This window comes from Oncorhynchus mykiss, chromosome 4 (assembly GCF_057628025.1).
Source record: "Oncorhynchus mykiss isolate SJ-2025 chromosome 4, ASM5762802v1, whole genome shotgun sequence".
Taxonomy (NCBI): domain Eukaryota; kingdom Metazoa; phylum Chordata; class Actinopteri; order Salmoniformes; family Salmonidae; genus Oncorhynchus; species Oncorhynchus mykiss.
The window spans coordinates 65,778,721-65,850,809 of NC_143025.1; the positions used below are offsets into that span (position 1 = coordinate 65,778,721).

General features: G+C 40.4%; 4 protein-coding genes across 5 annotated transcripts; 1 reads left to right on the plus strand and 3 right to left on the minus strand.

Moving 5' to 3' along the window:
- Positions 1-2,093: 2,093 nt before the first annotated feature.
- On the minus strand, positions 2,094-3,413 carry fabp7b (fatty acid binding protein 7, brain, b). The gene is made up of 4 exons (NM_001281342.1): positions 3,335-3,413; positions 3,028-3,200; positions 2,655-2,756; positions 2,094-2,147 (listed from the first exon to the last, which is right to left on the minus strand). Exons 1-4 carry the CDS (start codon positions 3,405-3,407, stop codon positions 2,097-2,099), a joined length of 399 nt encoding a protein of 132 aa, NP_001268271.1. The 5' UTR covers positions 3,408-3,413; the 3' UTR covers positions 2,094-2,096.
- A 1,354-nt stretch (positions 3,414-4,767) lies between these two features.
- Positions 4,768-25,634, minus strand: pkib (protein kinase (cAMP-dependent, catalytic) inhibitor beta). 2 transcript variants are annotated; one of them, XM_021600392.3, is made up of 3 exons: positions 25,495-25,634; positions 6,803-6,962; positions 4,768-5,592 (listed from the first exon to the last, which is right to left on the minus strand). In XM_021600392.3, exons 2-3 carry the CDS (start codon positions 6,933-6,935, stop codon positions 5,510-5,512), a joined length of 216 nt encoding a protein of 71 aa, XP_021456067.1. In that variant the 5' UTR covers positions 6,936-6,962; positions 25,495-25,634; the 3' UTR covers positions 4,768-5,509. The 2 variants fall into 2 exon arrangements, with proteins under 2 accessions (XP_021456067.1, XP_021456068.1); XM_021600393.3 differs by lacking the exon at positions 25,495-25,634 and adding an exon at positions 15,671-15,807.
- Positions 25,635-32,003: 6,369 nt separating this feature from the next.
- On the plus strand, positions 32,004-36,766 carry serinc1 (serine incorporator 1). The gene is made up of 10 exons (XM_021600398.3): positions 32,004-32,114; positions 33,113-33,274; positions 33,605-33,798; positions 33,989-34,068; positions 34,173-34,310; positions 34,452-34,621; positions 34,762-34,852; positions 34,958-35,102; positions 35,435-35,659; positions 35,793-36,766. Exons 1-10 carry the CDS (start codon positions 32,076-32,078, stop codon positions 35,929-35,931), a joined length of 1,383 nt encoding a protein of 460 aa, XP_021456073.1. The 5' UTR covers positions 32,004-32,075; the 3' UTR covers positions 35,932-36,766.
- A 42-nt stretch (positions 36,767-36,808) lies between these two features.
- Positions 36,809-40,686, minus strand: LOC110522199 (heat shock factor protein 2). Its single transcript, XM_021600396.3, has 11 exons — positions 40,485-40,686; positions 39,890-39,998; positions 39,674-39,801; positions 39,435-39,559; positions 39,254-39,329; positions 39,026-39,087; positions 38,849-38,930; positions 38,473-38,582; positions 38,128-38,385; positions 37,850-37,952; positions 36,809-37,556 (listed from the first exon to the last, which is right to left on the minus strand). The coding sequence occupies exons 1-11, from the start codon at positions 40,575-40,577 to the stop codon at positions 37,206-37,208; spliced, it is 1,497 nt and encodes a 498-aa protein (XP_021456071.3). The 5' UTR covers positions 40,578-40,686; the 3' UTR covers positions 36,809-37,205.
- Positions 40,687-72,089: the final 31,403 nt, after the last annotated feature.

Sequence of the window (72,089 nt, forward strand, 5' to 3'; positions counted from 1 at the left end):
TTTTATTAAAATAAAGATGTGGAAGTTTGAAGTTGAACACTGTTGTTTCTTTTTGCATATTCCCTTGTATAGAAATAATCATTTGTAGTAAATTTTCCCAAGTATATTGAGGTAACTATTTGCATCAGCTTTTTAAGTATAGTTGTGAATACAGTTGGAAGTCAGAAGTTTACTTACACTTTAGCCAAATATATTTAAACTCAGTTTTTCACAATTCCGCGACTCGTCAGTGAAGTGCACTTTTTGCCAGTCCTGTCTGGTCCAGCGACGGTGGGTTTGTGTCCATAGTCTACGTTGTTGCCGGTGATGCCTGGTGTAACTGGCAGTTGTTGCCATCCTGTACCTGTGATGTTCAGATGTACCGACCCTGTGCAGGTGTTGTTACACGTGGTCTGCCACTGTGAGGATGATCAGCTGTCTGTCCTGTCTCCCTGTAGCGCTGTCTTAGGCGTCTCACAGTACAGACATTGCAATTTATTGCCCTGGCCACATCTGCAGTCCTCATGCTTTCTTGCAGAATGCCTCCTCTGCACATTCACGCAGATGAGCAGGGACCCTGGGCATATTTATTTTGGTGTTTTTCAGAGTCAGTAAAAAGGCCTCTTTAGTGTCCTAAGTTTTCATAACTGTGACTTTAATTTAAATCATTTACAATGAAGATCTGTGAAGTTATTTGGATTTTTAAGAATTATCTTTGAATGAAAGGGTCCTGAAAAAGAGACGTTTCTTTTTTTGCTGAGTTTATTTATGTTTTGAGAAGGCAACCACATTTTGAAAACGCATTTACTGTTTTTCAAAATGTCACAGGGTTGTGAGCATCGACAAAATTGTAAAATAATTAATTTTAAAAGGCTGTACATGATTCAGAAAAACTGTACAAACAGAATAGAATATAAAGGCAAATATCAGCATGTGCTTTCATTTTACATGCAAAAATAGTTGACAGCTCAACAATCAGGTTAAAAAAAATATTAATTGGTGCAATCAACGCATATAAACAATCTACCTATGCTTGGCAGGTAAATGCTATTTACAGGTGCAAGAGGCGCCGCGTAAATCAGCAGCCCGTTGAACAGCAGCACAGCCAGAAGGGATACGACGCCCATACTCTCACATTAAGCTCACAAAATGTGAGCGAAAATGCGTCGTATAAGTTTTCTCAGCAAACACAAACAGGAAGTATGGCGGTCATGTGACTCCTTTAACCGCTCCCTGGTTGTGAAAACAGTGCGGTCACGGGAGCACTTTAGATAGTTTACATTTCAGAGAGAGTCGAGAGAGAGCTGAGGTCGCTCGGCGCAGTTCTACTAAAATTATATTTGACTTTGGCGCAGGCATACACACGCCAAAGCCCTTTTTGAAACATTGTTTCAACATGGACTTCCAAGGGATGTGAGCTTGATTTCTGCTGATACATTGTATCGAATGGTCATAAAATGAATACATTGGGGCAGACACGACATAGGATCTTACCTACGAGAACAACATCCATGCAGGAAGATCCGACATATTAAGGCTACGCAATGCAAGTTTGGAACACCATTATAATGGATTGATTAGGTCATATTTTGTTACATAACAGTTAATAACACTACATGTGTGAACTAATATATAACCTATTATTGTGTTGTAGGACTACAGATAGGTAGCCTACAAAAGCCTCAAAATGACAAATAGTGTTTTGAGGGTTTTACTCTCTGTGAGATATATACCAAACCAGCCTACACACGTGATAACTTGACAGTCTCACAGACAGACTTGCTCAATCCTTGAGTGAGTGAATATGTTGAGTTTGAGGAGATTGTGCAGTCAATGGGTATCAAACAGTCATTTAAATAACAGAGTAAAAATATATACTTTTTGAGTTAATTTTTTTATTTCAGCATGTTTCACACATGTTTACAAAGGATGATCTATCATGAAAGAAATGTATATAAAAATGTCTTTAAAAAAAAGATTTCCAGCCCATGTTATAAAACATTTGGAAGGATGAAGTGCAACGGTCAGCATACAGTAAAAAAAAAAAAAAAAAAGTAAACATTGGCTGTCTCCCAGTAAAATGGACTCAAATGATTTAAATAGTTATGTCTCCCAGCTCATGCCTTCTCATAGGTACGCACTGCCACAATGTCTTCAAATGTGAGAGTCTGTGGATCAGATAAAATAACAAATAAATCACTGAAATTAGCAAATCAAACATGAAATAGAGTGTAAATAAACATTCATCATTATTAAAAGTAAGATATTGCTTGTTTTATGGTGATAAAAATAAGACTCCAGTTTCTATCAGCTAAATACATCCCACCAGGTCACACCAGAAATTACCATTTAATATGATAATTGTATAATATGATAAATGCATAATATGGACAATTAGAGGTAAGCCTGCAAACTTGCATTTAAAAAAATAGATATATAACTGCAGTAATCATGCTGAACTGATGAGGACAATGAACATTTTCTATACTAATTTTCACATCTCTACATCTCTACATTGACAACTATGCTACTATACTTCAGAATAAAGGCTTTCAGCATAGAAATACCCTCTCCACCAGTAGTATTACTAGTGGGCTTGCTGACCCACCGCCTTGTTTCAGCATCCATATTACCCAGGAATTCACATTTCATAATTAACTCATTAAGGCTCTTACCATGACCAATTTTCCATCCTTGATTTCTCTCACAAACTTGGTCTCCTTGCCGTCCCACTTCTGAACGTGCGCAAGCTTATCGCCATCCAAGTTCACAGTGGACTACAAACAGACGGGCAAAATAGGTCAGAATATTGCTCTCACCAACTAGTTACATATAATTACAATGTTATTGGAACTTCTATCAAGCAAGGGATACAACATCCAAAACATAATTCAGATCATATTACTAAATTTGGACTGGGCACTGTAACAGGCTTCTCAAACCCAGTGAAAATTATGAGCGGTTCCAACTGCCCAAAGCCTATAGCTGAGTAGTGTCCAGTGCATATATCCCCAATTTTGACCATAAATCCCACATTGAAGCACTTACTTTACAGTTTCTGTCATCGGCAGTGACTTCGTCAAACTCCTCCCCCAGGTTGAATGATATTTCAGTATTCTTGAAAGTACTCTGGGTTTTTACGACCACTTTGTCCCCCTCTTTTGAGATGATAACCGTTGGTTTGGTCACATTTCCGACCTGCCTTGTTGCAAAACCAACACCTGCGAAATTAAGGAAAAAATGTAATAAGAGGTGTGATCATGCGAACGACCATACATCATGTAATGTATCAAATATAAGTCATAAATAAACTGTCTTATTTTTAGGTTATACTTTTAAAGTTATAAAAACTCACCAAGTGCTTTCATGTACTCATCGAAGTTTTCACTGTCGACCAGTTTCCAGGTGGCACAGAAGGCATCAACCATGATGAAGAGTTAGAGGACCGTGCAATAAGAGAACTGAGGTAAAGTTAATACTGATGAGTCTGTGAGCGTTTTCCCGTACACCTACGTTATTTGTTTGGGGCTTATTAATATGCATCCTATAAGGGGCGGAGAATTACTTCCCATTGGCTTAGGAGATCATTTCTATCTTCTGATTGGCGTTGAGCGCTTCTAAAGCTATATTTCGCTTTTTACTTTACAAAGATTTGACTCAGCGTACCCATTGCAAATTACAACTATTATTTATCAACTGCTCGTGCATCGATTGCAGTTGCAGATCCGTCTTGTGACTTACTAGAGGAATGTTCTGCACAACACTAACTACTCTCCTTGCCCTCTGCAAGACAGACTGTAAAAGGAATATGTCATATCTAGGTGTGTGAAAATACTCAGCCGGAATCAGAGCTTGTTTGATAATTCTTTGTCGTTAAGTGGATTAATCCACTCAAACAGTCGCATGGGCATCCCGCATTGAGGACAGCCATTATGCACTCTGTGTGCATTCGACTAGGTCATATGTTTCAGGCAGAGAAAGCTATTCATTTTCAGTATCATAAATCTGAAGGAAAGTAAAAATGGAACATTCATGTATTGCATTATTGAGTAGGCTATGGTTACAGTAATGATTTCAGAGCATGACATCGGGTTCTGACTATACTGATTAAATATGTGATGAATGTGTATGCATGTGCATGTATGAATACTATTAGGAGACAATCGTATTTTTTACTTGGCCCTCTTAAAGATGTTCAGTGCTTTGTTTCCAAGCGCTTTGACATTTGATACAGAGTGAGTTAACATGGGTAGCCTAATTCATAGCATGGAGATTTGTTGCTACAGTAACATGCATAATCCATATTTGAACAAATATTTATCCTTCATTTAATTGTTTCGATATCTATATTCAGTTAACAATTTGCTGTATATTTAATGTCAATAAAGGTCTTATAAAGAGAATGTACTGTGTATTTGCCAGTTTATTCTGAACGATCCATTAATGTCGGAGTGAAAGACATGTTTGGTGCCCTCCTCTGGCCAGATACAGTATAAGACATAAATAAAATAAAAAATATAAAAAATTCAATGGTGACAAACACAACAATATTCTGGTTTCATGGCTAAGAAAAGCTCTACTGACATACTGTATCATTGCAGCTGACTAAGGAAAAGTAGGATAGACAATGTAATCACCATTTTACTGCCAATTACAAATATTGTAATTGGCAGCAACGTTGGTATCAATTTCACTGTGTAATGAGATGCCTCCCCTGTACAAAGACAACAAACAAACATATATTTTTTAATTATGGCATCTGAAAAATATTCACAACATTGCCGTACGTAGAGGATAATGTTTATTAGCTGCAGTGGACATTGAAATGCATCTTTACAAGGAAGCAAATATAATGTAAAACTATATTTACAGACCGAAAAATACATATATTTTTTTACTTCTAATAACTCAGTTGATAATAATGTTGATTTTAACAGTAAAAAACACACAGTAGAGGTTTGTACTGTAGCACACTAATAAATCACAATTCTAAGATAAAAATTGTACTTACATCACCAAATGGAATGTTTATACTTTTGTTGTGCAAAGAGACATTCCTGCAACTACATGTTAACATTCTGAGAAAATGCTTTCATTGGAACACCTCTGTATGCAACGTATGTATGTACAAGTCACTCTCGCTCAAATATGAAATTACATTTTTCAGAGTCATGCCCAACTGTCAGCCACTTCACCAGTTCACTGCATATGCTAAGATGAACAAGACATAAATGCAGGCTCATTCACCGTACATGTAATGAATTATGGGTAATCTTGAATGAATACCCCCTTAAAGCTACAAAGAAACAACCACTTCATTCCTAGCGACAGAGCTCTCCCTTCCCTTCATCATCCAACAGCTCTTTAAGTTTTCATCATAGGTGTCCTGATGTTGCATAGCACGGTGCATGGCGATTACAGTTGTCTGGTCAATGGGGTTTGTTTGAGGAGAAGTGGTCCATGTTAGAGACAGTCTCTCTCTTGTTCTCCATCTTCTCTCGTAGTCAGTTAGCCAGAGACCAAGGCCCAATTACGTCCCCTCTGCCTTCTCCTCACCCTCTGTAGGACTCTTCGGTGGGCTTCCAGAGGACGAGCCCTCTCCTCCTTCATCATCTGAGAAACACACAGAACAGCATTCATTATTTTCGTCAGAAACATATAATTGAAAATGCCTCAAGGCCCATGTAGTGGAAAATGTCTGCATTCCAATTGTAATCCAAGCTGTGTACTCTCCCCTCTTTTGTGTTGCTTTGTAAGATATGGGTGATATGTTGCATTCGCAAGATAAAAGGAATATGAGATTACCAACCTCAGCACATAACGTATAGCTCGCTAGCTGACACCTTGAATATCAACAGAGACTAATCATAGCATAGACCCTCAACTCAACCGCTTTGTTCATATCCAGCATTTTAATACTGTTTCGAACACTGACAAAGTGCAATACGCCACATAGAGATGAGAATCTTCTGAGGAAATGGGCCAATACCGACTGCTTCCAGCCAGACACTTACAGTATTTTATTCTACCGATCAAACACTACTCTGCTTTGATCCTCATAGGGCAAGGCCTAGGGGATTTATACTGCAAATTGCAGGCAACTATGTTATATCTGGTTCATGCCCTCTATAACATGAGGACCTATGGACCCCGACATTGCACTGTAGCCACTAAGTGAAAAGAAACAACGCTGAGTAATACAGTTATATACTGTATCTACAGAGGCCTCCAACTAACAATTACTTCCCCACCCCTATGAACCAATGCATTGATTGGCTTCCCCTCACTGATAGATATCCCTTTCCAAATGACCCTCACAGCCATTGAGCTATTACTAAAAAGAGAGAGATGGCTGTTCCCTTCTTTAGTTTCCATTTAAACAGTTAAAGCTGTGGTACATTTTCCATACTGTTAACTTCCAGATGCCCTTTCCACTAAACCCGGCTTGATTAATGGAAAGCTGGCTATCCACACAGACACTTGCTAATGGTGATGGGCACTGGGCTGGCCGATCCTAACAAAAGCACTCAACCATCTATTAATGACAGAGCGCTTTGTTCTCTGTTCAGTGATGCTCTGCCATGCTTTTCCCTTATATTTAGGTTTGGATTGTATCATTTATGGAAAGGTGCAATACTACATCTAAAGTAAACAGGTAAAACTGTTCATCTAAATGTTGAGATGAAAATACCTTCAATTGTGCAATTCAGCCTAACCATTAACAGAGTGAAAGCATGGAGGCCTATGTACATTATTGTAAATATTGCTGAAAGTATGCAGTCAAGTACTGTATGTAATTTAAAAAATACATTTCACTACCCACCTACAACTGAAAGCTCTGCTAGTTTGTCTGACAGGTCAGCAGGCCCCGCCTCAACGATATCAGGTACAGCGTTCCTCCGGCCAGTCCTCCCCGTGGCTGCAAAGTCGGTGACAACAGGCTCCACATCAGTCATCGCTGGGCCCTGTCCTCATAGCATAGTCTGGAGGGAAAGGAACACAACACCATAGTGTATTTTATGTCTAAACATATTGTGACTGGTTGATAAACACTGCGTTATAAATCATTGCACAAGCTCTCAGTCACACATCCCAGTACAACAGAATATCTGCAGTGCATATTACAGAGGTAATCACTCACAGGAGGCTGGTGGCACCTTAATTGGGGAGGGCGGACTCGTGGTAACGGCTGGAGCGGAATAGGTGGAATGGTATCAAATACATCAAACGGATGGTTTCCATGTGTTTGATGCCATTCCATTGACTCGGTTCCAGCCATTATTATGAGTCGTCCTCCCCTCAGCAGCTTCCACTGTAATCAATGTATTGGGCATGCTGCACTTGTAACAATAAGCAGTAACAGGCCAAACATTTTTTGCTTTTAACTCCAACTATCTGGTAAGGTATTGTACAGTGTAGTAAAGCTCTACAGACAGAAACCTGATATGAGCAATATTACAGATCATAGTGCTTTCACTAAGAGCACTGCTTCAATACCCTGTTCTAATGCCATTTGGTCCTTTAGCTCTAGTCTAAATATCCAGGACCTTTGTTAACTTGGCCTAAAGGCCATTGATTGGTATTACTACAGGGACATATGCATCTGATCAATATTGTGATCAATACTCAACGATGTGTTACGCAACCTTTCCTGCAGCTCCATTTCCCCTTTGAATAAACAACCCTGCGTTTTACATTATGAGACCAAATGTAGTAAGACGAAATACCATGCAATGCAGTGTACAACATGACCAGCAGAGGGCGCATTTCACATCAATACAGTATTGTAGGTCTAATAATAATCTGCTGTGCATGTTAAACAGGGAGTAAGCCATTCCCTCTTGTTTTGTTTTGTTAACGCTAAGTAAAGATACTCAGGGATTGGATTACAGTCTCTCCTGGACTATTCACTATTTTATATTTTTAACACCAGCGATAACATTTAGACAGCCTATACATTTCCAAAGGCAATATGTCCTACCTCCAAGAACACAGCACACACACAGATAGTGCCTAAAAAATCCATCTAGCCATCCTTCAACAGATGGTGCATCGCCTCCAGTGGGTGTAGATCAAGGCCGTAGGTGATAAGCACCCACTGGATGTCACAAGATTTAGAATTTAATCAAAACCCCCTAAATCAACACAGGCTATTCTTGGATTAGCTTTGTCGCTATTTTAAATAGGCCTCCAGCTTAATACCTGGGGCACCGGTGAGGCAGGTCAGACGGAAGCAGGGAGACGTTAGTCAGAATCAGGGCCCAGCAGGGAGACGTTAGCCGGCATCAGGGCCCAGCAGGGAGACGGTAGTCAGAATCAGGGCCCAGCAGGGAGACGTCAGTCAGAATCAGGGCCACGCAGGGAGACGTTAATCAGAGTCAGGGCCAAGCAGAGAGACGTTAGTCAGAATCAGGGCCAAGCAGGGAGACGTTAGTCAGAATCAGGGCCCAGCAGGGAGAAGTTAGTCAGAATCAGAGCCACGCAGGGAGACGTTAATCAGAGTCAGGGCCAAGCAGAGAGACGTTAATCGGAATCAAGGCCAAGCAGGGAGACGTTAGTCAGAATCAGGGCCAAGCAGAGAGACGTTAATCAGAATCAGAGTCAGGGCCACGCAGGGCCATTTGGACTAGAAATGTAATTGTTTTGACTTAGGGCGGTGAGTGACTAACGGTGTTATGCAGTGGTGTAAAGTACTTAAGTACAATCACTTTAACATACTACTTAAGTCATTTTTGGGGTACTGTACTTTACTATTTATATTTTTGACAACTTTTACTTCACTACATTCCTAAAGAAAATATTGTTACATTTTGGATGCTTAGCAGGACAGGAAAATGATCCAATTCACACACTTATCAAGAGAACATCCCTGGTCATCCCTAATGCCTTTGATCTGGCAGACCCACTAAACATAAATGCTTTGTTTATAAATGATGTCTGAATGTTAGGATGTGACCCTGGCTATTCGTAAATAAATAGAAAAACAAGAAAATTGTGCCCTCTGATTTGCTTAAAATATATAAGGATTTTGAAATGATTTATACTTTTACTTTTGATACTAAAGTCTATTTAAAACCAAATACTTTTACTTTTGATACTAAAGTCTATTTAAAACCAAATACTTTTACTCAAGTAGTATTTTACTGGGTGATTTTTCTATTAAGGTGTTTTTACTTTTACTTAAGTATGACAATTGGGTACTTTTTTCATCACCGGTGTTATGTATGGCCAGCTTCATCTGTGGCCAGCTTCATCTGTGGCCAGCTTTAGAAGACAGAAATCTGGTTAAGCAGCATGGCCCATATAAAGGCCCTGTGTGCGCTGAGAGTGAGACCCTCGGAGGAGTGATCCTGCATGTTTAAAGGCCCACTGCTAAACACATGCATTCATAACTGTCTGAGCCTACAGAGAGACTGCTGTATTTGGACTTGGGTCCCATCCAATAGAGGGCTCTGGGAAGCAGTGGAACCAACAGTGCCCTCACAGAGTGGGAGCAGCAGGAACTGGTGTTGGCATTCTCCTCAGTGCAGCCATTCAATCATCCACGTCCACTGGAATAAAAGGAGCTGGCTGCGTTGCCAGCAGGCCCCTGTGCCAAGCAGCCAACGAGAGCCCAGTGCCAGGAGACAGGAGGGAGGCAGCAGCTTGTGTATGTTTGACTGAGAACATCACTGCCCACTGTTGTTAGAAACACAAGCTTGTCTCCGTATGGTTGAGCTCACTCACACACTGCAGCAAGGAGGGCGTCGTAAAGCATCCTATGCATATGTGGGATGAACGGTGTCGGTGTGTAAAGGCCTATTGTTGTCGGAATCAGAAAGGATAGAATCTGACTACAAGTTAGACCACTAAAGACTGACTATAAGAGCCTTGCCAATCAGCAAACATGTTTCCCTTGAAAGGTCTCCCGAGTGGCGGAGTGGTCTAAGGCAGTGCTAGCTGTACCACTAGAGATTCTGGGTTCGAGTCCAGGCTCTGTCGCAGAAGGCTGTGACCGGGAGACCCACGGGGCAGCACACAATTGGCCCAGTGTCATCCGGGTTAGGGGAGGGTTTGGTTGGCAGGGATGTCCTTGTCCCATCACGCACTAGCGACTCGTGAGGTGGCCGGGTGCCGTGCACGCAGACACGATTGCCAGGTGCACAGTGTTTCCACCGACACATTGGTGCGGCTGGCTTCTGGGTTAAGTGGGCATTGTGTCAAGAAGCTGTGCTGCTTGGTTGGGTTGTGTTTCGGAGGATGCACGGCTCTCGACCTTCGCCTCTCCTGAGTCTGTACGGGAGTTGCAGTGATGAGACAAGACTGTAACTACCAATTGGGGAGAAAATGGGGTAAGATTTTTTTTTTCCCTTGAAAGTATGCAAGGAAGTCAAATATCTTGAAGTCACTCAAGTTACCCCACTTGAGCAACTGGTGGAACCAGCCTGATGGCTGCATTCACCATTCTAATTCACAAGTGTAATAGAATGATGAACACAGTGATCAGACTGGTTCTACTGGTTCTACTTCAACATTATCTAATAACAAACCCCTCTAAAACAAAGACTGTTAATCCAGTCTTAATCCTTAACAGTATTGGAGTAGCACAACATCTTATCTCCTTCTAATTCTTTACAACTTTCCAGCTACAGTACAGTATGACAACAAGAAGTTGTTAATGGAGAGAAATCTCCTCATTCCTGAATGTGTTTCCTTTCATGTCTATTTATGATAATGCTCAATGACTACCCAGCTAGGACATTTGGTTCCTCGGAAGTTGTGGGAATGTAGGTTTTTGTTTCCCATTGGTTCTGGGAACGAAGCCATACGTTTTTTGACTGGATTTTTTTTTTTTTAAACGTTCTGAAAACGGAAGTGAACATTTCGTCTGTTCTGGGAATGTTCATTTTTAGGTTGCAGGGAGGTTCTGAGAATGTTTTACTATGGTTCCCTAAAAAATCCTGGGAGGTTTTATTTATGTCCCGAGAACGGAAATTATAGGTTATCTGTTCTGCAATTAAGTTGGGGATGGGATTGAAGGGACAAATATAGGAAAAATATACTGACCGAGCACAGCACAGATGACTGACATCTCTCCATCAGATGGAACATGAAACCCGGATAACAGTTCCAAAATGCAAACATAAATTTGGAATATCTCCAAAACATTTGCAATTATTATGGTCAACAACAGAGGAGGTAGAGCCGTCTTTCATTTCAGGCACGTCAAAGCTAAATATAGAAGGTAACACTACTTGTGAAGTACACACATATGTCCATAAATATGCAAAAATAGGTCTTAAACGGCTGACCTAGGAGTGGACCCTGGGAGATGAGTGATTCATGCTAAAAACTCAGATTATGTTCCAACTCATCAAAATATCAAATCAGTTGTAATGGACTTAATATTTGAAAATGGACACTCATTTGAAAAACACGCCCATCTTATTGACTTAATGAGCCATCCCTTTAAAACATAGGATTGGTTATAGGGACAACAGGACTATACAGATACTTATATATGCAGCAAGCACTCATGCGTACGATGAAAAATGTATGCCGTGTGACCACTCCACGTTGCGTTTTATGAAGCATGAAAAGAAACACACCGTGTAAAAAAATACTGTGGGAACATAACGATCAGGTCAAAACGTATTGGACATGTAACCCTCAGGTCGTTTGGGTTCTATTTACGTTCCAACAAACAAGATAAGCAAAACATGTTTGAGTTCAGTGAATCATCGCTGCTCTACGGAGTGGGGATAAGATGTGCACAGCCACTGTGCCGCAATGCCATTCCATTCACATGGCATTTCCCAGGAGACACTGTACAGACTAAAACTAACTCGGCACAAAGTCGTAAACACACTCAACTCGGCTCTGCTGCTCTACTACTGAGAATGTTTCACTGCAGAACTCTTTGTGGAAAATATCTGGTTCAGCCACCGACTTGTCTTTCTGAAATTTGAATGGAAACCTGTCCTTAGTTGTAAATGGAAGCTTCTTATTTCATGTGGCCTGTCCTCACAACCTATCAAAGCGTCGTTATTTTAGTGGCTTGAATTGTCTCACCAACTAATGGCTGAACTGTAAACCGTCTCCCTCTGTCCACCAGTGCTGGTTGGACCAATGTGGAGTGATGACCTAGAGCAGCTTGGCTGAGTGTGGTAAGGGTAACGGCCATTGGAAGTTCCTACACCTGTGTCAGAACAAGAAACAATGTGGAGCCCCATTTAATTTACTTAGTGACAATGGCTTGAACCATTACTCTGGGCTAGGCTGACCTTCAAGCTCAGACGGCCACCACCACTCATCACACCCTGCCAGCCACGAGGTTTCTTGATCCTCCTCATATTAAATGGAGAATATAGCACACTTTCAATAGCCCCACCGCCTCTTAATCTACATGGAAATAAGCTTTCGATTGAGGTAAGAGGATTAATAGGTGAGGGAAAGTGGAGCAGTTACAACAGCTCAGATGTGACACAGGGTGCAGAGTCAACATGCCAATTAGCTCATAAGGGAACGAAAAGAACGTCAGTGCACGTTTCTATTTCAACCAACTGTTTCCAGAGCCTTCTATAGTATTTCATCTCAAGGTGATAAATACAATTTGTAAGCAAATCATGCACCATAAACTGCATTCAACCAGCTGTCATAAAGGCCATTGTTGTGATAAGGTTATCCAACAGCACCCGTATGTATGTCCGATTGCCAGGAGGCTTACATGGACAGTTATACGTGATCCTCTGTAGCTCAGTTGGTAGACCAAGGTGCTTGCAATAGTAGGATATTGAGTTCAATTCCCAGGACCACCCATACTTAAAATGTATGCACACGACTGACAAAGCATCTGCTAAATGGCATATACAGTGCCTTGCGAAAGTATTCGGCCCCCTTGAACTTTGCGACCTTTTGCCACATTTCAGGCTTCAAACATAAAGATATAAAACTGTATTTTTTTGTGAAGAATCAACAACAAGTGGGACACAATCATGAAGTGGAACGACATTTATTGGATATTTCAAACTTTTTTAACAAATCAAAAACTGAAAAATTGGGCGTGTAAAATTATTCAGCCCCTTTACTTTCAGGGCAGCAAACTCTCTCCAGAAGTTCAGTGAGAATCTCTGAATGATCCAATGTTGACCTAAATGACTAATGATGATAAATACAATTCACCTGTGTGTAATCAAGTCTCCGTATGAATGCACCTGCACTGTGATAGTCTCAGAGGTCCGTTAAAAGCGCAGAGAGCATCATGAAGAACAAGGAACACACCAGGCAGGTCCGAGATACTGTTGTGAAGAAGTTTAAAGCCGGATTTGGATACAAAAATATTTCCCAAGCTTTAAACATCCCAAGGAGCACTGTGCAAGCGAGTATCAGACCACTGCAAATCTACCAAGACCTGGCCGTCCCTCTAAACTTTCAGCTCATACAAGGAGAAGACTGATCAGAGATGCAGCCAAGAGGCCCATGATCACTCTGGATGAACTGCAGAGATCTACAGCTGAGGTGGGAGACTCTGTCCATAGGACAACAATCAGTCGTATATTGCACAAATCTGGCCTTTATGGAAGAGTGGCAAGAAGAAAGCCATTTCTTAAAGATATCCATAAAAAGTGTCGTTTAAAGTTTGCCACAAGCCACCTGGGAGACACACCAAACATGTGGAAGAAGGTGCTCTGGTCAGATGAAACCAAAATGGAACTTTTTGGCAACAATGCAAAACATTATGTTTGGCGTAAAAGCAACACATCACCCTGAACACACCATCCCCACTGTCAAACATGGTGGTGGCAGCATCATGGTTTGGGCCTGCTTTTCTTCAGCAGGGACAGGGAAGATGGTTAAAATTGATGGGAAGATGGATGGAGCCAAATACAGGACCATTCTGGAAGAAAACCTGATGGAGTCTGCAAAAGACCTGAGACTGGGACGGAGATTTGTCTTCCAACAAGACAATGATCCAAAACATAAAGCAAAATCTACAATGGAATGGTTCAAAAATAAACATATCCAGGTGTTAGAATGGCCAAGTCAAAGTCCAGACCTGAATCCAATCGAGAATCTGTGGAAAGAACTGAAAACTGCTGTTCACAAATGCTCTCCATCCAACCTCACTGAGCTCGAGCTGTTTTGCTGAGCTCGAGCTCGAGCTGTTTCCCCCTCTTCTTTCCACTCCACTGAGAGAAGAGAGAGCTCCCTACGTCTGATAATGAGCTGTGTTCAGTGAGAAACTTAAGGGAATTAAGTCACATGGAAGCATTGTGAATAAACAGTTGGCTGTTCATTATTCAGGTGGGTCAGGGACTCTCATTACTGGAGCCCCAAACAAACAAAAGAGTCCTGCTCACAGAGCATAGTGAACAGCCTGCCTCTCCACTCCCACTGTTTACTCCCACTGTTACCCGGTCATATAGCAGCGCAAAGCATAACATGACATCATTGATCTGGCACCATTGTCTAATTGTCCACTGAGGTATTATTGAAAACAATGATATTCCACAGATGGAAGATACTCTACAAGGAAGAGAAATGTGACAGTGTCCTATTTATATCTGAGAGATGTCCATCCAAGAGTGTTGTATCCTGCCCCTATGGGCTCTTTACCCAACCCAGTGGTAGCTGTGTTGATCCCGCTGTGAATGACAGCGTGGAAGGCCGGCCCGTCCTCGGTCTGTCCCTCTCAGCAGGCTCACAGGCTTTTCCCAGCAACCCTCTGTCCAAAAGGGCAGCATGTGACCGAGCGAGCGGTCAGATAACACGGCCAACACAGAGAGACTCAAGCAAGGCAATGGGGATGACTGCCAAACATAACCTAGAAATACTGTGACAACATTTGATTAAGGCAGATCAGAAATAAAAAAAACAAGCGCGCACGTAACAGCCATTAGGCAAAGGAAGAAAATTAGTCATCTCTTTGAATGTTGTAGGAGCTGATGTAACTGATAAGAAACCACATTACATTGCGAAAACATGCAATTAAATTAATCACAGGCATCACGGCTACAGTACAGTGTGTCTCTGCACAATGTTATTTCAGCATTACTATAAAGCCTTGACAGCAGATGCCCATTTGATCATGTTACACTGCTCATTGGACCTCTTCTACCCAGAAATATATCCTAGTTGAGGAGCCAACAACTACTAATATTTGTCATTTTGCTATGGAAAGATGTCATTTGAAACAAAGCCTACAGATGTTGCCTCCATGTTTTGCAGCATAGAGAGGGTAATTAAGTAAATGTCTCCCATAGCAGCCGGGAAGAGAAGAGGGCCCTCCACCTCCATATAGGGCTATATTTGGACAGGCGATCTCCTGATGCCTGGGATTTAGAGGACACAGCTCCCAGGGCTGCACATTCTCTGTCACTCATATGTAAGAGCACCAAACTGACAAGTGACTTTAATGCACTGAAAAGCTTATCTTTTTCAAATCACTGAGTAGGGCACCTCCAGGGTATTTCCAATCGAGAGATTCATAAGCCTGATTGAGCATCTCTTCAGTTCATACCATCTGCAAATTCTTGTTGCCATTTCTCATAAATATCCTACATTATTGTAGCTAGTGTCACATCTGGTCAGACAGTCATGGTCAGTCATTCTTAAAGCCACTGATGAGCTCATAAAACGTCTTTATAAACACCCCCAGTGCTCAAAGAATACATATTACAAGCAATGGAGAGAGAAAAAACCCGAAACATACTTAGCAGGCGAGTTGAAGATGCTGTGCAGGTAAGCCGGATGAGAGGTTTTAATCTTTCCCTATTTATAGCCAAGTGAGTTGGCCTGAGCAGCAGCAGCGAGGAGAGATGGAGACGAGGCAGAGCAGAGAGGCAATGTGATTCATCTTCTACTGACCACTGTAGAGGCGGGACCATGGTCGTTCTCCCATTCCAGACGGAGGGAGAGAGGCCGTCCCTGGAGGATGCCTGTCCTGCTGGCCACCTGCCTCCTCAAACAAACATGAAACATTCTCCCGATAGGCTTCATATGGGCTGTTTCCCAAATGGCACACTATCCACTGTATAGTGCACTATGTTTGACCAGGGCGCATAGGTCAGCGTAATAGGTTTGGGGTTGGCATTTGGGACACAAATATGATCAAATCCCTCCAAGATTTACTAAAGTCCTTTGAACTGGATAGTCAATTGGATATCTTACATGCTTTGAAGTGAAGAAAGCCAGTACCTGATCTTGAAATAAGCCACAACAGAGCTTTGGAAAACAGCTGCCCGTGGCTGAGTTGGCAATTTACAGAACACAACACATTGGGGTCTTATTGAAGTTGAGCATTTGAGGAACAAAATGTATTTTTCACTTAATATTTCTGTAAAAGTCCTAACTAAGTCATAATAGCGAAGAAAATCACCCAGATGCCTAAAATGGTCCCACAAAAAATACAATACCGAAACAAACATTTCTATCACATCAGTGTGTTGAAATAAGGCCAGAGGGGGTGTGGTATATGGCTAATATACTGTGCCACAGCACGACCCAACACCATGGGTTAGGTACGATGCAACGCCGTGGTATATTGGCCATTTACCACAAACCCCCGAGGTGCCTTAATGCTATTATAAACTGGTTACAAATGTAATTAGAACAGTGAACAATACATTTTGTGTCATATCTGTGGTATACCATGGCTGTCAGCCAATCAGCATTCAGAGATCAAACGACCCCGTTTATCATCACAATTAATGCATATCTTAGATGCTGGTTTCAAAGCTTGATGCTGTGACCCGTCGTGTTGCCAAGGGCATCTTCGAGACTCACTGTCAAGTCATGGCCCTCTCCCCCAGGAAGCAGCCTGTGACTTTGAAAAGGCTTCCTCCCTTTGCACTTTGTTGAAAAATCACCTTGAGAAGATTTATGAGGAGTTTAATGTTGGGGAGAACAAGAGTCAGGGAGCGGAAATACTGAAAGCCGATTCATTACACACACCTGCCAGAAGAGGCAGGCACCCCAACACTGTAACTCCTCTCTCTGGTAGGTCTGATGGCCTCACCATTATGTGCCCGAGTGACAGTGACCCTATCAAATAAAAACAGCTCTCTCTGCTCAATTGAATACAATTGCATAATTGATGATATAAGCGGATTTGAATAAAATATTCACATTTTGTACTGTGTATATGCACACACATGCACTGGCAATCTCTACAAATAGATCTTTATGGTGACTCGTCTACTTGGCTACATGTGAAATAACACATTTTCAATAGGCCCAAAGACCCTCCTATATAATCAGTCAATCAATTAATTCAGAAAGTATTTAAACCCCTTTACTTTTCCCCCCACATTTGTTGTGTTACAGCCTGAACGTAAAATGTATTAAATTGCAATTATTTTATCACTGGCCTACACACACTACCCCATAATATCAAAGTGGAATAATGTTTGTATTAAAAAGGAAAAGCTGAAATGTCTTGAGTCAATAAGTATTCAACCCCTTTATTAGGGCAAGCCTAAATAAGTTCAGGAGTAAAGTCACATAATCACATAATACGTTTCATGGACTCACCCTGTGTGCAATAATAGTGTTTAACATAATTTTTTCATGACTGTTTCATCTCTGTACCCCACACATACAATTATCAGCAAGGTCCCTCAGTCAAGCAGTGAATTTCAGATACAGATTCAACCACAAAGACCAGGGAGTTTTTCAAATGCCTCGCAAAGAAGATAACCAATTGGTAGATGGGTAAAAATGAAATAAAAAGCAGACATTGAATATCTCTTTGAGCATCGTGAAGTCATTAATTACACTTTGTATGGTGTAGCAATACACCCAGTCACTACAAAGATACAGGCGTCCTTCCTAACTCAGTTGCCGGAGAGGAAGGAACCGCTCAGGGATTTCACCATGATGACATTAAAACAGTTACAGAGTTTAAAAGCTGTGATAGGAGAAAACTGAGGACGGATCAACAACATTGTATTTACTCCACAACACTAACCTAATTGACCTAAGCGAAAAGAAAGAACCCTAACAGAATAAAAAATATTCCAAAACATGCATCCTGTTTGTAACAAAGCACTAAAGTAATAGTGAAATACATTTGGCAAAGGAATTCACTTCTTGTCCTGAATACAAATGTTATGTTTGTGGCAAATCTAATGCAACACATTACTGAGTATCACTCTCCATATTTTCAAGCATAGCGGTGGCTGCATCATGTTATGGGTATGCTTGTAATAATTTAGGACTGGAGAGTTTTTCAGGATTAAAAATAAAACGTAATGGAGTTAAGCACAGGCAAAATCCTAGAGGAAAACCTTGTTCAATCTGCATTCCACCAGACTATGGGAGATGAATTCACCTTTCAGCAGGACAATAACCTAAAACACAAGGCCAAATCTATACTGGTGTAGCTTAGAAAGACAGTGAATGTTCCTTAATGGCCGAGTTACAGTTTTGACTTAAATCTGCTTGAAATCCTGTGGCAAGACCTGAAAATTGTTGTCTAGCAATGACCAACAACCAATTTGACAGAGCTTGAAGAATGTTGAAAAGAAAACTGAGAAAATGTTGCACAATCCAGGTGTGGAAAGCTCTTAGAGACTTACCCAGAAAGACTGGGTCGCTGCCAGAGGTGATTCTAACATGTATTGATTCAGGGGGTTGAATACATATATTAGTGTTTTATTTTTCATACATTTTTCATCTACTTTGACATTTGAGTATTTTGTGTAGATTGTTGACAAAAAAAAAGTACAATTAAAGCAATTTTAATACCACTTTGTAACAGCAAAATGTGGGTGTGATTAAATGTGGGTGTCAAGGGGTGTGATTACTTTCTGAAGGCAGTGTATCTGTACAATTTCCACAGCAATTTAGCGTAAAACAATCCAGATTAACAAGGTTTATTACACATGAAAGGAAAAACAATCATCCAAGACTCTTGGATAACATGGTGCCTCTTGGGCAATTCAAAAGACTGATTGAGGACCTTTTACCTGAATAATGTGTTTTTCTATGATTGTGTTTTGCTTTTCTAGTATTGATATGAATATTGATATGTACTGCTGTATATACAGGGCTAATCAGTAAAATAAACCTTGGTCTCAGCATAACTCCCTGTCAAAATGGTTGCGGATAGTTCACCCAAATGGCACATTGGTTTCCTTACCCTGTAAGCAGTCTATGGACAAGGTATGAAAGCAATCCATTCTTTGGTTTAGATTCCCTGGCACGGTTTCCACATGCTAACGTTTTAGCATTTTTGGCACAAATCCCATTCAAGTCATGGGACTGATATTAGCATTATTCGCACATCGTGTCCAAATAATTCGAAAGTATCTCAAATGGATTGTGAAGCTCAACAAAGTCACCTAGCTGCATTGAACATGATGCACGAAAATGCTAATATCAGTCCCATGACTTGAATGGGATTTGTGCTACAAATGCTAAAATTTTTGCATGTGGAAAAAGTTCCAGGGAAACTAAACCAAAGCATGGATTGCTGTCATAACTTGTCCATAGACTGCTTACAGGTTAAGGAAACTATTATGTAATTTTGTAATTTATTTGCGTTACTATTGCTTGTAAATAAAATAAATAAAAACTTTAATTATCAATGGCTTTAATAAATAATGAATTTCCTCACATTCGAGATAATTCCTGCCAGAGGTTAATAAAACACTTTGTGAATGAAACCCTTGTCTTTATATCGGCCCATATATCATGTGTCACAGACTTCATGAGCAGACAGGTGGTTTGTCTAGCAGTAAATGAGAGTACCATTTCATCAAATCACATAGGGCAGCCTACAATAAACAACCGGCTTGCTGAAGACCTTACCAGGCAGTTGTGTGGTCTGCTGGGGCCAAACAATCACAGCTAGGTGGTCTATTTCATATTTGTTATTCCTCGTACAGTATCTCGTTCAACCGCAGCTTCATCAACAGAGTGCAACGCAGGATATAAAGCAGGGTGACGAGTACAGCCTAGATTGCTTGTGGTTTATCTTTAGCCTCTGTGATGACTCGGCTCAAATCCAGTGATTTAAGATTACACAATCCTGGTTGTTTTATTGCCCCAAGTCTCTAGACTTTACACAAGGCTGGATAAAGACAAGGATTAGGCTTCAGAGCTGTGTGACTGTGGGGCTCTTCATCTACTGTGTGCACTCTGTGAATTATAACGTGTATGGTTATAATTTATGCAGATGGACACTACCGGTGAAAAGTTTTAGAACACTTATTCATTCATGGGTTTTTATTTATTTGTACTATTTTCTACATTGTAGAATAATAGTGAATACATCAAAACTATGAAATAACACATATGGAATCATGTAGTAACCAAAACAGTGTTAAAAAAATCTAAACATATTTTTTATTTGAGATTCTTCAAATAGCCACAAATTTCGTTGATGAGAGCTTTGCACACTCTTGACAGTCTCTCAATCAGCATTTCAATTAACAGGTGTGCCATCTTAAAAAGGTCATTTGTGGAATTTCTGTCCTTCTTAATGTGTTTGAGCCAATCAGTTGGGTTGTGACAAGGTAGATAGCCCTATTTGGTAAAATACCGCCCATAGTATGGCAAGAATAGCTCAAATAAGCAAAGAGAAACAACAGTCCATCATTATTTTAAGACATGAAGGTCAGTCAATACGGAAAATGTCAAGAACTTTGAAAGTTTCTTCAAGTGCAGTTGCAAAAACCATCAAGTGCTATGATGAAACTGTCTCTCATGAGGACCGCAACAGGAATGGAAGACCCAGAGTTACCTCTGCAGCAGAGGATAAGTTCATTAGATTCAAGTAACAGACACATCTCAACATCAACTCTTCAGAGGAGACTGTGTGAATCAGGCCTTCATGGTAGAAGTGCTGCAAAGAAACTACTACTAAAGGACACCAATAATAAGAAGATACTTGCTTGGGCATAGAAACACGATCAATGGACATTAGACCGGTGGACATCTGTTCTTGGTCTGATGAGTCCAAATTTGAGATTATTGGTGAACGGATGATCTCCGCATGTGTGGTTCTCAGCATGGAGGAGGAGCTGTTATTGTGTGGTGGTGCTTTGCTGGTGACACAGTCCATGATTTATTAAGAATTCAAGACACACTTAACCAGAATGGCTACCACAGCATTCTGCAGCGATACGCCAACCAATCTGGTTTGGGCTTAGTAGGACTATCATTTGTTTTTCAACAACCAAATTGAGATGGTTTGGGATGAGTCGGACCGCAGAGTGAAGGGAAAGTAGCCAACAAGTGCTCAGCATATGTGGGAATTCCTTCAAGACTGTTGAAAAAGCATTCCAGGTGATGCTGGTTGAGAGAATGCCAAGCGTGTGCAAAGCTATCAAGGCAAAGGGTGGCTATTTGAAGAATCTCAAATATAAAATATATTTTGACTTGTTTAACACTTTTTTGGCTACTACATGATTCCACATGTTATTTCATAGTTTTGATATCTTCGCTCTTATTCTACAATGTAAAAATAAAATAGTACAAATAAAGAAAACCCCTTGAATGAGTAGGTGTTCTAAAAACTTTTGACCGGTAGTGTACAATGTGGTTTATTTGTGTTTTAAAGTAAATCTGTCTGTGGTATGAATTACCATCTGTGGCCCTGGGAACAAGGAACCCAACCTGTGTTGTGGTCTTAAAATGACTTTTGCTGGTACGCACCGGTGCACTGTGTAGACTAGAATAACATAATTGCACATGCTCCCAGTGAGAGCTAAGTACTCTCATGGGGTTGCTGCATGTGTGTCATGTAAGACTGGCACTGCAACATATAGTAAGCTCCACTGTCCACTTTTCAGTGACAAACTGGCAGCTGGTGACCCAAAGGGACCAAGACAGAGAAGGATGGACAAAGACAAACCAAGACGGTAGGAACCTCGGAGGAATACCACTGTTCACTGTGGGTCAATGGGCCAATCAGCACATTTGGATCGAAATCCAGTGTGGCAACAACAGGGAAGTGGAGATTTCATCCCCAAAATGTTTATTTACAGCCTCCCAGGTGGCGCAGTGGTCTAAGGCACTGCATCGCAGTTCTAGCTGTGCCACAAGAGACTCTGGGTTCGAGCCCAGGCTCTGTCGCAGTCGGCCACGACCGGGAGGTCCATGGGGAGACGTACAATTGGTCTAGCGTTGTCCAGGTTTGGCCGGTAGGGATATCCTTGTCTCATTGCACACTAGTGACTCCTGTGGCAGGCTGGGTGCAGTGCACGCTAACCACGTCACCAGGTGCATGGTGTTTCCTCTGACACATTGGTGTGGCTGGCTTCCGGGTTGTGCTAAGAAGCAGTGTGGTTTGGTTGGGTTGTGTTTTGGCTTTCATCCTTCGTCTCTCCCAAGCCAGTATGGGAGTTGTAGCGATAACTACTAACAATTGGATAGATACCATGAAATTTGGGAGAAAAAGGGGGTGAAATTCAAATAAAAAAAATGTTTTTTTTTTTTTTTTACTCCAAAAACATGATGAACTTAACACTCCACTACAGTACACAACATAAGAATAATGTAGTAAGGATAAAGCATTAGCATCCAAAAATAGTTTCCTCGTATTCAATATTTCACAAAAAGGACGTGTGTGTGTGTGTGTGCAGCAGCCTCTGGAGGCTGTTCTGACTCTGGCAGAGCAGTCCAGAATGACTCCCACAATGGGCCAGATTTGTGATCATTTTATTGACTCAATAGTGAGAGGAGCGAGAGCCTGCTTGGCTAAGTGCTAAAACTGATGCGGTTTAACAAGAGCCAATAGAGAGAAATATTAACGGCGTCTTTTTGTAGGCACTAACTCTGCCATGGTTCGTTGGACAAAGCCTATGGGAAAGTTCATTTAGTTTTTGTCGTTTTTTTTTTTATAAACACAGAAAACAGAGAATGCGGTAAACACAGGTTTAGGAGATCTTATACGTTTTGTTCTATGAGATCATCTTCATCAGCTAAAGTCACGTTCTGTGCATTTTGAAGCATTTATGTCATTTAAAAAAACACATAAATGCTTCCTAATTCATAAAGATCATGTCAACTGACTGGTATTACAATCATAGAACAAAAATGTATAAAATCTCCTAAACCTGTGTTAACCTTGTTTTCAACCTTTATCCCACAACCATGTTCTTTCCTCATTCATTTTCTCCATAGGAATGGCTGAACGAACCAGAGGTAACTCAGTTCCGTTTTTTAGGACTACAAGTTGACGAGGTCTAATAATTACCGTAGGGCAGACTAAGCTGAGAGGGAGCGAGGCAGAGGAGAGGAATGATGGGAAAGAGGAGCCCTCCTGGGGCATTGCTAGTGAAATACCAGCACAGAAACTGTCAAAGGCAGAAACAGATGCCTTGATGACACTCACTGAAGCGGAAAAAAAAAACTTCAAACAGCATGAGCCACAACAAAACCGCTTTCCTGTAGCAGGCAGACTGTAGTTAAAGATGGCCAAATTGAAATGCCACCTATTGTCAGCGTTTACCTGACTAAGCCTTAATCCTTTCAGACGCCATCTTTAAAAGACAGTTGGTCTCTGGGGATTTAAGGTAGAGGTGTCTTCGATCAAACTCCCGATGAGTCTCTAATCAGGTTACAGCTTACCCTCCTTGTTTGATACAATAAAAAGCACCGTTTCTCTCTGCATTTGTTTCATCAGACATTCCTGAGAAAAACGTTTGATGTGTAGATACGACACAACGTGATAACAGGGAAATAAGTGGTACCAAACTGCCCTTTTCACTCCCATCATGTGTGCAATTACACACACTAGTAGCCAGACAACATTACTAATTCTCTGTCATCAACTCAGCCAATTAACAGGATTATACAAATGGGAGGCACCTAAACTCATTACCTGAATACATGTTTTTAAAGTACAGTCAATACTGACCAATTTGGAATGATCTACTGTGACATAAGATCCTTAGTGACAGATGATGGTCACTGGTCCACAAGAATGATGAATAGTTATATTTGCATATCTAACACCGGACAACCTCCAGATAGCAGGAATATAAGCCTATAGGCAGCTACCAGCTCGGGACATACAAACCCCACCTCTATGGTGAAAAGGGTAACAGCGTTCTTCCCATTTCTCTTTACCTTTCCAGAGAGTCATAACAATGGTATAGCGTTGCGAGGTGAAGGAGCGCTGAGTCTATTTGACAAAGTGCTGACCAGAGGAAGCAGAGGGGGGTGTAAACGCCACGTCCCCATGCAACTTCAGCTGTCCCTCTGGATATGCGTTAAACAACATTTCACTTCTACTTTTAGTGTCCTCTTTAGAAAACACAGCAGTCCGTTGACAACAACAGCCTGGTCCAAGCTGAGTGGCACTGTTTGGGCGGTAATCTGACACCTACACTACAGTCATTCTAAACTTATACAATAATTATGGTGGAGAAGGTCAGACAGATTGTGCGATGGGATCTGGAAATGACATGTTACACTGGATTCTAAAGACTAGAGCAGACAGTCAACAGATTTAAGACTGGAATGTGTCTGCAATCTCTTCCCTCCCAGTGTCATAATCAACACATTTCCCCAGGCTGGCTCATTATTCTGCCAGTCATGTAGTCTCTCAGGGCAGGTGTTGACTGGTGGATGTGTTGATGGTGGGAGTGAAAGGAATAGCATGGTGCTTACCCTCTACTCAGCAGGAGCTAGGGAGTCGGACACTGGAATGGAATGCATGCTGTAATCAGGAATAAACCCAGTGCTTGGAGATCACCATAAATACAACATCCTACTGCATGATGCACGTAGAGCAAACAATGTTTCAAACCATAGATTTGAGTTGTCATCGGAAAGGTTTTAGCTGAGTGTCACCTTCCTCAAACAGCTTATTCAAAAGATGAGAGCCATATAAATGTGACCATGCTTTATTTGATCAGTGGGAATAATATAATATAATATATCATATAAAATAAATGAGGAAACACTGATTGAGAGAATCAGTATTGTTCCTCGTGATTGCACTGCTAAGCTAATTGAAACATTTATGGCATTAAATCAAATCAGCTAGGCGTTCAGACAGAGGGACAAACAATTGAATTAGAGATAGGTGAGCTTTGTTTCAAGTATTGAATAGCCTTCAAAGGCTAATGTCATTTGGAATGAGAGGAGGATTTGTCCTTAAAATACAACGACCTTATGAACAATTGATAATAACCCTGATTATCAATCAATCCAAGTAGCATGATATTCGTCGATATTCTTCTGCTTGACAAACAACATGATTGTTCAATAACAATGGAATTAATGTAGCCTACAACGGATAGATCGATTGACAAAAAGGTTGCTCCAACATCTGCACATTGTAGTCTATAGTGTGTATGACATTGCATATACGGCATTGTCATGAGTGGAATTTACATGACTGAAATCCTCTGGCTGCAGATTTCTACCGCAAGTAATGCCAACAATAACCAGCTGAATTAAGAACCGTATAACTTGCGCATAAATTAGGCTTCAGCAGCCTGTAGGTTACTTGTCGGCATTGGGCAACAACCTGACGACGAGTAACCTTCCAAAACACGACATATTGTGACACTTACTTACCCAATGTGTAGAACAAATGGTTGTTACAATAATGTGCTTTAAATGCGCTCCCCCGAAATATATATTTCACCATCGACAACCCATGGATAGGACGCGTTGCGCACAGTCCATCCTCATCGTGATTTCCTCTACTCTCTTTATTCTAGTGAGAGGAACTATATCCCCGACACGGTGACATCACACAGACATACTTCGCACGGGAACGCGCAGAGGCCAGTGCGGGTTTAACTTGAGCACGTTTGTTTCGTCCTCTATCACAGTATCTTTGAAGTCTATTATAATGTAATTACGACCCTATATCACCAGTTTGATGGACATTCAGATTGACATATGCTCTGATAAGGAACTGATAATGTAGTATTGGCATTTGCATTGCATCAGTTTGAATTGAACTGTCATGCAATGAAAAACAAAGCCTTTGGCCTACTATGTCATTATAGCAATTCCAGTCATTGCATATTTCTGATGGATAAAGACAGTTTACCAAATGAATGCTTATTCCTTACTTGTCTAGTGGTTCATTTATTTGTATAATAAATGTGCATCATTGAACACATGTATGCTTCCACATTATTGCTCTGTTTCCAGAAATAAAATGAGCAATGAGGTTTTCTGTACATTGTGAAATGTAACATTACATTCCAGAGTAGACAGGCAGCCACAGAGAAAAAATTGTTTTCCAAGATATAATTGTGCGTATCTGCATGGAAGGACAGGGAACACACTTTTTCAGCTGGAGAAAACACAGACCAACTGAACAGGGACAATGCCAAACGCAGCACAGTTGTGTGTAATGAACTGCATGTATCAGATGCAGTTCCATTTCAAGAGTTTCAAATCGTTGGGGTCTCTTGTGATGTTGAGATTTGTTGTACTTCTTTGTGAATTGCATTCATTTCCCCCAGACCTTCCTGTTCCATTAAATCATATGCGATAATAAGTAGCTTGGAGAGGTAAAACAAACTAACTCTAATATAAGTATGCATACTGCATATCTGCAAATGTGATTTTACTTATCACTGCATTCAAACAACTATCATATACGGAGAATGTATGAAGTCCCTTTGGTGAATTAGGCTGCTTCCTATCAATGCAATTTGTTTTATGTACTGTCTGAACAAGCAGTAGCTGTTGCAAAAGAATAGCCACTGCTTTGACTTAGATTAAATGTGATTTAAAACCATATGTCACTCTTCTTACTGTATAGAGTAAGCCTATGTCAGGCTTTCATGCAAACTAAACAGGTTAAGAATATATAATTAGATAAGGGAGGAAATGTAACTTCTAAATCTAACTAAAGCAATTAAAATGGCAACATGATCAGACTGTGCTCCCCTTCCACAGCCAAAATTAGGGCAAGGTACCTCACCTGGCTTATAAATTGATGCCCATGTGAAACCCATGGAACCCATGAAACCCACAAGCCAAGGCTCGTGTAAGACTACTTACATACTTACTAATTTACATGTGAAACCCAAGGTACTCATGAATGACTTCCTAATACTCCATAGCCAGAATATGTGCTTATCCAAATTAGCCTAATCTGATATGTTGAAGGTGACAAAGCTACCAAAGCTATCTGACTGTGAATTTGAACAGTAGCCCTTTGTACTGTTGCTCACTGCAAAAAGCCATGAATGACTCATTTACATACTTATTTTCCACACATTATCTTTTTTCCCTATCTTAATGTCTCCCACTGCTGAGGCCATTAGTGAATGATTCAGAGCAGCGTTTTGTGCTCGGGGGGGAATGCAATTGGGATGCATTTTTCTTCTCAAATTAAAGTGATGGTGATGGAATCCATGAGAGAGATTTAAATGAGTCCATTTGACCCCCTTGATTGATACATATATTTCTTTCCATTAACATGATTCCAGAATTAACTCTGCTTGTCCCTTTGAAAACAGCCCAGGGTCTATTAATAGAGGTTTCCTAGAGATGACCTTGTTGTGACAAGGTGTCTGAGCTCACTCCTCGCCAGAGCTGTCTGCTGTCTCCAACAGCTGGGCATTTTGGGTAGAGAAAAGCTCTAATGTCTGTCTTGTAGAATGTGTCATGCTTTATAACCCCTTCTAATCTGTTGGGTTCATGCTAAATCATTGCTACTATGGGTTTTTATTGGTTGGGTGGGTTGTAGTAGCTACAAGTATAAGGTTATGGTTGAGCAGGAAATTTGGCATCTACTGTTCAAGAAGTGAATGACTTCACTTGAAAGGAAATTTACTGAATACAAATATAAACGCAACATGCAACAATTTCAACAATTTCACTGAGTTACAGTTCATATAAGGAAATCAGTCAATTGAAATAAATTCATTATGCCCTAATTTATGGAGTTCACATGACTGGGCAGGGGCACAGCCATGGGTGAGCCTGGGAGGGCATAGGCCCACCCACTGGGGAGCTAGGCCGAGCCAATTAGAATACGTTTTTCCCCATTAAAGGGCTTTATTACAGACAGAAATACTCCTGTTTCATCAGCTCGGGTGGCTGGTCTCAGATGATCCTGCAGGTGATGAAGCCAGATGTGGAGGTCCTGGGCTGGCATGGTTACACGTGGTCTGTAGTTGCCAAATTCTCTAAAGCAACGTTGGAGATGGCTTATGGTAGAGAAATCAACAATCAATTCTCTGGCAGCAGCTCTGATTCCTGCAGCCATCTGTGGCATTGTGTTGTGTTATAAAACATTTGAGAGTGGCCTTTTATTTTCCCAGCACAAGGTGCACCTGTGTAATGATAATTTGGTTTAATCACCTTCTTGATATGTAACACCTGTGAGGTGGATAGATTATCTTGGTAAAGCAGAAATTCTCACTAGCAGGGTTGTAAACAAATTTGTGAGATTTTAGAGAAATAAGCTTTTTTATGGGTATGGAACATTGCTGGGATCTTTTATTTCAGCTCATGAAACATGGGACCAACACTTTACATGTTACATTCATATTTTTGCTCAGTATAGAACTATCAACTGACACGGAACAGGTTGAGCCATCCAGCAAAGAGGGAGCTGAATTTTAGATACTTCCTTTGTCTGGAGTGAAATTGAATGGAATGTGTGCCAATGAATTTGAATATTTCCACCCCTGGATACTGTTACCTTCCTTCATTGTGTTACGATGTTCATTCAACAACAATGAGGGCATTGTTTTTAGAACAAACCAACAGAATCAAAGCAACAAATGTGCCAATTTTCTGAGCATGCTGCATTTATTCACACTTGTGCATGATCACATCTCTGATCACACACACCGGAAATGAGTCATAGATGGGGGTGTTTCCCATGTTAAAGAAACGGGAAAGTCAGTGAGTTCGTAAACAGATGATGAGCGGGTAAGAAAAATGGTGTCCCTTTAGAGGGCAAACACAAGATGTACGGAATGTCAGGAGAAGTGCAGTGTTCTACTAAGGAGATGTATACCTGGAATGCGGAGGAGGAATGGAGGGAAAAAGAGAGGCAGAGGAGGTCAAAGAGAGAGAGGGAGGAAGAGGGTGAGCTTGAATTGGTTTAAAATGGTGGGGAAAAGGGAAATGGTTTGTTAAAGCAGAATGGTAGAAAGTGTAAGCAGAGTGAGCTGTACACTGGAAAAATGGATTGGGGGAGGGCGAAGCATCAGAGGGGGTAGGTGTGGTGAAGTTCTCGGAGCCAGAGGCTTGTACCAAGGGTCAGGATAAAGATGAGACGTGAAGGCAGGAGTGACATTTTTGGGAAAAGTGTGTACCCTTGCTTTTTGGCTGATCCATTTGTGGTTTCAGGGTGAGTGAAAAATGAGCTGGGTGCTGTGGAATCGGTGAAGGTTGTTGATCATTGTTTGTGTTTCTGCTGGTCAGAGGAAGCAGGCCATCCGCATTTAAACGAATGGGGACAAGAGATGTGCATTTTTTTATTTATTTTTTGCTCTCAGGATAAGGGCGCCATTGAAAGGAGTGATTACTGGGGTAGCGGTAAACATGAAGTTGACCAAATGAAGGGGAAGATTCCAGGTGCTTGTGATGCTTGTCGTTTGGTGCGATGCAGACAGGGTGGCGTAAGTGGTGAAACAGAAGAGTCGTTGTCTGTTCTTTTGAGTTTTGATGTTGAGTCTTGGCCTGACAAAGTGATGGTAGAATATATAAGTTATCCTGTGTGTCAAACACATTACGCTGTTACAGGTGTCAAGCTTATGGGCATGTGGCAGCAGTGTGTAGGAGGGAGGTTCCTAGGTGTGAGACGTGTGAAGGGCATGAGACAAAGGAATGTGTAGCATTGGGGAAAGTAGTGGTATGTGTTAATTGTAGGGATGCCCATGGGGCTGCGGATCAGAAATGTCTGGAGGAAAGAGGCAGGTTGAGGTTTCAAAGTTTAGAGTAGTGCAGAAGTTGTCATATGCTGAGGCAGTAAAGAAAGAAGAGGAAGATGGGTCAAGGGGGAGGGATTCTGAGAGGAGTGGTGTGAGTAGTAGATCTGTACCAGTACAGAGGGATAAGCCAACAAGTAATATATGCTTCAGTAAGATTGGATTTTTAGCGTTTATAACAATGGTTATCAATTGTACTGCAGGGATAGAACATAAGTTGCAGAAAAATGTGTTTTTGGTGGCAGCTGCAGAGAGGTATTTGGATGTACGAGACCTGACGTCAGAAGAGATACAAGGTGTGTTGAGTGGTGGTGTCCTGTCCTTTCAGGCTGTTGGCCTGAGATAGGACTAGATAGATGCAAATAGTGGAGTTTTTAGTGAGCGTAGGATTAGATGGTAGGGTATTTGTTGATTTTTTATTTATATACAGCACCAGTCAAAAGTTGGGACACACCTACTCATTCTAGGGTTTTTCTTTATTTGTACTATTTTCTACATTGTATAATAATAGTGAAGATATAAAAACTATGAAATAACACATATGGAATTATGTAGTAACCAAAAAAGTGTTAAACAAATCAAAATATATTTTATATTTGAGATTCTTCAAAGTAGCCATCCTTTGCCTTGATAACAGCTTTGCACACTCTTGGCATTCTCTCAACCAGCTTCATTTCAATTAACAGGTGTTCCATGTTAAAATAGAAGGTAGGGCTATTTGGTAAAAGACCAAAGACCATATTATGGCAAGAACAGCTGAAATAAGCAAAGAGAAATGACAGTCCGTCATTACTTTAAGACATGAAGGGCAGTCAATACGGAATGTCAAGAACTTTCAAAGTTTCTTCAAGTGCAGTTGCAAAAACCATCAAGGACTGTGATGTAACTGGCTCTCATGAGGACCGCCACAGGAAAGGAAGACCCAGAGAAACCTCTGCTAGAGAGGATAAGTTCATTAGAGTTACCCACCTCAAAAATTGCAGCCCAAATAAATGCTTCACAGAGTTCAAGTAACAGACACATCTCAACATCAACTGTTCAGATGACACTGTGTGAATCAGGCCATCATGGTCAAATTGCTGCAAAGAAACCACTAGTAAAGGACACCAATAAGAAGAGACTTGCTTGGGACCAGAAACACGAGCAATGGACATTAGACCAGTAGATATCTGTCCTTTGGTCTGATGAGTCCAAATGTAAGATTTTTGGTTCCAACCTCCATGTCTTTTGTATGACGCAGAGTAGGTGAACGGTTGGTCTCCGCATGTGTGGTTCCCACCATGAAGCATGGAGGAGGAGGTGTGATGGTGTGGGGGCGCTTTGCTGGTGACATTGTCTGTTATTTATTTGGAATTCAAGGCACATTTAACCAGCATGGCTACCACAGCATTCTGCAGCTAAACGCAATCCCATCTAGTTTGCGCTTAGCAGGACTATCATTTGCTTTTCTACAGGACAATGATCCAACACACCTGTGTAAGGGTTTTTGACCAAGAAGGAGAGTGATGGAGTGCTGCATCAGATGACCTGGTCTCCACAATCACCTGACCTCAACCCAATTGAGATGGTTTGGGATGAGTTGGACCACTGAGTAAAGGAAAAGTAGCCAACAAGTGCTCAGCATATGTGGGAACTCCTTCAAGCATGTTGGAAAATGATTCCAGGTGAAGCTGGATGACAGAATGCCAAGTGTGTGCAAAGCTGTCATCAAGGCAAAGGGTGGCTACTTTGAATCATCTAAAATTAAATATATTTTTATTTTATTAACACTTTTTTGTTTACTAAATGATACCATGGGTTTACTACATGATACCATGTGGCGGCAGATAGCCTCGTGGTTTGAGTGTTGGACTAGTAACCGAAAGGTTAACCCACTATTCCTAAGCTGTCATTGAAAATAAGAATTAGTTCTTAACTGACTTGCCTAGTTAAATAAAGGTAAAATAAAAATACCATATGTTTTATTTCATCGTTTTTATGTCTTCACTATTATTCTACAATGCAGAAAATAGTCAAATAAGAAAAACCCTTGAATGAGTAGGTGTGTCCAAATTTTTGACCGGTACTGTATATTTATTTGTTTTTAAGCAAAGTGTAAGGGAGTTATACTCCAGTCTAGTAGGTGGCGGTAATGCATCATTTATTGGATGCCAACTGCGGTTAAACCTCATTGAAGAAGAGATCGTAAACAGACGAGAAGCATCCATATTTTTTCACAGAGAAGTCGTATTTCAGCAAAACACCATGGGGGCCGTTCTTGGACTGTGCTCCATGGCGAGTTGGGTAAGTATTTTCTTAATTAAAATAAAAGTCGACATCATATCCAGTTATAAAAAACAAAAGGGCCGAATCAACCATTTCTTCCGAGATAGCTTCGCTAGCTCAGTTGCTAACCTTCTGTAGCAAATGCGCAACAACGAAGGCAAGCCAGGGTGGTTCCTCCCTATTCAGCTGTCGGGATTTGCGCATTGCCTTTTTAATGAAATAAATTGGCCTGTGATAATATTTCCAGCACTTGAACACAAATTATTGAACAAGTATTTTTTTATTTGGCAAACAACCGTCATAACTATGTGGGGTTTGACAGTTCGAACCCGACCATGTTTTATTCAAATTAACGATTGCTCTCTCTCTACCGTATACGTTTTGCATTTTCGATACTACACAGCAATGTAGCCTTACGTGAAAGCTAACTAGATAGTTAGCCACTTTGTCATTGATAGCTAAGCTAACGTTAGCTACCGGTACTTGGAAATATTGCAACACCGTCGCAGTCAAAGCAGAGTCAAATGTCAGATAACAGCTACAGCGTCTCCACGTAACGTTAGCCTAGTAGTGACTTGCGAAATGTGCGTCCTGAAAATACACTAAGTTCATTTAGAGACAATAACAGGCATAGGTCTTTTTTTTCTATTTGGTTATACTAATACTATTCCTGAAACCGTTTAAGATGAAAGTGTAACGTTAGCTGTTTGGACGTTCTCTTCCACATTGGTATCCACTTGATTAGGTTTGACACCAGCCATGTCCAGATCTCTATTCTTGGCAGGGATTTGGTTTCCATAATAGTTAGCAACTTGTCAAAAACAACTGTGTTGGTGTTATGTTAACCCTAGGTGGATTGATTAACTTTGATCAATGAATGAATAACCTGTTGACTTGGTACCATTATTCTATTTGTTCAACCATTCAGTGGTAGCTAGGCAGATGCATGATTGTGTCACCATCAGTTCAATGCTTATTATTAGCTAATTGATTTAATAATGTTGTCTTCACTGTAGATCCCCTGCCTGTGTGGCACTGCCCCCTGCCTGCTGTGCAGATGCTGCCCCAGTGGGAACAACTCCACTGTCACCCGACTTATCTATGCCTTCTTCCTCCTTCTGGGTGTGGGCATCGCATGCATCATGCTAATGCCAGGGATGGAAGAGCAACTCAAGAAGGTACTAAACTATGTTATGTGTTTGATGTACAACATGTACACTTGAACCGATGCTCCTGGCACCTACTACCATACCCCGTTCAAAGGCATGTAAATCTTGTCTCGGCTTAAAACTCCTTCTTTAATCTGTCTCCTCCCCTTCATGTACACTGATTTGAAGTGGATTTAACAAGTGACCTCAATAAGGGATCATAGCTTTAACCTGGATTCACCTGGTCAGTGTGTCATGGAAAGAGCATGTGTTCATAATGTTTTGTGCGCTCAGTGACATCTAATTCTATACATTTTTCTATTTGCCTGACTAATTACCTGTGCATCTTGGCTCTTGCAGATTCCAGGATTCTGTGATGGGGGAATGGGTACATCAATCCCAGGTGTGGAGGGTCATGTCAACTGTGATGTCTTGGTCGGCTACAAGGCTGTGTACCGTGTCTGCTTCGGCATGTCTATGTTCTTCCTGCTCTTCTCCCTCCTTATGGTCAAGGTCAAGAGTAGCCAGGATCCTAGAGCTGCAGTACACAACGGGTAAAAATGACACAGCAAGTCTTATTTATTATTATTATTATTATTATTATTTATAATTAGAATAGGTAATGATGATATCAGTAAGCTTATATACTGCAAGGCATGAATATAATTCATAAATAAGGGTATCTGTTTATAAGGAAGTTAAAACAAAAGGTCACACAGTTAAAATACTTATGCTATCTTTTAGGTTTTGGTTCTTCAAGTTTGCTGCTGCGACTGCCATTACCATCGGTGCATTCTTCATTCCAGAGGGTGCCTTCACAACTGGTAACGCCCCTTTTCATTCAAATATATTTTTCTGTCTTGTGGAAATATTAGCATATCCTGCAGCTCTTTGAAAGTAGTTCACACATTGCCCTTCTCTCCCATAGTTTGGTTCTATATAGGAATGGCTGGAGCTTTTTGCTTCATCCTGATCCAGCTGGTCCTGCTGATTGACTTTGCCCACTCCTGGAATGAGTCCTGGGTGGAGAAAATGGAGGAGGGCAACTCTCGCTGCTGGTATGCAGGTATGGGACGTGAGCTTCTCTTTGAGAATACCTTGTGGAAATGGTGACGGTTGAGTTAAAGCAGTCTTCAGCGTCTACTCTCCTCTAACCTCTGTTCCCATTGTCCAGAAATAACCATCAAGTGTCATTCCTCCCTTGCAGCTCTGCTGTCTGCTACAACCATCAACTACATCCTGTCCCTTGTGTCTCTGGTCATGTTCTACGTCTACTACACCCACACTGACGGCTGCACTGAAAACAAGGCCTTCATCACTGTCAACATGCTGCTGTGTGTGGGAGCCTCAGTCATGTCCATCCTGCCACAGATTCAGGTAAGGAAGTGCATTGGACCAGCATGTCACCTACACTCAATGTTGTATCCCTAAAACCTTCATCATGTTGTATCCCTAAAACCTTCATCATGTTATATAATAAACATGTCATTATGTGTTCTCACCCCTTTTCTCAACAGGAGTCCCAGCCAAGGTCCGGGTTGCTGCAGTCTTCCATTGTAACTTTGTACACCATGTATCTCACCTGGTCTGCCATGACCAATGAGCCAGGTGAGGATTTTAATGAGCCAATGTCTCCCTTTTCAATACACCAATCGGTGGCTAGCTCTTCATCAAGACAACTTGAGTGAATGTATTGGTCTTTGCCATCCACAGACAGGAAATGCAACCCAAGCTTGCTGGGTATCATTGGCCTCAACAACACCACCCCAGCTGGCAAGGACCATCCTGTTGTTCAGTGGTGGGATGCCCAGGGCATTGTGGGGCTGGTCCTGTTCCTGATGTGTGTTCTATACTCAAGGTAGAAAACAGGTCAAACTCTAACTGTCTGCAGTTTCCTATAAGAAGGAACTGCTAATGTTATTTTATCACCAGATAGCCTAGTGGTTAGAGTGTTGGACTAGTAACCGAAAGGTTGCAAGATCGAATCCCCGAGCTGACAAGGTAAAAATGTTGTTCTGCCCCTGAACAAGGCAGTTAACCCACTGTTCCTAGGCCGTCATTGAAAATAAGAATTGGGTCTTAACTGACTTGCCTAGTTAAATGAAGGTAAAATAAGTGTACATTTTTTTACCAGCTTCGTGTAGTTGCCATTGACCCTAACAATAACAAGTTATCCATTCATTTCTCTAGCATCCGAAACTCCTCTAACACCCAAGTGAACAAACTGACTCTGACCAGTGACGAGTCTGCACTGATCGAGGATGGCCCCCACCCTGAGAACTTTGACGTGGAAGACGGCGAGAACCGGGCCTTGGACAACGAGAAGGACGGAGTCACCTACAGCTACTCCTTCTTCCACTTCATGCTCTTCCTGGCCTCCCTCTACATCATGATGACCCTCACCAACTGGTACAGGTGTGTATCTCTCACTCTCCCTGGTTGATCTGGTTTTATACATGAGAATTAGGCAATGAGTCTGCTTAAGTATTGAATATTGTGAACATATACACAGGTCACTCATTTTAAAAGGTCTCTTTGATTTCCCCAGCCCTGACTCCAGCTATGAGACAATGACCAGCAAGTGGCCCTCTGTGTGGGTGAAGATCTCCTCGAGCTGGATCTGCATTGCCCTGTATGTGTGGACCCTGGCTGCCCCACTGGTCCTGGTCAATCGAGACTTCGACTGATGAGCTAAAGAATTAGAGGGGGGTGCAATCATTTGCTCATGATCATGACTATTCAAAATTGTATAAGGTAAACAAGCTCTGTGTGTGTGTATTCCCCGTGGATAACCCACCCACCCTTTTTGTTTTTAACAAACGGCATGCATGCAAGTATTGAGTACATGTGTTATCCACTGTGTTTTATCCTATTGCACAATTTAAATAATGGAGAGGATTACTTTTGCAGAGTTGGGGTTGTAAAGGTTGCTGGGGCTTGGGGAGATGGTCAGTGGACATGTGTTCAGTTAAAGAAGGGAGGACTCTTCCTCAACTGTAATTGGTTCTGGATAGGACATTCAGAAAGAACTGTTAATTTGTTACAAAATGAGTAAGACTGCTTTGTTTATGCTACACTTTCCTTCACTTTAAGTTAGGCATATGTAGAGGAAGTGCAGGGTTCCAGATATTAGCTAACATTGTTATCCTAGGTTCATTTCCATCAGTAAGCATGATTAACCATTTGCATGATATTATAGGCTAATCTACCATCATGTAAATCGTAATGTTGCTGTGGTTTCCTTTTCAGAATATCCGCCCCAATTGCTAACCTGCAGCTTTACCTTTTGGCCAACTTGCACATCTTGTAATAAGACCCTCATTTTTATATACCTTGTGTTACTTATGATTTGCACTAGTTATCTTTTAAAGGTAAAATACTGATGTTCAAACAGTGGATAAGTTATTTTGTAGATGCTTTAGCATAATTTAAGGTATTAAGTGTTTCTAGCAGACGATACATGTCAACTCCCCTGAATAGTTTTTGCCTTTCGATATGTATTAAAGTGTATTGTAACCCAAAGCAAACCATGCTTTTTCTTGAATTTTGCCACTTCATACTGCATTCAGAATGAAAATACACTTTATTTGAATGTCATTGTGAAGCTTAACAGTGAATCTCACAAAATCAGTCTTATAACACGACACCTTATGATACACACCAGACTGCAGTATTTGAAATGCTGAGCACTGTAGTTCTAGGACAAGGAAATGCGCAGGCACTTGTTTTTTTCATTTAAAGATTGATGTGATCATTGACCTATCAATACAGGTATCAATAATACAGTGAAACAAAATTGCAGCCTTTTCTTTAATTGGGGTTTACCTTCAACTGCTAGTGGAAATAGTGGAGAAACCATATCAACAGCTACATTATGGAATGTCTTACTTCTGACCTAAATGTACCAAAAGATACAAGGAAATAAATACAGTAAATCATTGAGTTTTTTTCTGCTCCTTGGTTAAATATCCAGCTGTGTCGAGTCAGTGGTGCTCCCTTCTGGGTTGAGTTCGCACAGGTAGAAAAGCGTGGCCTCTGCCTCAGTCAGGGGCTCTAGGCGGATCAGGGAGCTCCGTGGAGGGTCCTCATCTGGCTCCAGGAGGTCTGTGGGTACCTCAGTGCTGGGCTGCAGCAGGCTGTCTCCCAGCTCTGTGGTTATGCTGCTGTCTGGCTCTGGGGCCAAAGGGGTGCAGCCATCCAGGAAGGCCAGCAGAGGGCAGGACGTGTACTGGACCAGCTGCTTGTCTGCAGAGATGCCAGACTTGCCTCCTTTGGATAACAGCCCTACATTTCCTTTGGAACCACCACTCTCCTAAAGATGACATAATTTGAGTGAAATTAATTCCCTAACAAAATAATTAAAAAGATTTAAAGAGAGGGGAAGCAGGTAGTAGCCTCACTATAGACTTGTGTATTGCCTGTTTGACAGGACTCACTTAAGCTGTGCAGATGCTGAAATCTTGCAAGTTCACAGGGCAATTTGAACTGAACAACGGAAGAGGAATCATAGAACTGAGTAAAAATAACATTTTGTATGAAATGTCATTAACATAAACCTCTGTGGCCTATCAACTTCCCAATTACATTTAAAAATGAAAAGCATACCTCTAAAATATCTGGATCAATGCTGAACTGCTTCCCGTACAACATAGCCTGAAAGTCTTCCAAACTGCAGTCAATGCTGTCCAAGTAGTCCATCAGCTCAACCCTGTTAAAACATATGGATGCTTCTTATTAACTGTAAGCTGAAACAAATTCCATAGGCCTGTATATCCTTAGTATTGCAAAAATGCTACCCAGTAATATGGGACATATTGTGAGAGCCTTTTAAAGTTATTCAGGAACTACGGACCACGAAGATAAAGTAAGTCAAGTCCACTTACTTGCCGAGGAGGTTGATATTCTGAGAAATAGCTCCACTCTCATTGAGGATTGAGTCCATCATCTTCATGGGATCCTCCAGGCTCAGGCCTGATGGTTTGTTGAGTTGCAAGACGCTGCTGGTTGGAAGGCTATCATATGTGCTTATGGTGGTCTCTTCTGGTTCGAATACCAAAGAGTTGGGTTGGCCTGGATTGTCAGCGCCATCTGTCTGTGACACAGTATTGCTGTCGAAGACCTCAACAATTTCTACATCCCCCCTAAGAATGAAGGAGAGGAGAACAGGCATGAGGATAGATGGCACAGACAGAAATATACATGAAACAAAAATGTAGATGTTGACTTACGATTGATCCATTATTGAGGGGCCCTCTGTGATCTCTGCATCGTCGTCAGTTACGTCACAGATGACAACATCATCAGTAAGATCAGCGTTCTTCAAACCACTGACAGAGGGCTGGGAGAGGGCTCAGAATATACATTTTTAGAATGCTTTTCATTGAAATAACATTATAAACTCATATTGGAAAATTCCCCCCTGACAATGTCAAGTTTCATTGACTCACAATTGAAGCAATTTTCCTGGTCAATGATCCTGCCTTAATCTTGTCAAGAAAAAAGATCTAGTGTATTTGCTAGTATCATTAGTGTGATGTCAATGGATGGACATCCCTGTGTATACCTAACATAAGGAGGTAAATCCATTCAGACCTCTACACATACTTTGTTGTGCTCCAGAGGAGGTTCATCGTAGATTTCATGGATGTATTTAGGCTTCTTTCCATTGTTGTTCAGTAGAATAGGTCTGAACAATGGAGATTGAGAAGTAAAATGTATTAATAATGTTTTGTAATCGATGATGTCATTCGGTGGAAGAATTGTTATACTATGAAGGCTTACCGTTTGCGTTTTAAACCCATAATCCGGTTCTTCTGTACGAATGTGACAATGAATTGTATCAACTGCAATGAACAAAGACCACAACAAGCAAAGTTAGATTACATTTTTATAGCCTTAAGGCCAATTATGCATTCAATGGTTAAGCTGTTTTATTGTAAGAAAATTGTTTCCAATTCAACTTCCTCTGAATATGTGAAGTAATTTGGGGTGAAGCCCATTTTACTGTACCTTCTTAATGATTTGCTGCTGTTGAGAGTGCTTCTGTCTCAGGTCTGATATTTCCCTCCATAGACCTTCATTATCTCTGTAAACAGAAATTCAAGCATCAGCATAGTACCATCTCCAAACCAACACATCACTACTACTTTTATACCCCCATTTAATTGCCAGGGCATGGTAGTTTGCATACCTTTTCAATGTGTTGAGTCGGGAATCAATGCTTTCTTGTTTTCCATTAACATTCTGAACACTGGCCAAAATATTGGACAGGTCTTCCTGTTTGATCTTAGTATCCTCTGGTCTTGCATTAGAAACCTGAAAAAAAATATGCCCATTACTCAATGTCTACCTTATTCAGTTTGACCACATACTGATATAGGTCATTTATGTGTTTACCATTATTTGTTTGTTTCCTCATGATGGTCTCACCTTTCTTTTGATGTTTTCCAGCAAGTCATCCTGCCCATGTTTAAAGTAAGGATGCTGGAATTCAACTGGTCCATCACGCTCTTGCTTCACTATGCCTGTGTCAATGTGCATCACTTTGCGAAATCCATCTGCAGAGAGACCAGCCATTAGACAGCTGCACAGGGGGCATTCCACTAGAACAGCTGAGCAGCTCTGTTTATAGAATAGCTGACTTACACATATTTAGCTGTCTGACAAAGCTAGCCATGTTGTTGTGTTTGAAGAACTTGGGAAGGATCTCCTTGGCAAATCGCTGTTCGTTCATGACGAGGAAACTGTTCCCCTCCTAGAAAACAAAGCATTATTATAGTTATGAGACTGCAATGTCAACAACTACTTCCACTAAAGGGAATGTATTTGTGTTTCATTTCAGGAACTAAACAGTGCATGGACTTTCTTGCCTGACGGAATGCTTATTGATGTGCTCTTATTAGGACACTAGCCAACATTCAAACAGATATTTCAAATTGCACTCGCTAGCTATAACGTCAGCTTCTGGGGGAGGGTTGTAGCGGAGGCTACTATGCAAGCTTTAGCAAGCACGGACAACAATTGCAAATTCGTCTTTGACATCAGTAGCTAAAAAAAATGATGCTTCTTGAAGCCTACCAGTGACAACTGCATTTAAGACTAGGAAGAAATACTATAACTCGGTCTATGAGGCAACAGATGATAAATCGCTAGCTGGCTAAATCGTTCGTTTCACACCCTGCAGCGCTAGCGCTTACTCGCTAGCTAGCTCTGGTACGCTTAGCGGGGCAATTTCATTTACCTGACTCCAACAAATAAATTCATTCGTATCAGAATCCTCCACAAGAGTCCAAAGCTTGGTGAGGAAAGCTGGAACATTTGAGTTTTGTTTCATTTTGCAAACTGAAGGTGGAAAGATGCCTTTTTGGGATGAAAAAAGCAAGTCGCTGAGAAGAAAATAACGTCGTAAACATGCACACAACTTCCTGTTTGAAGAGCAGAAGCTGATTGGTTGAATCTTGACTTACGTAACTTTTATCACGTGTAACGTAGAAGCATGGCTCAATTAGCAAACTGCAAATTATTGCTGAAATGTGTTAGCTATTTATTTTTCTGTGAAATGCTTTCAGGTAACTGGAAATGTTTTCACATATATATTGATAGCTCTCGAGTCAGCTGGCATGGGAGGATGCTCATAACTAGGTAACGTAAGTACCTAGGTTTGTTTACGTTCGATTTATGAGTCATTCTATTTATTGCCACTAGGTGTCAGCCTTAGATTATGTAAATTCCAGCCTAATGTGAATAATGGCACCGTAGTCCTTAGGATAACATCGTCACCCCTCAAATTTAGTCACTACAGGTAGCATGTAACATTTTTAGGATAGTTTTCTACTTCAGATATTTCTCAAATTTCTGCTCCTATGTGTTAGTTTTCATCTTACAGTTTGGTTTTATTTACCTATTTACTGCATAAGGGTCTAACACAGATACAAGTTTAACAATTATCAAAGTACTGAAGTGAAATTAAGATTACATTTTCAATTGATCTGAATCATTCATTACATTTCTGGAATATCTTTAATATTTGCAATGTTCAGGACAAATATCATGAAAAGAATGGAAAGAAAAAAAATGTTTAGCTTTTATAGCCATCTCAGTGGAAAAAGCCACAAAGGATAGTTTAGGGGTTAAGTAAAACCGTTTCCCTCCACAGGTTGAGAGGACCACTGTTGACTACCTACCTGCTAGAGTGCAGCTAGAGAACAGCAGAAACAATGTGTGGGGGTTGGTTGGCCATAACTCCCTGCTTTGTGAAACAGATAAGTAAGGATGTAATTTATTCCCAATAGAGGGCATTTCTCATTTGACATTAAAAGTACACTATTGTGATCTAGGTAACTTTTCATTCGATTGGTATTTTTTGCATTCTTCAGAGGGATTCATGCAAATGTTTAAGAATCACCAAACGCTGCACAAGATTTAATGATATTTTACTGTATTTATCAAACACACATACATACACTTAATTTCTGTGGCTTAACAACATACACTAAGTAGGCTAACATACTACACAGAGAGGGGCACGTTTTGCAGAAAGATCTATGTTGCCAACAGTGCATGCCTCTTCTACTGAGACATCATAACAAAATGAGGTTGACAAGTGCACAGCTAATTGGGACAGACAGTAATATTACATCAAAAGACGTCATGAAGTCCTTTTAAATGGCACTAATTAGGACATTCTTTGATTCTGAGACAGCGAGATTATCGGAAAGGCAAAAATCACAGCACATTAAAATAAGACAGGTGACATTCTGCCTTTCATTGTATAGTACAGGGAAGTAAGCTCAGTGCCATGTTTACAATTGTTCTGGATAGAAGTAAAATACTGATTGAGCCTTGAACATTAATATATATAAACGGTATGGTGCTGCTGTAATGTAAGTTGCTTATTGTTATATTTGACAATAGCCATGCCACAGTTGAAAAACGTACAAATGCTGGAGAGTAGGGGTAGCAACAGCAAATAAAGTATGTATTGCTAAATCTGAAGGGGACTTACAGTATGTCTCACTTGGTGGCAGCATTGTTAAAGGTCTAATTCAGAAGATTCATTTGGTTTGACTTTGTGTTTGGTGAATGTCATGAAAGTCTTTGACATACTGGCCAATCAGAAGTGACACCCTTCTTATCTGACCCTTCCTATATGACTTGTAAGGTGTTAATGCCATAGGAAAATATAGAATTAGCTGTGAACTGATCCATGTAGGGCTGCTTACAGTGTTCCAAAAAGAGTTGGCTACTGTATATGACTTGGCCTACATTAATATTTTTTACAGTAACTTTTATTCAGGCCTGTGTTAATATGAAGAGTTTCATTCCAAAATGCTATATATCAATTTTCAGAAATGTTGGTAAATTAGCTTTTATTGTTTAAAGACATTTTGAAAGAGATTGGTGAGTTTTTTTTCAAGATACAGTATAATCATGGCATGGGGTTGTTCAATGACAGAAATGTATTTGTTTAAAATCTATAACTTGATGGTTTCATTTCAGAAAGACAAATAATCATGTTTTTTTGCAAAATTCTAAATATTCACCTCATTCTCAGAGAAATAAGTAGTACTGCTAGGTTTTACACAGTCAAATGTAACAAATAACTACATATTTAATAAAGACATTTACAAATGCTACATTTGTGACATCAACATTTATTTAATAAAAAATAAAAATCAATAAATTAATTTGAAATGTACATTCAACATTTTAGTCATTCATCAAATCCTCTTATCGAGAGTGATTTACAGTGCATTCAACTTTTAAGTGCATTCAACTTGAGAAGATGGCTAGGTGAGACAACCACATATCACAGTCAAATATACAGGAATACGAACATTCCATTCCAACTAAACAATGGATGTATAGCATTTTGTAAAAAAAAAAAATCATAAACATCTAAAATCTATTAATAAAAAGTCTGAGAACAGTAAACACGTGAACAATTTGTGGAAGTAGCGTTTTGGAAAGAAAATCTTCATCTGTAACCTTGTGGAGGACAAAAGAACTGTTAAGGTTAAGTTTTACCAAAACATTCCTTAATCATGCCCATTCTTTGGACCAGGCTCAGGGTGTTCAGGTAGTGGTTGTGAAGCTGCATACTCACTCTCCCTTTTTTTTGCAGCAGCAGAGTTGGAACAAAAACTTTGGAATGAATTTACATTTTCCATTGGATGTAGAACTTGGGCCCGCGTTTTATAGTTGTTGTTCTCATTATTCGATTCATCTTGAAGTCTTAACAGAAAAGAACCAAAGAAAAATATATTAGTGCTGATCCCAGCAGATTTATTTTTTACTTAATGAATAAATACGTTTGGAGTTTGCCATGCAGGTATTAGACTTCCTTCAGACTGCCAAACGAGTGGTTTACATCTTTGATTCAGTGTTACCGAGCGGGAATGCCTCTGTATATTAGTTAATGCTGCATTTCCAAATTTCACCACACAAATTGAATGATCTCACCAAATAAATAGTTATTTTTAAGACCTATGTATTAAAGAGCAAAAATAAAACACACCTTCTCAGTTGGATGTTGGAGACAAGCATTAAAATGTTTTTCTATACTTTGAGGAAGTTCTTTGTAAAAAGAGTATTGCATCCATTTATTTACTTTTAGTTGAGTGAGACTTGGAAATAATATGGCTACTTACAAGCCAAAACCCATAAAAGACATGCATGCACATTTCACATTAGTGTTAAGTCCTGGGTCAAAAATAAATGGCTTACAGCATGGAGGAGACATTTAGGTCAATAGGTGCTGGGATGTGGAACATCCTAGGCACTTAATTTAGTGAATTTGTTTTAATTAACTTTGTTCTCAGATTGATGACATAGGCCCAGTAAAATTGTTGACAGAATTTAGAAACCTGGCCATTACTTACCCATCAGCCTGTGTAGATCTCCCTCATTTTCTTTAGGGAACAATGATGTCTTTATACTTTATACTTTATTTAACTAGGCAAGTCAGTTAAGAACAAACTCTTATGACAAGTTTTTACCTTGTCAGTTCGGGGATTCAAACTAGCAACCTTTCGGTTACTGGCCCAACGCTCTAACCACTAGGCTACCTGCTGAAATCTAAAATCTTTTGCTTTGTCCAAATGGTCTTATTTAGTATTTTCCCTCCATCCTCCACCAGCTGATGCCAATGACATTCACTAGATCACTAGACTCTTAAAAAAAAGTTGAAACAGGGACATTTGATTGGTTGAATTCGAAAACCTCAACAATCATGGGACTATTTTGAAGGGGAAGAAAACGTCACCTTTACATTTCGGAAAAGGCTGTTTGAAACCGATATTTAATTAAAAAATGTGTTAAAATTAGCTTAAGTTTAGTTTTAAGGTAAGGGTGAATTTTAGATTTTGATGTCCTTATAGACTTTTGTTGTCTGTTTACTTTACTGGTAACACTTTAATTGACCACAGATGTCGTAACACATTATTACTGTACATGGTCATAACCATGTCATAAAATGCCACAACAGCTGACATAACTTGTCATAACATGGCCATAACACTGCCATGACCCATACATTTACACCTGTTGTGACATCTATTGCATTACTTTATGGCTGGTTATGACACCTACATAAGAGTGTCAAAACCCACATTTATTCAAATGTGTTTTTTCCCTGCCAAGAAGTTTCCTTCCATTTGAAAGTTTGTTTCTTAAGTCCTTTGTTGTTGTTGTAGTAATTCATTCTGTTTACATATTTTAAATAACTTGAAGAAAATACACTTTATGACACTGTCATGAAGCATTATGACCATCCTGTGTCACTTTACCTGGACTAAGAAAATGCACCTTATGATACTGTCAAGAAGCATTATGACCATCCTGTGTCACTTTACCTGGACTAAGAAAATGCACCTTATGATACTGTCAAGAATTATTATGACCATCATAATCATATTAGCCAGATAGGCCTATCACGTACATGCCCTTATGCCATTCATCAATCAAAAAGTGAGTGACTTGTGCTTCTCTTGAAATCTGCTCCTACATTCCTCCCTGTCATCATCAACAGAGCGTTGGGGTAGGGGCATGTCTGACGTCAATTTATGCGCAATTACAATGATCATTTAATACGGTCAATTTTAGAATCTGATATTTTAATATTTTTATTTATATAACATAAACATACTGTTGACATGTAGACTATGGTGTAACGGAATGTTTTGCCTTGTGTGGTAGGTTTTGACACTCTTATGTAGGTGTCATAACCAGCCATAAAATAATACAATAGATGTCACAACAGTTCTAAATATATGTGTCATGACAGTGTTATGACCAAATTATGACATTTTATAGCACAATGTCAGCTGTTATGACATATTATGACATGGTTATGTCCAAGGCATGAAGTGTTATGACACCGGGTGTCAAGTAAAGTGTTACCAGACAGGTATTCTCCAGTGAATTCGATAGCTAGTACTGACGTTAATTACAGTAAAGTTAAACTAGTGCCGGCTAGCTATTAAGATGAACAGTTAAACTTTCAGCAGCCTTTACTAGTCCCATTTGCTCATTTGACGTACGTTTTGTTTCATCATACAAACAATTCTAGGCTGTGCTTGTCTTTTACTTGTGGATGGAAGAACACACTGCCTGTTGTGGCCTCCCAACCGGTTCGTAACCAACCTGGGTGAAAGTGATGCTCAGAAACTTTGGTATAATTTCATCCAGTAGTTTTGAAAGTGGTGGTCACATGCAAAAACGTGCCCCCCGCTTTTTGTGTACTACGTTATCCATTGCATATGATATGTTACGTCCGACAATTTTTTTTATATACAGTACCATTCAAAGGTTTGGACACACCTACTTATTCCAAGGTTTTTCTTTATTTTTACTATTTTCTACATTGTAGGATAATAGTGAAGACATCAAAACTATGAAAAAACACAAATTGAATCATGTAGTAATCAAAAAATTGTTAAACAAATCAAAATATATTTTAGATTTTAGATTCTTCAAAGTAGCCACCCTTTGCCTTGATGATATCTTTGCACACTCTTGGCATTCTCTCAACCAGCTTCAACTGGAATGCTTTTCCAACAGTCTTGAAGGAGTTCCCACATATGCTGAGCACTTGTTGGATGCTTTTCCTTCACTCTGCGGTCCAACTCATCCCAAACCATCTCAATTGGGTTGAGGTCGGGTGATTGTGGAGGCCAGGTCATCTGATGCAGCACTCCTGTCGATGACAATAGGGGCGTGATCCCCCCCCCCCCCCTGTTTCCTGTATTCCACGATCAGCTTCTTGATTTTGATGATGTTGAGGGAGAGGCAGTTTTTTGTTTACCCCTGCACAACGTCTGTTTGAGTCTTTAACGGATGGAAACTACAAGTGTAATGACTGCGCTCAATGCAATGGCACTTATAAATGTAGATTCTTCAAACACCTCCAAACAGGGAAACAGATCCCAATCAAATGTGTTATCACGTGCTGGAAGTGAACCACTCGATTTCGTCCCTACGTTATATTGGCATCAAACACGTCACCTTCCCTAGAAGAGGGGGTGACCTTGACAATGTATTGTTAAAACGAGAGGCTACCTGTATCTTTAATTTAAAGACCCTTGCTCCCTTTGGTCTCAACGTAGACTTTGATCTGAAGCCTATGTAGCCAAATTGTATCTATGATCGCATGCTATCCTTTCATGTTTTTAAATGTTCTATTTATATCTGTAAATTAACGAATGATATCAAGCCACCCCTGGCCATGATTACAGACATATATGAACTAGTGACCTGCAGTGTTGGTCATTATACCCTGATGAAAACAGCTTGTCTGTTGAAACGTTTGTTATTAGGTAATTCAATTATTGCATCTGAGTGTGCGGCTCTCCTTTTCTTTTTCAAGAGGCTGTTTTCCTAGCACCACTCTGCCAGGGCTCTAACCTCCTCCCTGAAGGCTGTCTCATCGCTGTCGGTGATCAGGCCCACCCCCTTTGTGTCATCTGAAAACTTTATGATGGTGTTGTAGTTGTGAGTTGCCACACAGTCATAGGTGTACAGGGAGTACAGGAGGGGGCTGAGGATGCACCCCTGGGGGGTTCCCGTGTTGAAAGTCAGTGTGGCGGAGGTGTTGTTGCCTACTCTCACCACCTGGTGTCTGCCTATCAGGAAGTAGAAACATGTATCCTCTCACTACTAAGTCGCTCTGAATAAGAGCTTCTGCTAAATGACTCAAATGTAAAATATAAATGTAAGTCCAGGATCCAGTTGCAGAGGGAGGCGTTCATACCCAGGGCCTTGAGCTTAGTGTCGAACTTAGAGGGGATCATTGTGTTGAACCCTGAGCTGTAGTCAATGAACAGCATTCTCATATAGGTGTTCCTTCTGTCTAGGTGGGATAGGGCAGTGTGTAGAGCAATGGCGCTTGCGTCATTCATGGATCTGTTGGGACGGTATGAAAATTGGAGTGGGTCCAGGGTGTCAGGTAAGCTGATGTGGTCCTTGACCAGCCTCTCGAAGCACTTTATGACGACAGAAGTGAGTGCTACAGGGTGATAGTAATTTAGGCAAGTTACATTAGTTTGCTTGTGTACATGGACAATGGTGGACATCTTGAAGCATGTGGGGATCCTAGACTGGGACAAGGAGAGGTCGAATATGTCCGTAAACACACAAGTAGCTAATAGGCCTATGACTGTCAAATGTGATTGTGTATGTAGTAGTATTTATGTATTTGACCGCTGCTGATTTAGCAGCAAGGGCTTTATAGCTACATAAAATGTATTGACATTTGTTTGTATGTGTCTCTACAAGACAGGGCCACTATTCCTTCCTTGGAAGGCCTGTCCGCTTCAAGACCTATCCATCAACATTGACTACTCCATTGTGTCCCAGACTGCAAAGAACCACGGTGTGACCTTGGACAACACCCTGTCGTGTAGTTCAGAGCCGAACCAATGGTGCTACAATGCATAGACTACACTGATTCACAGGTAAGTTCTACCTGCATATTTGTATTCATTTATACATCTCAGACTCTGCCCTCTCTTTGTTGGCATCATAACTGGCATGTACCTGGCTCTCTGTGAGCCAGTCATATTGAGCACACTGAGGACACAATTGTTTACAGATGGTCTCACACATTGTATGATTCACAAATGTGATCTCTTCTAATTATTGTGGTTTGATAAAGGACAAAATATGAAAATGGTTATTTTATTATGTCAAACATGATTCTTTCTCACAATGTATTTGCTGCAGGAATAAAGACAGACACAAATCCAGGTTTACATCTGTTTTGTATTCAGGTTATAGCCTGTTAATTCAGGGTTTTCTACTCTCCCACCATCTGTGTGAGGTGACATCATTTTATGTCCAACGATACCATACCTGTGACATCACTTTATAATAATGATATCAAGCCTTTGTAGAAAACAACCAATCCCTCCATAAAATCATTAGCAGTAGAGCAGGGATAAAGACGGGATGGGGCACAGATGGCTTTGTTCTAACTAGACATCTACTGTATAGTTCATTACTTAACTAACACCTCCACATCCTTGGGGTTAGCTCCAAATCCTATGTCTGACAATCCTGTTCAATCTTCAACTCGTTGCACTTTCTCACCTCATCTCTTCCCTGATTGACCTTTCGGTAATTAAATCAAACAATTGGGCCTGCATTTCGGCTGCTTTATCCCTGTGTGACACTTTTATTATTGCATGCCAAGAGTAATAAAAGTATATATATACTGTATATATATATATATATATATATATATATATATATATATATATATATATATATATATATATATATATATATATATATATATAAACAAGCCTGCAGACTTTCAGAACCTTCTGGTACACATGTTTATGTGTACCGGTATTAACATTTTCTTGTACTTTATTACTCAGAAAACACTTTACAGGCCATGGTGACACAGAGCTCAGCCCATTAGGCATTTTCACCCAGGAGTGAACTACAGTATGAGGAGAGGAGACGGGTCACTGAAGGGTAACAGAGATTTGGCCTTTGGCCCAGTCAAGGCGATTAGGACACACCTTTTTTTTCTGATGGTTGAATATATCGAAGAGTGGTTTTAGAAAGGTGGACAGCAGTTTTTTTCTGTACATAAGATGTACATTCAGGTGAGGTAGATTTCCAGCAAGCTGTGATTTTCCAGGTGTTCGTCATTGTGTTGATAGGGGATAATACAGTGCATCTCATTTTTATACAAACGAGCAGTACATAGACTTGTATTCAGAGGAAATACATTGACTGTGCCAGCTGCCAGACACCTGGTGGGCTTCTGCATATTCAGCACTTTAGAGGGTATTCGAAAAAAGTGGAGGCACTAATGCTTCTTGAAGGCACTATCATCCCAAGAGTTTGGGCAAAACCTTAATGGCTTTCCCTCTCACTCTTGGAGATAAACAGCACATGTCTGACAGTGATTTCAACGCACTGAAGCGTATTTCCAGCATAGAGCATTTCCACATACCTGTGGTGACGTGCACAAGTTCAGTTTGCAATGCTTGTTTTTCTGGCAGCTATTGAGGTCTGTGCAGGGCTATAAGACTCTTGGACTGACTCCAGTAGTCCTGTTGCGAAGAACAGAAGCAGTACTACCACGTCACTGGCAGCTGCTCAGTTTTTTTTTCTCTCTCCCTCTCTCTCTCTCCCTCTCTCCCTCCCTCTATCCCTCCCTCTCTCTCTCTCTCCCTCTCTCTCCCTCTCTCCCTCCCTCTATCCCTCCCTCTCTCTCTCTCTCTCTCTCTCTCTCTCTCTCAAATTCAATGTGATTTAATGGCATGAGCAACATGGTCAATGTGATACACACAATAATGAAAACAACAGTGACAACAATAAAAACAGTAGTAGCTAAAATACTTAAAATAAAATATTGTATATATAATTATATATATAACAAATAAAACAAATAAATATCTAATACAAAAATGTAATAATGGTCAACGTTCAGAATCCAATCCATGACACAAAATGAAAAGTTATAATAAAAACAATTGTAAAAAATGAAGTAAAAATTCAAATGATTCTGGTATTCATGTTGTCTACATACTATAGTTATAATGCATGCTTTCTATGTTCCCTCCCTTAACTTTTTGCAAGCTGTGATGTATTGCGCTGTCAACGCTATCACAACAGACCTTTCCCCCAAAAAGTATGTAACGTTTATCTTTGTTTGATTGTTCTGTCAAAAAATTCCCTCTCCCCCTCTCTCTCTCTCTCTCTCTCTCTCTCTCTCTCTCTCTCTCCCTCTCTCCCTCTCTCCCTCTCCCCCTCTCTCCCTCTCTCTCTCTCTCTCTCTCTCTCTCTCTCTCTCCCTCTCTCTCTCTCTCTCTCTCTCTCTCTCTCTCTCTCTCTCTCTCTCCTCTCTCCCCCTCTCTCCCCCTCTCTCCCTCTCCCCCTCTCCCCCTCTCTCTCTCTCTCTCTCTCTCTCCCCTCTCTCTCTCTCTCTCTCTCTCTCTCTCTCTCTCCCTCTCTCTCTCTCCCTCTCTTGTTAGTGTAATTACACTAACAAATATTGTAGTTAATTGTAATAATGCATAGTTACACAATAATAACAACATGTAACTGGTTGTAATTGCAGTCTGTAATTACAAAGGTGTAGAAACAAATGCTTGTTACCATGCTTGTTACAAATGGGCAAGTTTCCACAAAATTCACCAATTTAGTGTTTAGTTTCTCTCAGTTGAGTCAGTAACAACTGTCACAAGGATGTAATCTCTTGGGGACAGATGCGCTGAGGGTCCGAGATTACAAAAGTTGGAGGCTTAATAGGCCCAATGCGCACTGTTCAATATCTCCACTTAATGTTGTTGCTAGCACTTACTCCCAAAATGTGTACCATCTGGGTTAACTTGGTTGAGTTTACAACAAAGGTAAACTCAACCAAGATATACAGTACCAGTCAAAAGTTTGGACACAACTACTCATTCAAGGGTTTTTCTTTATTTTTTAAAACTATTTTCTACATTGTAGAATAATAGTGAAGTCATCAAAACTATGAAATAACACATATGGAATAATGTAGTAACCAAAGAATTGTTAAACAAATACAAATAAATTTTATATTTGAGATTCTTCAAAGTTACCACCCTTTGCTGTGATGACAGCTTTGCACACTCTATGCATTCTCTCATAACTACTAAAAGTAATGCTTACATTGACCTGGAAAAGTTCCAGTGTTATATAGCCATAGCCAGTGAGCTAACATAGCATCCCTCTCTGTTTAAGTCAGGTGTTTGAGTAGGCTAAACTAGCTGCATTCGCAAAATAACAAAATACAACAACATATCACTGTATCTCTCTCTCTTGTTTCTCCTTCATTTTTAAATAAATATATTTGTTCAAAACTGTTCAACTATTGTCTTTCTCTCTCCTTGACTCAACTACTCACCACATTTTATGCACTGCAGTGCTAGCTTGCTGTAGCTTATGCTTTCAGTACTAGATTCATTCTCTGATCCTTTGACTGGGTGGACAACATATCAGTCCATGCTGCAAGAGCTCTGATAGGTTGGAGGACATCTTCTGAAAGTTGTCCTAATTACTGTGTAAGTCTTTGGAAAGGGGTGAGAACCATGAGCCTCCTAGGTTTTGTATGGAAGTCAATGTACCCAGAGGAAGATGGAAACTAGCTGTACTCCGGCTTCACCATAGTGCTCCCCTAAAGAGTGCTGTTAAGGCTAGATCTGTAGACCTTCACTGCAAAACAGTGTGTTTTAATCAATTATTTGGTGACGTGAATATATTTAGTATAGTTTTATCTAAAAAATACTAACTTATTTAATGATTCAATATTTTTATTTTTATTAATTTCACTGAGGAGGATGGTTCTCCCCTTTCTTCTCTGAGGAGCCTCCACTGCTGTAGATGGTAAGTAGTTGGTAGGCTAACTAGCTAGTTGCTAGCTAGGTAGCTACAGTTAGCTAATGTTAGCTTGCCAACACTAGACTAGCTAGCTACAAACTCTATCTAACTACCTATGCTAAATCATCCAGCAGAATTTGGTATCCACACTGACCTTCTTCTCGACCCCGTTCTTTTCGCACTGTTAAATTACTTCTGTATCAACACCTGTGGGAATGTTCGAAGTCGTCATTATTTTGAGCGTGTTGCGTAGATAGGTAGATCTTGCCTTAATTCCTGGGATAAATAAATAATTGCACCAATGCATCCAATCCAAAAGTGAGAATGTTCCTTAACAGTGAAACCCTTTCAGGGTTACGTGATGGAATAAGAGTTTGTCTTATGACCATTTTAAGTGCATTTATAAACTATTATTCATCCAAGCCTAATAGGCTTACAATTTGTCCAGCACAAATAACTATATCACAATTTTAACCATAGCTGCATGTTTACACACATTAATGTTAGGAAATTTAGTTCGGGGTGGAAAAAGTTGCATTCTGTGCATGGTTCTCTTTATGGTTTTGCTCTGTGTTTAAAAATCTCAGAGAAGAAAAAGACATACAAATTCATGGCTCTGGACAGCATACAGGTCAGCTACAACCAAGGCAATGTAGCTTTGTAGCTAGCTGGCATTTTTCCATGAACGAAGAAAACTAATTAGCTACTAACCTAGTGAAATGGAGGCTTGATAACAAGAGAGTAGTGTTGACGATTTTATAGAAAGGTTAGGAAACGGAGTCTATTAATTATTCATTGGACAATCCTAGCAAGTCCAGCGGTAGTCTGCAAATAGTTTCCTATGCATTCCTATGCGTTCTTGAGTCCAGCTTTCTGGCGCTCGTAACCTGGAACTACCAGAACGGGTTTTACAAACATTCTGATTTGGCCTGTTTTTAATTGGCTTACGCTTATTATGTGGTTTGTGCAAGCTGAAATATGGTGCGTTGGGATGCTATCGGAAACTTTAACATTTGTAATAAGCATTGTAACACGCATTCGTTGTTACACCCCTGTAATTACAGACTGCAATTACCACCAGATACATGCTGTTATAACAGTATAACTATGAATTACTACAATGAATTACAATACTTGTTACAGTGTAATTACATATCTAATTACACTGTAATAAGGAGTGATGCCGAATATACCTTTTGTAAATCAAATGAATGACCATAATGTTTCTTATTTAGTAATACTGTAAATTCAACTACAGCCTGGTCTCATAGACTAGATTTAACATATAGTTGAAGTCGGAGGTTTACATACACCTTAGCCAAATACATTTAAACTCAGTTTTTTACAATTCCTGACATTAAATACTAGTAAAATTTCCCTGTCTTAGGTCAGTTAGGATCACCACTTTATTTTAAGAATGTGAAATGTCAGAATAATAGTAGAGAGAGTAATTTATTTCAGCTTTAATTTCTTTCATCACATTCCCAGTTAGTCAGAAGTTTACATACACTCAATTAGTATTTGGTAGCATTGCCTTTAAGTTATTTAACTTGGGTCAAAGGTTTCGGGTAGCCTTCCACAAGCTTCCCACAATAAGTTGGGTGAATTTTGGCCCATTCCTCCTTACAGAGCTCGTGTAACTGAGTCAGGTTGGTCGGCCTCCTTGCTCGCACATGCTTTTTCAGTTCTGCCCACAAATTTTCTATGTGATTGAGGTCAGGGCTTTGTGATGGCCACTCCAATACCTTGACTTTGTTGTCCTTAATTAAGCTATTTTGCCACAACTTTGGAAGTATGCTTGAGGTCATTGTCCATTTGGAAGACCCATTTGCGAGCAAGCTTTAACTTCCTAACTGATGTCTTGAGATGTTGCTTCAATATATTCACGTAATTTTCCTTCCTCATGATGCCATATATTTTGTGAAGTGCACCAGTTCCTCCTGCAAATCATCAGACCAGAGGACATTTCTCCAAAAAGTACGATATTTGTCCCCATGTGCAGTTGCAAACCGTAGTCTGGCTTTTTTATGGCGGTTTTGGAGCAGTGGCTTCTTCCTTGCTGAGCAACCTTCAGGTTATGTCGATATAGGACTCGTTTTACTGTGAATATAGATACTTTTGTACCTGTTTCCTCCAGCATCTTCACAAGGTCCTTTACTGTTGTTCTGGGATTGATTTGCACTTTTCACCCCAAAGTACGTTCATCTCTAGGAGACAGAACATGTCTCCTTCCTGAGAGGTATGAAGGCTATGTGGTCCCATGGTGTTTATACTTGCGTACTATTGTTTGTACATATGATTGTGGTACCTTCAGGCGTTTGGAAATTGCTCCCAAGGATGAACCAGACTTGTGGAGGTCTACAATTAATTTTCTGAGGTCTTGGCTGATTTCTTTAGATTTTCCCATGATGTCAAGCAAAGAGGCACTGAGTTTGAAGGTAGGCCTTGAAATACATCCACAGGTACACCTACAATTGACTCAAATGATGTCAATAAGCCTAGAAGCTTCTAAAGCCATGACATCATTTTCTGGATTTTCCAAGCTGTTTAAAGGCACAGTCAACTTAGTGTATGTAAACTTCTGACCCACTGGAATTGTGATACAGTGAATTGTACGTGAAATAATCTGTCTGTAAACAATTGTTGGACAAATGACTTGTGTCATGCACAAAGTAGATATCCTAATCGACTTGCCAAACCTGTAGTTTGTTAACAAGAAATTTGTGGAGTGTTTGAAAAACAAGTTTTAATGACTCAAACCTAAGTGTATGTAAACTACCGACTTCAACTGTAGTAAATGTAAATCCAGGACACTCAAATTTGTGTGATATGTTACGTTTGGTGTGGTTACATAAGACAGAATGTTACTTAAAGATGAAAAGAAAGTAGGGTGATTGGGTGGGCATATAACGCAAACGTCTAGTAACACAAAGTTTGTGTGTTCGAATCTCATCACAGACAACTTTAGCAACTTGGCAACTACTTACAACTTTTTTAGCTAGTTTGCAACTATTTAGCATGTTAGCTAACCCTTTCCCTAACCCTAACACTGACCTTTTAACCTGACTCCTAACCCTAACCCTAACCTTAACCCCATAGCCTAGCTAACATTTGCCACCTAGTTAACGGAAGCATTATCCACCTAGCCACCTAGCTACATAGCTAATGTTAGCCACAACAAATTTGAATTCGTAACATATCATACATTTGCTAATTCGTAACGTATTGTACGAATTGCAATTTGTAACATATTATATGAAATGGAGGATGGACATCCACAAATTAGTACATACAGTATGAAACATAACATATCACTCTAATTGGAGTGTCCCTGATTTACATTTACTAGGTTGTCAACTATGATGACACATAAGGCAACTTGAGTTCAACACTCAAACAGAGAGACAATGGACACATTGGACAGCCCACTGAAAGACTGCTTAAATTCAACAACAAAGTGTCTTCCTTAGTATTGCTCCATGGCAACAAACATTCTAAGCTTGATTTGTAAGCGGAGAATGTGAGGAAATTACTGATGCTGAATATTACCATCCTTCTTATATAACTTCCAAATCCCAATATTTTTTTTATTTAACTAGGCAAGACAGTTTACAATGACGGCCTACCTTGGCCAAACCCTAACCCGGACGACACTGGGCCAATTGTGCGCTCCCCCATGGATCACAGCCAATTGTGATACAGCCTGGAATCGAACCAGGGTCTGTAGTAACACCTCTAGCACTGAGATGCAGTGCCTTAGAATGCTGCACCACTCGGGAGGGTACTTGTTTGTTTACATATGGAGAGGGAGTGTTGTTGCAGTCACATGTTGCAAGTTAGACACCTATAGGTGAACAGTAAACTAATAATCTTTCATGTACATGAGATCCACTCTCAGCACAGGCAGTCTTATACCTGAGCAGTATAATGAACACGGTCACTCAAATATCTGTGAATTTACTTTTTATCAACATATACCATAGGAAATTCAAATAATTTGCGGTAATATAGGCTGTAACCAACCAATACTGGTGTTATTTGACATTGATTATCTGGGTTGCAGTGGCTTGTTAAAATCGATCCTGTTTAAAGATGTGTTTGTCCGGAGCGTGAACCTGCATGCTGCCAAGGAGATTATTTACAGTCGGCCCTTTGTATTTAGAGAGATACACCAACACTGGGCTTTTCAGAAATTTGTCCTTGGGTTTTCCTACTGACGTGAACATGCTTTTGTTCTCGTCAGTGGTCTCATCCCACATGCATTTCCCAGGTGGTTGAATTCAATGCATGCTTGACCTGATCACTTCATTTAGATACAAATGTCTAAGTGCATCAGACACAAATGTGTCCAACTTTGCATTGCTACTAATCCAGTAGTGTAGACCTCATTCACCCTCCCCATGTTGGGATGATATAGGACACTACAGTCACACTGAAGGAGTGTGTTGTCAAGTGCAGGCAAGGACTTCCAGGGGAGATGTGTTAGCCTTGGCATGCTCAAAAGGGGGAAACACTTGCTGAAGAAGATAGGCTGCACCTGTGGTTTCCAGAAATGAGTATGTCAGCAAATCTATTCATTATACATTTACAAATCCCTTCAGATTTTGCGAAAATGTACGTGCTGCATCTTCTACAGTTCTAACGACTTCTCAGACAGAGTTCACCCAAGTCTCTGGTGCACTTGAAAAAGCAGGGCATCTCTTTTTCTGGCTTTGCAGTGCCCTTTTCCCAGTACCCCATTGTGAATTCACTTAAGCATTCCGTACACATCCACCCCCCACCACTCACAGTACCATAGGAGAGGTTATCCTTTGTCAGTCAATCTCTACAATTCACCATGTGCCTGATGGGCTGTACCAACACTGCCAGAGAAATTAGAATTGCCCAGTAATCATTGGGTAGCCGCAGTGGAAGTACATAGAATACATTGACAATGCTCTTTTCTCTGGTCTGTCAGTGTCCTCCAGAGAAATTGTGACTTATAATCAAGAAATTGAATTATCGGGGGTATAAAACACAGATTGTCTTTTCACTTACATTTGCCTTTATTGAATAGATGCAAGTCCATAGCTTATTTGGGGCACATGCAGGGAAATGAAGAGATTTAGGAAGCCTGAGCAGAATTCTAGGATATGTGAACAAGGAAACATTTTCCTTCGTGCTTCGGACAATGAGGTGTTCGAAATAAATGATTGTATTAGTATCTGCATTTAATAGAAATGTTGTTACATTTTTGTTTCACCAATGTTCCATATTCACCCATAATAATTGGTTAACTGGGTCAAATAAAGTTGTTGAATTTATTTAAAACTCATTAAGAGGTTTTATGGCTTTGGCAGCCATGTCCCCTGCTCAGGGTATTGTGGCTAAACTTGTATCAATCAATGAAGCAAGAACTTTAATGGAAGATAGTTAAAGGAATCACAGTTTTGTTCCACGACCACACCATGAATGTTCTATTTTGGAATTTATGTAATTACCCCACTTTAGCTCTGTTAATTGGCTCCATTCACATCTAGGTGTTAAACCAAATCAAAGCACTGCGATGGAGAATGTCACATAGAGTTGACAGCTGTGGATGGAACTGGGATATAGGACACTTGGAAGTAACTTTATTTCATAATTAGTTACGTTTTCCTGCTGGAGAAGGTAACAAGTTAAGAATCAGTATCCTACCTCATGTAAAAAAAAGAGATACTGTAGATCTGCCAGTCTGAGACAGCTAAATAGTGAAGTGTGTGATCTCACTGCCTTGATGGATTTATTTTGGATGACAGAGACACTCTGAATGACATTGAATCCGTGCTTAAAGTCAAAGTGGAGAGGACAGACAGGAAGGGAGAGGGGTTCTATGCCACAGTTCCACTTCCTCTCAGTGGCTTGCATGGTGTTTTGTCTCCCCGAAACACTGAGGTTTTTAGTGCTCCACTTGGAACCAGAATGGAGCCATGAGGAAGGAATGGTCGCGGGCTACTTTTTTTTCTCTTCCCTTTGTCCAAAACTCATTTCAGCCATGTCATCTGAAACTTCCCCTCATGGGCCAAACCACAGCAGATTTCTTTGCACAATGTTATATTTTCTATCAGTAGACTGAGAAGAACAGCTGATATTAACATTTTACGGGCTAACGGAATAGACCCACAGAGACCCACAGAGCTCTGAAACAACGCCTTCGATGTGTTGTATTCCATCTGCCTGAAGTTGATACTGTAGTATGGCTTCCGTCAAGATTGGAGAGATCATGTCTTTCCCAACACTAACTGAATCCTGGTACAACAAAATAGATTGCATTATGATGCTACGTTGTATTACATTATATTATGCAACATAATGGGTATCCTAATAAACCAATAGCATCATGTATGTGAACATAATCCTTTGGAGTTTGGGCTGTTCATTGCATGACATTATGAATGATAATTTCCCTACACAACATAAACCACTTTTGCATCTGCAGTTCCTATACGAGTACATTTAAAAAGTAAAATCCCGACAGCTGTGATGGTACAATTGTATAAATGCCTACAAATAATTTGTTTCTTTCGACATGGTGGGATCTTTTTGTGTCGGTTAAAATGAATTATGCGAGAAAGGGTGGTAGAAACACCTTTATGCGCAAATATTGATATAATAACCATCATATCGAAGTAAACTTGGAGTAACAGGATGATATGGTGTGTGGTCCTCCCAGGGTAACCATGCAGTTTATTAGGCACACAGATGAAATCAGTTACGATGAACTTCACAGGGTGGTGAAAGTGCACCGTGATCTTGATGCTCCTTTCCAATAAATATCAAAGGTCTTCTTCTGGTGACATGACGATCGATGCTTTGACTGCCGTCTTGACAAATACAAATGGAAAATCTGCCGCCAATTGGATGACAACCTAGCTACAGTTAAACCAAATTTGTCTTGGGCATAAAAAGTAAGCTCTTAACCCAATGTTTCTTTTGCTCTGAGGTCAAGACAACACTTTAACACTTAGGTTGACCCAGCTGACCCCGTTGTCAGGCACTTTATATTACGTTTATAGTAACCAGAATGAACCCAATGGAATTTTTATGTCATGTGTACTCCTTTACTATGTTCTTTGGGACACATTTAAGACACTTCCACTGCACCATGTGGTTATGCCACCGACCAGGATTCTCAAAGAGGAAGAGAGAATGTGTAAAAAAGGAAGTATAAGCATTTGAAAACTACAAGTAATTGCATGTTGCTGCCAGAGGCAGTGCTACATGCCTGTTTAATTTTGTGTGTGGCAAGAAAGTGGTTTGCTTGTTTTATACTAACCAGCAGATACGCACAAAACCCTTTAACTTTTGTGCACTTATACCGTTGTAAATACTGGCAAACAAGCCTGTATATTCAGGAGGCCGGAGTGGGAGAGAACCAACACTGGGCAACAAGTGGCATAATGGGTGGTATTTACATGTACATTTGAGAGTCTTAAACGTATTTTAAGAGCTTAAAAGCTATTTAAACGTATTTTTCAAAGACTAAAGTAAGGGTGTAGTGATAAACTGTGATAATATCCCTTCAAATTCTATTCAATTAAACTTGACATGTCAAGCCATGTCAACCCCAATTGTTCCATTTTCATTAGGACTAACTATTAAGGAACTTAAAATACTTCCCCCTTCAAGCTCGCTGGTCACCATAGCAGCACCCACCTGTAGCACGCGCTCCAGCAGGTAAATCTCTCTGGTCACCCCCAAAACTAATTCCTCCTTTGGCCGCCTCTCCTTCCAGTTCTTTGCTGCCAGTGACTGGAACGAACTGCAAAAATCTCTGAAACTGGAAACACTTATCTCCCTCACTAGCTTTAAGCACCAGCTGTCAGAGCAGCTCACAGATTACTGTACCTGTACATAGCCCATCTATAATTTAGCCCAAACAACGACCGCTTACCCTACTGTATTTATTTATTTATTTTGCTCCTTTGCACCCCATTATTTATATTTCTACTTTGCACATTCTTCCACTACAAATCTACCATTCCAGTGTTTTACTTGCTATATTGTATTTACTTCACCACCATGGCCTTTTTTTGTCCTTTACCTCCCTTATCTCACCTCATTTGCTCACATTGTATATAGACTTATTTTTCTATTGTATTATTGACTGTTTGTTTGTTTTACTCCATGTGTAACTCTGTGTTGTTGTACTGTATGTGTCAAACTGCTTTGCTTTATCTTGGCCAGGTCGCAATTGTTAAATGAGAACTTGTTCTCAACTTGCCTACCTGGTTAAATAAAGGTGAAATAAAAAATAAAAAATGAATTGTCTTGAATGGAGAAAGATAATGCCAGAGTTAGTTTTGTCATAAGTCCGCCACGTGATCAAGATGAATTCAAATTGTATTAAGAATTTCAACAACTCCACAACTCAAGAGTCCATCCACATCTTTGCAGTTAGTCTATCATCAGGAAGTAGTGGTGGAGGGCTGGTGCACACCTGTGTTTACCTCATTCTATGGTTCTCTGGCCATTCTGTCTGTGTCCTTAAAGAGGAGGAAACCCAAACAGAGCTGGTTTTGTATTGGTCTCATGCCTCCATTCAGGTGAAATCTCCTAGATATGGACCTTTGAAAAAAAGGATTTCTTTATTAAAAGACAAGTGACAGTGTAATCACCAGCTCCCGGACAAAACCACTGTGTTGAATAATTGACTGTAAACAGCAAGGGAATGCTAATTATGCACTGGCTCCAATCTTAAAGGACTAAATGGATTTAACTTGTAATTTTGAATGGTGGAGGAGAAACCTCACACATGGCTGTGTGGGGGACTGCACTGTATAGCAAGTTCAGTGTATCACCAGCATGAGCTTCCAGTATGAAATAATATTTTTGGCAACTCCTCTGTCGCATGCTACCTATCTAATTGTCCGTAGCATGTGTTTACACTGTCCTAGGGCAGGGATGGGAATAGGAGAATACACATGGTGCAATTTCAAAATGTGGTTGTGCACCAGCATTTTTTGTCTTGTTATGTCAGTCACTGACAGTCACTCAGTTTGCCCATCACAGTTAAATGTTTTTCGATTGGTTAATTAGTCTAGCCAGCCAATCATGGTCCAATTACAGACCCGGGGGGCTCCCATTGATTTTCTAAGTCACTCTCATATCGTATTAACATGGCATAAGTCATGGCAAAATGTGTCGAATTGCAGGAAATGAGCTTAAAAACGGAAAACATTTCTCTGCACCCTATGGCAAAATGTGCAGAATTACATGAAATTAGTTATAAACCTGTAACATTTTCTCTATGCCCAATGGTAAAATGTCTAGAATTGCAGTAAATAACTCTAAAACGTAATTTTTTAAACTCCTCTATTAAGAGCGGGCTGCTAGAGCCGGCTCTGACTGCTTGTGTGGATATGGATTTGGGTACGCAGATCTTCGAGCCACTGCAGCCCCTCATGATGAGTGGGGGCTCCCACACCCATCAAAGTTGCCCTTCCCTGTTCTAGAGTTTAAAACCTCTTTATATGACATCATGTTGGTTGAAATATACTTATTGGTCAAAGACCACCTGCATCAGTGCTAAGTCCCACATTCCGACAACACTGATTATAGTCATGCCTGGTAATCAAGTCGAGAAATGTAAAACAACCCTTATTTAACTAGGCAAGCCAGTTAAGAACAAATTCTTATTTACAATGACGGCCTACCCGGGAACAGTGGGTTAACTGCCTTGTTCAGGGGCAGAACAACAGATTGTTACCTTGCCAGCTCGGGGATTCGATCTAGCAACCTTTCGGTTACTTGCCCAATCTTCTAACCACTAGGCTACCTGTCGCCCCAGGTAGACTGAAGATAGACTAAAAGAAAAACAACTCAATGTAGTTAGCCTATGATGAGAGTTTCTTGATGTCAGGCCAGTGGATATTGACTCTAAGCAGCTTCACATCTTTAATAAACCTTTGAACACCTGTCTTTTCATTGTGTATGACCATGGTCTCATCCCTTGGACAATTGCATCAGCTAAACAACATGCTTATGAAATGAAATAGAAAGATGGAAAAATATAAACAAAGTAACCTTCATCAAAGAACAGAGGCTCATTCATATCAGTTAATGGGTGCTGATTTAGATGCAAAAGGTTTTGTTTAGTAGAAGCAATATGGTTTCAGTTACATTATACCATATGCTTTGAAATCTAAGTTAGCTGCTACTAGAAGACAAGCTGAGGTCAGAACAAAAACACAGACTTGCCTTCCAATGCGTGTGAAAGCACACATTTTAATCTACTGTGTAAGAAACGAAGCCCATAAATTAAAAAAGAATACATTGAATACATCTAAAAACTAAAAGCAGCACTGTCACCTGTTTTACATTTCTTTTCACAGTATTTAGCTGTACTTTTGTCAATCCTGTTAGTTCCCCCTGATCCAGGACCAGAGTTGGCTGTAAATGCAGAGTTTCCAGCAGAGGTCCTTCTTTTATCAATTTTATAGTGACAGGTTACAGAGCGCCGGGTCAGGGGGGTGAACCTTACTGCTTTTACAAAGGGATTCAAGCCCACCACACATGCTCAGAGTTTTTGCCACACCGAAACACACACCAAGTCAACAAGGGGTCACACTTTTTTTTGTTACTTAGGTAATTTACTGGGGTAGACTTAATGAGAGTGGAGTCTCTGGGGTTGGAAGCGGCACTGAGACAGTTGTCAGTTCATTTCACAACCACACAACACATGATGAGGAGGCTGATTAGCATTGATTGCTTAGTCAGTCGATTAGTGAGTAATAAAAGATTGACTAATTGTCATCCAAGGTATGAATATGTGACTATGACTCAGGATTCTAGTCTCTGACTCACCATAATCTAAAATTGTAGGCACATTCCTGTTTTACTCATTAGGACATGTATTTTACCCATAGAGGGGTTGAATAGATTTAGTTTCAAAAGTCTGCACACTAAATAAACCCACATACATTTGAGCAAATTAAGTTACTTTTAATTTAGGGTAGCCTATTCTGCTGTAATTTAATAGGCAAGCTCTGTCTGACTCTGGCATCATAACAGAGAAGAATGGGATAATAGAAGCTTTTAATCATCATTTTATCTCGGCAGGCTTTATATTTTAGAGAAATGGCTGCATCCCAAATGATGTGGTTAACTCAATGGATAAAAGGCAAAATTGTCCTGTCCTCTTCATTTACCTGTCAAAGGCTTTTGATACTGTTGATCACTCACTGGTAATTCATAGGCTTTCCTCAGTTGGCCAAGACCAGGTTGCATGTAACTGGTTTAAAAATTACTTGACAGATGTACAGATACAGTGCCTTGCGAAAGTATTCGGCCCCCTTGAACTTTGCGACCTTTTGCCACATTTTAGGCTTCAAACATAAAGATATAAAACTGTATTTTTTTGTGAAGAATCAACAACAAGTGGGACACAATCATGAAGTGGAACGACATTTATTGGATATTTCAAACTATTTGAACAAATCAAAAACGGAAAAATTGGGCGTGCAAAATTATTCAGCCCCTTTACTTTCAGTGCAGCAAACTCTCTCCAGAAGTTCAGTGAGGATCTCTGAATGATCCAATGTTGACCTAAATGACTAATGATGATAAATACAATCCACCTGTGTGTAATCAAGTCTCCGTATAAATGCACCTGCACTGTGATAGTCTCAGAGGTCCGTTAAAAGCGCAGAGAGCATCATGAAGAACAAGGAACACACCAGGCAGGTCTGAGATACTGTTGTGAAGAAGTTTAAAGCCGGATTTGGATACAAAAAGATTTCCCAAGCTTTAAACATCCCAAGGAGCACTGTGCAAGCGATAATATTGAAATGGAAGGAGTATCAGACCACTGCAAATCTACCAAGACCTGGCCGTCCCTCTAAACTTTCAGCTCATACAAGGAGAAGACTGATCAGAGATGCAGCCAAGAGGCCCATGATCACTCTGGATGAACTGCAGAGATCTACAGCTGAGGTGGGAGACTCTGTCCATAGGACAACAATCAGTCGTATATTGCACAAATCTGGCCTTTATGGAAGAGTGGCAAGAAGAAAGCCGTTTCTTAAAGATATCCATAAAAAGTGTTGTTTAAAGTTTGCCACAAGCCACCTGGGAGACACACCAAACATGTGGAAGAAGGTGCTCTGGTCAGATGAAACCAAAATTGAGCTTTTTGGCAACAATGCAAAACGTTATGTTTGGCGTAAAAGCAACACAGCTCATCACCCTGAACACACCATCCCCACTGTCAAACATGGTGGTGGCAGCATCATGGTTTGGGCCTGCTTTTCTTCAGCAGGGACAGGGAAGATGGTTAAAATTGATGGGAAGATGGATGGAGCCAAATACAGGACCATTCTGGAAGAAAACCTGATGGAGTCTGCAAAAGACCTGAGACTGGGACAGAGATTTGTCTTCCAACAAGACAATGATCCAAAACATAAAGCAAAATCTACAATGGAATGGTTCAAAAATAAACATATCCAGGTGTTAGAATGGCCAAGTCAAAGTCCAGACCTGAATCCAATCGAGAATCTGTGGAAAGAACTGAAAACTGCTGTTCACAAATGCTCTCCATCCAACCTCACTGAGCTCGAGCTGTTTTGCAAGGAGGAATGTGAAAAAATGTCAGTCTCTCGATGTGCAAAACTGATAGAGACATACCCCAAGCGACTTACAGCTGTAATCGCAGCAAAAGGTGGCGCTACAAAGTATTAACTTAAAGGGGCTGAATAATTTTGCACGCCCAATGTTTCAGTTTTTGATTTGTTAAAAAAGTTTGAAATATCCAATAAATGTCGTTCCACTTCATGATTGTGTCCCACTTGTTGTTGATTCTTCACAAAAAAATACAGTTTTCTATCTTTATGTTTGAAGCCTGAAATGTGGCAAAAGGTCGCAAAGTTCAAGGGGGCCGAATACTTTCGCAAGGCACTGTATATCTACTGATGGTGATAAAAATCAGGTTTCCTGGATATTATGAAAGGTGTCCTGCAGGGGTCGAATCTGGGTCCTGTACTTTTTACTGTTTACATTAACAATATCGACTTGTCTGCAATTGTTTTTACCTGCACTTGTATGCCGATGTTACTGTTGTGTACTGTAAATGCTCTCTATACTAAATACTTTTTTTATATTTTCTGTCATTTATGTCATTCAGGGCACGTGTAAAAAAAAGACCTTGATGATCGTAATCTTTCACAAGGATGTACTTTGACTCCATGATAAAATAATGGTTAAATACAAATAAAAATAAATGTACAATGTATTCTTGATTAAGTTAGACCTTTAAACATTTACCTTTCGCCATGACTTGAGTCTTTGTTAGAGGATGTTTATGATCTTAAGATGCTAACATTTAGATCTGACATGTTTCTCAACTACCTTGGCAACTGTCCAGGGAGCCTTGCGCTGACCTCACCATTGGCACAACAAACTTCCATGTTCAGGCAATAGTCAGTAATACAGTACATAATTGTGAATTATTACAATCATCATGGGTCATGACAGGCAAAAGTGAATGTTATTTGATTCATCTTCAAATGGTCAAAACCTATATTGACACCAGTAGTCAGTAAATCTCCCTGAAGATTCCACATTCCCAACTGTCTTTGAACTCTTTGTCCCGGTCTTTGAATTCTTCTGCGTACCTGTGTTTCAATTTCCTGTGGACTCAAACAATGGCATTCCAGACAACTTCAATAAAAGTAAACAAATCCCCTGATGGAAATCAAAGCTACCGTATTCTGGCAAATAAATACAAACGACATACTCTAAAGTATACAATGTCTGTGCACCAGAGCCCCCCACTGATGACCAAAGGCACCAAAGAATTCATGCAACGTGAGAGACATTTTTGCAGATTTCAGGACATAAAGTAATGGAAATTACTTTTTATTTGTGCTTGTATCTCTGTTATTCTTTTGTAGCTATAGCACGTGTTGCATGTGCAAACTCAGCATGGTCAGAACCTGAACCTTTAAAACCTAGCACAGAGGGAGCGACAGTAATCTTCCTATCTTATTTGTACTTCTCCAGCTGTTGGATAAACAGTGTGATGAGCATACCAGAGCTAGTGAGCAGTCAGTGACTGTGAGGTCAGCATACTATGGTACATCTAAACTCAGCAAAAATAGAAACGTCCTCTCACTGTCAACTGTGTTTATTTTCAGCAAACTTAACGTGTAAATATTTGTATGAACATAACAAGATTCAACAACTGAGACATAAACCGAACAAGTTCCACAGACATGTGACTAACATAAATGGAATAATGTGTCCCTGAACAAAGGGGGGTTCAAAAGTAACAGTCACTATGTGGTATGGCCACCAGCTGCATTAAGTACTGCAGGGCATCTTCTCCTCATGGACTGCACCAGATTTGCCAGTTCTTGCTGTGGGATTTCGGGGGGAATGGCCCTAGCCCTCACCCTGAGATCCAGGCTCTTCGCTGGCCATGGCAGAACACTGACATTCCTGTCTTGCAGGAAATCACGCATAGAACAAGCAGTATGGCTGGTGGCATTGTCATGCTGGAGCGATTTTTAGGAATTATCTTTGAAAGACAGGGTATTTTTTTGCTGAGTTTATTTCAATTGACAGATCCATCTCTCACTGATCTGAAAACGAGGAGAGGAAAACATCTGATCAAAATGATGTCAAAGGGACCCTGCTCCTGTACTGGGTTGTTTTTCCGATCGCGAACTGGCAGGTATTCAACTTCATTATAAGGTCTCTTTGTTGACTGTTATATAACACAGAATCCGTAAATAATGTCAGGACATTTCCAGCACCTTGTGTTCCGCATGTTAAATTCATGAAAAGTTCCTCAGTGATATAATTTTGTGGGGGGACAAAGCTGTTGCTAAGCATGGCCATTCACCACTGAAGAAATGCACTATTTCTTCTGACTCTCCGTTGGAGGCTCTCTCTCAACATGCAGGAAGGTACCTCGAGGCTGCTGGGCAGCGCGGCTTTGCCTGGCTGTTTTGGCTGGATGCTAGAAAGCCATCAGCGTGTGTGATGGGACTAAAGCCTCTGTGGACAAGGGATAAAGAGGGATAGAGCTCAAACCTGCACTTTGACCCTCCTTCTAAAAAACTGGGTGTAAATTGGCACAGATGGTTCAGTACACCATGGCTACAGAGGGGACATTCACACAGCCATTTAGCTACTGATCACAACAAACACACGTGGGTGTTCCATGTGCAGTAGAATCCCTATTTGAACTCCATGTGAAGCAGCTAGAGCCTTGCTAGCCTTAGTGTTTGCAAGTAGCTGCAGTCCATCTGATGAGAGGAGTTTCTGCACTCCATTTATGGATGCAACACAACTACTATCACAGTATCTTTCTCTTCCTCAGATCGTCCGTGTTTCACTTAATTACCATCTGTGTGTAATCATTCCACAATCAAAAGTCGAGCCCCATTAACTAGGGGGGAGAGTGTAGAGAAATGAGGTGCCACATCCCGTCTCCCATTGATGCAATATCTATGCCAAGCATGAAATGATGAAGGCTTGATTGAGTTTCAGATGTCTGCTGTACAAATATTTAAACTCTAACCACTGCTTTGATGTTGCGTTACGTCTAGACCGTACACCATTTGAGAGTGTGGCACCAGCTGGTACCATGTCCCCTCTCTACCATCTCTTCAGGGTTCCCACATACTGTAGAATGTCCCTTTGCTTTCTCTGAGAAAGTATATAGGCTTATACTGAAGGGTCCTGCTCTGAAGGGTCCTGCTCTGTGACACTCTCTCAACTCAAAGACAGGTGAGAACTCAATACTTTCCACATGAGAAGTAGCGTGTAGAGAGGTGGACTGCAGATTAAACATATTAGAACTTGATTGAACTGTTGAACCATAGGCCTAACTGAACACTAGGGTTAAAGTCACAAGATCTACAGTCGTGGTCAAAAGTTTTGAGAATGACACAAATATTAATTTTCACAAAGTCTGCTGCCTCAGTTTGCATATACTCCAGACTGTTATGAAGAGTGATCAGATGAATTGCAATTAATTGCAAAGTTCCTCTTTGCCATGCAAATGAACTGAATCCCCAAAAACATTTCCACTGCATTTCAGCCCTGCCACAAAAGGACCAGTTGACATCATGTCAGTGATTCTCTCGTTAACACAGGTGTGAGTGTTGATGGGGACAAGGCCGGAGATCACTCTGTCATGCTGATTGAGTTCAAATAACAGACTGGAAGCTTCAAAAGGAGGGTGGTGCTTGGAATCATTGTTCTTCCTCTGTCAACCATGGTTACCTGGAAGAAAACACATGTTGTCATCATTGCTTTGCACAAAAAGGGCTTCACAGGCAAGGATATTGCTGCCAGTAAGATTGCACCTAAATCAACCATTTATCGGATCATCAAGAACTTCAAGGAGAGCGGTTCAATTGTTGTGAAGAAGGCGTCAGGCCGCCCAAGAAAGTCCAGCAAGTGCCAGGACCGTCTCCTAAAGGCGGGAAGGAAGGTGGAGTGCATCTGCATGCACAGTGAGGCGAAGACTTTTGGAGGATGGCCTGGTGTCAAGAAGGGCATGAAAGAAGCCACTTCTGTCCAGGAAAATCATCACAGACTGATATTCTGCAAAAGGTACAGGGATTAGACTGCTGAGGACTGGGGTAAAGTCATTTTCTCTGATCAATCCCCTTTCCGATTGTTTGGGGCATCCGGAAAAAAGCTTGTCTGGAGAAGACAAGGTGAGCGCTACCATCAGTCCTGTGTCATGCAAACAGTAAAGCATCCTAGGACCATTCATGTGTTGGGTTGCTTCTCAGCCAAGGGAGTAGGCTCACTAACAATTTTGCCTAAGAACACAGCCATGAATAAAGAATGGTCTAATACATCCTTTAGAAATGTGACGTGTCATTCTTATACAGGCTTTACAGTACATTATGAATGCTCTATGAAGGCTTTATGAATGCTTAAGTCTATGAAGTCACACTGAATCTGCTTAAAAACGGGACCGTATCTCATAATGTAGCTGAATTTAAATAATTTGGATTATAATAATAAACTACATTTATCAATCTGACTTCATTATTATGTGAATAAAGGCAACAGGCTCTGTACGTCTCTGGAGGATCTAGTCAAGGTAGTGAGCCTTGCATCACTCCTCAGTAGGACTAGAATGAACATGTGTCTCTCTTGCACTGTTATGCAATTATTGAGAGAATAGATACAAATAGCTAATCCTAGTGATCAATGTTCTAGCATTAATTTATTCAGTCAAGTAGACCAGGGCTGCCAAGGTGGAACCCAAGCTATGTTAAGTCTAAATAATATTCACCAATAAATATTCACCAATTATACTACATTTTTGTATAATTCGTACTAAATTATGAATGTATAGTCAGTCAAAGAATGACTCTGTAAAACGAGGAATGCATTTACTCAATTCAACTAATAGGATTTATTAGTCACAAAATAATTAACACTCAAACAAACACAGTGTACATGAAATACATGATACATTTCAGAATAACACAGAGTAAATGACTATCCACTAAATAAGATTTAACGTAGTTACCCGTATATTCAGTTGAAAGTGATCTCTGAGATAAAAAAATGATACACACAGGAGCTGCTAACAAGTTCTTCAAGTATGAATGAATTCACGGTACTTTTAACCAAATGCAAGCAGAAAATCACGCCCAACCTGAATTACAATTTCTTTGCACTTTGCTAATTAAAGAAATAGGCAGGAAAACACACCCAGGTTGTAATCGAATCAATTCAATGTAAATGGTAGAAGCACACCCCTGTGTCACTCCTCTTTGAACTATTCCCCATTTGATGAACAGAATAACGGCGCCTGCAAATTGCGAGTATCACCTTCTTTAATTTTCCCATCACAATAACACCAGCTGCACCTGGTCTGAGTTAACATGACAGTCATACAACTGAACATAGCCTGTTATGATTCATTGAAGTGATATGAATTCAACTGATGCAAAGCCCGTCCCCTTCAGCCAAGGGAGTTCATGTGTCTTGCCTTGTTTTTCTGTGTGTATCGGTCAGTATTGTGACTTGCCTGACTGAAAGTACACTGCTGGTGAATGACAACACCACAGCACATGTGGATGAGGTTGTAACCATGGAGGATTAGGATTGTGTGGCCTGCCCTTTGACACACAATGCCGAGATCCATATCCCTGACAGTGTGGGATGTCTCAGATCACACAGGATCAAATGGAGAGCAGCCACTGGCCAGCCTTCACAAAGACATTCAGATGCTTTAATGGATTTAGGGCAAGCAAAAAAAATGAAAAAATGATAAACAGCCAGATGATCTCTAATGTTATGTCAGTGCTGGTGCCTTGTGTTAAAGATCAACTTATAATCCTTACCAAGCTATGGCAAGTGTATTCAATGATAAAGGTCATTGAGTCCATGTTTTCTCAAATTGTTTAGTCATTTTCGAGAAATTGTGGTGCAAGATATCCGGTTACTTACACGAATATCTGACAACAACACTCTGTATGAAGTCTTTCCAGGCATCTCTGATTTTCCCAACAGCTGGCAATAACACCTTGGCTTACCTTGGCAGTCCCACACTTAGAAAACAGTGTTTCAAAAGGGTTCTTACTTTGAAAACCTCTTTTTGGTTCTAGCTAGAACTATTTTGGGTTCTAGGTAGAACCCTTTTTTTGTTCCAGGTAGAACCATTTTGGGTTCCATGTAGAGCCCTCTGTGGAAAGTGTTCTACCTGGAACCCAAAATAGTTATTCAAAGGGGTTTCCTATGGGGACAGCCAAATAACCCTTTTAGGTTCTAGAAAGCACCTTTTTTCTAGAAGTGCAGATAGAATGTGTATCCCCAAGGAATACATATAACTGAGGTCTACATGAGAAGCTTTGGGAAGTGTGAAGTGTCTTTTTTAGAATAGATACAGGAATGGTTTACCAACGTACCACAGTGGCAGAGCGAGTGAGCCATGGCTATTGTTGGTTATTGGTTATGGTTATTGTTTATGTAGTGGAATTTGCATTGCTAGGCCTCATTGTACTATTTTACCCTAAGAAGGGAAGCATATCAGTGCCCTTGAATGCCCCCTTTGAAATATTCCTCAATGGGAATATATGCTATATCAACAGGAGGAAGTGTCTCATGCCTAGTTTCCTGTGAATCTCCAAAACTCGAAGATAGTTGATTGTTCTTGATTGAGGGCATCATAAGGCCACAAAGAGAGAATGGCCACTACTTGCACCTAGTCAGGCTATGCCATGGAAAACATGGCATTTATAACCAAAGCATTCCACATGATTAGCAAGATAGAGGGGTATGGTAGATGAAGGCCTGGGTTATATTGAGCTGTAGGAGTCTCAGGGCATCAATCCACACTGAGAGCACTGCAACACGCTCTGCTATTCCCCTGGGCTCCTGCAGCAGATGGTTCACATTTTTACAGAGAATAATTAAATAATAATAATAATAACACATTCTAAATGGAATGGGATGGAAAATTCATATTGGGAACAAAAATAAAAGTTTCCGACATGATTCCAGCCATGGCTGAACTTCGTGACACTATATGGGTCAAGTGAGGGCTGGAGCGAGAGGGCTGGATGGCGATAAATCCAAAGCCCTGAACGTTGCAGCTTTGCAGAGCAGCACTTTGATTCTTCAATGTGAGCACTATCCACTATCTCAGTATCTTTAACTGATGAGGTTAAACTGACAAGGATAGCGTTATTCCTTGAAATGAGACTGGCCAGAATAACTGTCAGACTGGCCAATAGCTTCTGACCTTTATTTTCCTTTGTTTTGTCTTTATTTAGTATGGTCAGGGCAGTCAGTTGGGGTGGGCAGTCTATGTTTTGTGTTTCTATCTTTGGTTTCTGTTTCGGCCTAGTATGGTTCTCAGTCAGAGGCAGGTGTTGTTAGTTGTCTCTGATTGAGAATCATACTTAGGTAGCCTTTCACTGTTGGTTTGTGGGTGTTTGTTTCCGTGTCTGTGTTTGTCACCACACGGTACTGTTTCGGTTTGGTTTTCGTT

Excerpts from the sequence above, each read along its gene's own strand:
- pkib (XM_021600392.3), bottom strand. The coding sequence starts at position 6,935 with ATGACTGATGTGGAGCCTGTTGTCACCGACTTTGCAGCCACGGGGAGG. Across the intron at positions 5,593-6,802 it reads AGCAGAGCTTTCAGTTGTAG|ATGATGAAGGAGGAGAGGGC; the intron begins GTGGGTAGTGAA and ends TGTGTTTCTCAG.
- fabp7b (NM_001281342.1), bottom strand. The coding sequence starts at position 3,407 with ATGGTTGATGCCTTCTGTGCCACCTGGAAACTGGTCGACAGTGAAAAC. Across the intron at positions 3,201-3,334 it reads TGAGTACATGAAAGCACTTG|GTGTTGGTTTTGCAACAAGG; the intron begins GTGAGTTTTTAT and ends TTAATTTCGCAG. Across the intron at positions 2,757-3,027 it reads CCGATGACAGAAACTGTAAA|TCCACTGTGAACTTGGATGG; the intron begins GTAAGTGCTTCA and ends GTCTGTTTGTAG.
- LOC110522199 (XM_021600396.3), bottom strand. The coding sequence starts at position 40,577 with ATGAAACAAAACTCAAATGTTCCAGCTTTCCTCACCAAGCTTTGGACT. Across the intron at positions 39,560-39,673 it reads TGGAAAACATCAAAAGAAAG|GTTTCTAATGCAAGACCAGA; the intron begins GTGAGACCATCA and ends ATTTTTTTTCAG. Across the intron at positions 39,088-39,253 it reads AGCAGCAAATCATTAAGAAG|TTGATACAATTCATTGTCAC; the intron begins GTACAGTAAAAT and ends TGTTCATTGCAG.
- serinc1 (XM_021600398.3), top strand. The coding sequence starts at position 32,076 with ATGGGGGCCGTTCTTGGACTGTGCTCCATGGCGAGTTGG. Across the intron at positions 33,799-33,988 it reads AGAGCTGCAGTACACAACGG|GTTTTGGTTCTTCAAGTTTG; the intron begins GTAAAAATGACA and ends GCTATCTTTTAG. Across the intron at positions 34,069-34,172 it reads AGAGGGTGCCTTCACAACTG|TTTGGTTCTATATAGGAATG; the intron begins GTAACGCCCCTT and ends TCTCTCCCATAG.